Genomic DNA, 70,566 nt, shown 5'->3' on the forward strand with positions numbered 1-70,566 from the left:
TGGATAATTCAGTGAATCCCTTATCACACCCAGTGCAGATGAACGGCTTCTCCCCAGTGTGAACTCTCTGGTGGGTCTGCAGGTGGGATAACTGAGTGAATCCCTTATCACACACAGTGCAGATGAATGGCCTCTCCCCGGTGTGAACCCGTTCGTGTCTCCTCAGGTTCCTAATGACAGTGAATCCCTTTTCACACTGAGAGCAGGTGAAAGGCCTCTCACCAGTGTGAACTCGTTCATGTCTCCGAAGGTTGCCAATGTCAATGAATCCCTTTTCACACTGAGAGCAGATGAACGGTCTCTCTCCAGTGTGAACTCGTTCGTGTTTCCGCAGGCTGCCACTATCAATGAAATCCATTTCACAGTGAGAGCAGGTGAACGGTCTCTCTCCAGTGTGAACTCGTTCGTGTTTCCGCAGGTTGCCAATGTCAGTGAATCCCTTTTCACATTGAGAACAGGTGAAAGGCCTCTCTCCAGTGTGAACTCTCTGGTGGCTCTGCAGTCTGGATAACCGAGTGAATCCCTTCCCACAGTCAGAGCAGGTGAACGGCCTCTCCCCAGTGTGAACTTGTTCGTGTTTCCGCAGGTTGCCAATGTGAGTAAATCTCTTTTCACACTGAGAGCAGGTGAAAGGCTTCTCTCCAGTGTGACTGCGTTGATGCCTTTCAAGCTCGCACGGGCCTTTGAATCCCTTCCCACAATCCTCACATTTCCATGGTTTCTCCATGGTCTGGGTGATCTTGCGTCTCACCACGTTGGACGATCAGTTGAAGCCTCATCCACACACAGAACACCTATACAGTCTCTCCCTGCTGTGAATGGTGTAGTATTTTTTCAGGCTGTGTCACTGGCTAAAGCTCTTTCCACAGTCAGTGCTCTGTAATCGTCTCACACTGGTGTGTGTGTGTCTCAGTGCTTTTCCAGACACACTGATGTTTAAAATATCTTGAAGCAGACAGAATAGACAAACATTTCTCCTTCTAGATTCAAAGGCCGATGATCTTCAGTTCCCAAGAATTGAGTGACTCAGTCAGTTCTTGACATGATATTTAGTTTGAGATATCGGCCTCAAACTCCTCTCGTTCTAACTTCCTGCAAACAGATTTTACAATAGTAATCATTGTCAGTACAGGATAGAAATTCAGAACAGACAATTCTAGTTTATAATCGAACATTCTTTCCTATCTCTTTCCCTGAAATGCTCTAAATCTCAATCCCACACACTCTCCCTCCATTCTCACTCTGCTGTATCTAATATTCACCCTCCCAATTCTCCTGAAGGTGCTGATTCAGGCTGTTTGACAGATCCAAGCTTCCTGTCCTGGACACAGAGACCTGAAAATCTTCACGCAGGCTGCCAGACAGATATATGTCGATATTACTGGATGAAAAATGTATGTAATATACAGACTGTATTCAGTTACTTTCCCTCCCAATTTTCCTGAAGCTGCTGATCAACAAATCTAAACTCACTAAAACCTGTACAAGAGTAGAGAATCTCCATATAAGTACATTTACTGATTAGAGATGGGGAAAGTCTGAGGAAAAATTTTATTTAGTCATGGAGTGGTCATGACAGGGAACTCACTGCCCACAAGGGTTGTGGAAGTTATTGAGATGATCAATAATTTAAAATAAAATAGGATGGTCACTTGAAGAAAATAAACTTTCAGGGGAACAGGGATATCGAGGGGGAATGGGACTGACTGGATCGCTGTACAGAGAGTCAGCATTGACTTGAGTTACCAAATGGATTCTGTCAGTGCTGCAATGACTGTATGACTGGAAATATATAATGTAGGTACAGTACTATTTACAAAACTAGAAATAATAATACATGTATTTTATTACAGAACCATCAATATCTATAATACATACCATATAACAACACTAGACATATCTCTGTCCGATATTAAATTTTTAAAAATTAATTTACAGGATGTGGACAATGCTGGTTAGGCCAGCATTTATTGCCCATCCCCAGTTGCCCTTGCGAAGTAGTGGTGAGCTGCCTTCTTGAACCGCTGCTTTCCTTGAGGTGTAGATACATCCCGTGCTGTTTTTTTTTTTTTTTTAAATTTGTTTTTTATAAATTTAAAGTACCCATTTCATTTTTTTCCAGTTACTGCAGTGTATCTTGTAGATGGTATACACGGCTGCTGCTGTTTGTCGGTGGTGGAAGGTTTGAATGTTTGTGGAAGGGGGTGCAATCAATCAGGCTGCTTTGTCCTGGATAGATTTGAGCTTCTTGCGTGTTGTTGGAGCTGCACTCATCCAGCAAAGTGGAGTGTATTCCATTACACTCCAGACTTGTGCTTGTAGATGTCTGGTGGGCAGGCTTTGGGGCATCAGGAGGCGTGTTACTCGCCATAAGATTCCCAGTCCTTGATCTGCCCTGGTAGCCTCAGTATTAATATGGCTAGTCCAGTTCAGTTTCTGATCAATGGTAACCCCCAGGATGTTGGTTGTGCGGGTTTCAGTGATGCGAATGCCACTGAATGTCAAGGGGTGGTGGTTAGATCCTCTCTTGCCGGAGATGGTCATTGCCTGGCACTTGTGTCGCGCGAATGTAACTTGTCACTTATCAGCCCAAGTCTGGATATTGTCCCAAGTCTTACTGAATTTGGACATGGACTGCTTCATTATCTGAGGAGTTGAGAATGGTGCTGAACATTGTGCAGTCATCCGCAAACATCACCACTTCTCACCTTATGATGGAAGGGAGATGATTGATGAAGCAGCTGAAGATGGTTGGGCCTATGATACTGCCCTGAGGAACTCCTGCAGTGAAGTCCAGGAGCTGAGATGGTTGGCCTCTATTACCACAACCATCTTCCTTTGTGCCAGGTATGACTCCAACCAGTGACGAATAATCCCCTGATTCCCATTGACTCCAGTTTAGCTGGGGCACCTTGATGCCATACTCACGGAGACTCCATCCAACTCTTACCCGTCGCGGCCCACACGCACCTCATTTTGGCATTTTCGTTCAAAAGGTTTTGTTTTGTTTAGGTAACCCTTAGGTTGCCGACCATCTGCTATTTACATCCTGAAACATTTGGATGGTAAATTGCACAGTTTGCGAGACGGCTCGCACTGGTTCATCATTGGGGAGTGTGTCTTCTCCTAAAATTTGTTTTTGAATGAGGGTGTCACACATAGTGACCAATTATAAAGGGAATAATTGGCACCAAAGGACAGACACACTAGCGTACAAGTTATTAAACAAAGATGGTTACAGACACTATGCTTGTTTCCACAGAACTCCAGAAGCTCCAGGACCGGAGAAGACAAAGAAAGAAAAGGAAAAAGAGCCATGAGGACTTCCTTCACGTGGATCATCCTCATGATTTTGACCATTTGGTTGCGCGTGAACGCGAACTCCATGACTTCAAGCCACCCAGCCGTTAATGTTTCACTTTCCCGCAGTACCCAGAGCCCAGTCACCAGCGACACTACAGCATCTTGGTGTGCCAGGTTTATAACCTGGTACTCTCTGTCCTATGTGATAGAAACTTTACTAGCATTAGCGATACTCTGTTGCATAGTGCAGACTACGCGTCTATGGAAATGGAGAAGGAGAGACCACCGCGCTCGAACCTCGGTATATAGGATCAGATCCCCTATATTTGGTTACGACCAGACCCCCGACCCCCGCGATCTATAATAAAGTGCATTCACTTGCGTTTATTGTAAATAAAGAAATGTAAAGAACTTTTCATGAGCAAATTGTATGATCCTGAGCTTGACTGCCAAGCCAGGAAACACTGTGTATGAAATGCTATGATTTTGTTGTATGATTGAGGAAGGTAGGATAATGGAATGTTTAAGTGAGTGTAGTGTATTAAGAATAAGTTAGAGGTTCCCAGTTTATTGTTTTGTAATGCATGTCCCTGTCTGACATAGCGCCCTTAGAATTGTTCGTTAAAAAGGTTTTTGCATAGCTATGGTCAGTGCAGAGGCCATGAATTGGCTAGCTGTAAGAAGACAGAGGGTGGTGGTTAATGTGAAATGTTCAGCCTGGAGTTCAGTTACTAGTGGTGTACTACAAGGATCTGTTTTGGGGCCACTGCTGTTTGTTATTTTTATAAATGACCTGGAGGAGGGCGTAGAAGGATGGGTGAGTAAATTTGCGGATGACACTAAAGTCGGTGGAGTTGTGGACAATGCGGAAGGATGTCGCAGTTTACAGAGGGACATAGATAAGCTGCAGAGCTGGGCAGAGAAGTGGCAAATGAGTTTAATGCAGAAAAGTATGAGGTGATTCATTTTGGAAGGAATAACAGGAATACAGAGTACTGGGCTAATGGTAAGATTCTTGGTGGTGTAGATGAGCAGAGAGATCTCGGTGTCCATGTATATAGATCCCTGAAAGGTGCCACCCAGGTTGATAGGGTTGTTAAGAAGGTGTACGGTGTGATAGCTGTTATTGGTAGAGGGATTGAGTTTCAGAGCCGTGAGGTCATGTTGCAACTGTACAAAACGCTGGTGTGGCCACATTTGGAGTATTGCGTGCAGTTCTGGTCGCCGCATTATAGGAAGGTTGTGGAAGCATTGGAAAGGGTGCAGAGGAGATTTACCAGGGTGTTGCCTGGTATGGAGGGAAGATCTTATGAGGAAAGGCTGAGGGACTTGAGGCTGTTTTCGTTAGAGAGAAGGTTAAGAGGTGACTTAATAGAGGCATACAAGATGATCAGAGGATTAGATGGGGTAGACAGTGAGAGCCTTTTTCCTCAGATGGTGATGGCCTGCATGAGGGGACATAGATTTAAATTGAGGGGAGGTAGATATAGGACAGATGTCATAGGTAGGTTCTTTACTCAGAGAGTAGTAAGGGCGTGGAATGCCCTGCCTGCAACAGTAGTGGACTCGCCAACATTAAAGGCATTTAAATGGTCATTGGATAAACATATGGATGATAATAGAATAACGTAGATGGACTTTAGATTGGTTTCACAGATTGGCGCAACATCGAGGGCCGAAGGGCCTGTACTGCGCTGTAATGTTCTATTCTATTCTATTTTACAGGACATTAGATTGGATGGTGACTCAAGATCTGCCAAAGTCATCGTTGCATCAGGACCTGGATATCATCGTCCTTTGAATCTAGAAAGAGAAATGTTTGTGCATTCTAATCGTTTCAAAATATTTTAAACATCAGTATAACTGGAAAAACACCAAGATGCACACACCCAAAGTGACTGTGTCCCAGTGCACTGTCCGTAGAACGAGATTTTACCAGTTACACCGCCAGAAAAAACAGCATCTCAATCACAGCAGGGAGAGACCGTACACGTGTTCTATGTGTGCATGAGGCTTGGTTGTCCAACCTGGAGAGACACAGTCAGACCCACACCATGGAGAAACCGTGGTGACTGTGGAAAGGGATTCAGATCCCTCTGCTGGAAATTCATCAAAGCATTCACACTGGGGAGAGACAGTTCACCTGCTCCGAGTGCGAGAAGGGTTTCATTAATTCATCCAGCTTCCTGAAGCACTTGCAACTTCACACTAGGAGAAGGCCGTTCACCTGTCCCGAGTATGGGAAGGGATTCAGTCATTCATCCAATTTACTGATACACTGACGGGTTCACACTGGGGAGAGGCCATTCACCTGTCCTGAGTGTGATAAGGGATCCATCAATTCAACCGGCTTGCTGACACACCGAAGAGTTCACACTGGGGAGAGGCTGTTCACCTGTCCTGAGTGTGGGAAGGGATTCAGTCATTCATCCAATTTACTGATACACCGACGGGTTCACACTGGGGAAAGACTGTTCACCTGCACTGAGTGTGGAAAAGCATTCATTAATTCATCTCACCTGCGGAAGCACCAGCGAGTACACACTGCGGAGAGGCCATTCATCTGCTCGGAGTGTGGGAAGGGATTCAGTCAGTTATGCAGCCTGCAGAGACACCAGCGAGTTCACACCGGTGAGAAGCTGTTTATCTGCTCTGAGTGTGGGAAGGGATTCACTCAGTCACCCCATCTGTTGACACACCAGCGAGTTCACAAGTGATTACAGACCAGAGGGAGCTGGAGAACCCAATGGCTGCCTGCTGAATGCTGTTCCATTCACCCCCAACAAGAATACACCTCCACCCAATAATTAAATCACCCATAAATACTTATCGAGTGTAGATATAGACACAGAATGAGACAAAGTACAAGATGGAAGAGAGATGAATGGAAACTGCTTAAGGAAGACAGAAATAATGAAGTAAGAAGCCTCAGCCCCTCTCCACATGGCAGCAACGGGCCCGTCCCAACACCTCATTCAGGTCTGGAGAAGTCTGAGCTGAGACTATCCTGACTGAGCTGAGAAAATTCAGAAAAGACATTAGTGGCGCCCTTGGGACAATGAAAAATTCAATCTCAGAACTGGAACAAGCTGTCAGCGGTTTGGGAAAGAGGGCAGTGCAGCCTGAGAACAGAATTAGTACGGTTAACAATCGTAACATTCACAGATACAGGCTCCTTTCTTATTTACACCAGAGAGACAGACGGTTAGAGGACAGATGTCAGAACCTCGAACATTTCATGAGATGGAACAACCTGTGAATTTATGAGGTGCCAGAAAACTCAGTAGGTGGGACATTATCCGCTGGGGCGAAAGCTTTCTCAAGAACCTGCTTAAACTCCCGATCGATTTCCCACTGCAACTAGAGTGGGCTCACAGATCACTGCAACAAAAGCCGTCAGATGCTAATTCACCCCGAGATCATTTGTGGTGAAATTTCTCAGCTCTAGATGAGAATGTTAAATTAATTACATACTCTAAAAAAAAATTTTAAATGTGAAAGGGTGACATAAACCCATTGAGAGAAAAAAGATGCTCTGCCAGTTGAAACATCGAAGCTGCAAAACTGCATTTTTACAAGAAACACATTTGTCAGACATAGACCACAGTAAGCTGGGCAGATCCTGGGCAAACCAGGTATTCTTTTCCTCTCGTGCATTAGACTAAATTGCCCCTTAATTGGGAAAAAAATAATTATGTCCTCTAAATTTATATTTTAAAAAGCAAGCCCTGGCCTGGATGGCTACATAAACAAATTTTATAAAACGGTTAAAGACATACATCCACCTTTACTTCAGCAGGCCTATCGTCACTCATTAGAAACTGGATCATTGACTCCTTCATGGAGAGATGCAATTATAACGGTCATTCATAAGGAGGGGAGAGACCCAACAGAGTGTGGGTCACATCGCCCCATATCATAACTTAATTGTATCCTGAAGGTTCTAACATCAATACTGGCCCATAGAGTAAACAGGATAATAACTGAGGTGTTAACGCCCAGACCAAACTGGGTGTTACTCTGGAGACAATCTCCACAGGCTCCTTAGCATCATGACTCATGCCCAAGGGAATGGAGTTGAGGCCATGATCTTATCTTTAGACGCTGAAAAGACATTTGATCGAATATCATGGGTGTACCGATTTCAGACTTTACACCAGCCTGGAGTTTGGACTCAACTTTGTGAGATGGGTCCAGATCCTCTATTCAAATCCAGGGGCCTCTGTTCGTGTGAACAGTCATATTACTGAAGTCTTTGGGCTAGAGAGGGGGACAAGACCGGGTTGGTCTCTGTCCCCCTCTTCTGTTCACTTATGTATAGAACCCTGAGCACAAATGGTGAGAGACAAGACGGACATACAGAGGTTCTAGCTGGAGAAGAAAAGCACCAGTTGTCATTCTATGCTGATGACATCCTGCTTTACTTATCAGATCCTGCAACATCCATATTTTCTATGAGAGTATTTAAAAGGTAGGCTGTGACTCAGGTTATAAAGTTAATGTTAAAAAAAATTGAAGCAATGGTGGACAAATCCCAACCATATTGAGACACAAAGTGCCTTTAAATGGCAGTCGGACACTAAATATCTCAGTATTCTTGTCCCACCAACAATCGATAGAATATATGGAGCAAATTACACTTGTATCATTAGCCATATGAAGAGTGGTCTGGATGAGTGGCTGAGCCGACCACTCTCTCTGTTAGGACGAATTGAAGGTATTCGGATGAATGTCCTCCCCGGATTGTTCCAGATGTTACCTGTTCAGATTCCTGAATCTACATTCAATTTGCTACATTGTCCGATCTCCCGTTTTTGGGCAGCTCAACTATAATCTGTGACAGCTTGGTTAACAGACAGCGTAGACACACGGTGGCTGAACCTGGAGAAACCTGTGTCCCAACTTCCATTAACAGCACTGCCATTTCTGGGTAACAGCTTAAGGGATTGCAGGATGAGTGAATGCCAGATTGACTAACAATATTTGAAAAGAAATTCAGAAATCATTCCATTTAACTGGTTCAATTTCGGCTCTGACCACCATTGGGTCTATAAAACATTTAATACTCTCCACGCACGATAAGGACTTTTTAAGAAATGGTCTGAATATTGCCTCACCTTCACCAGATATTTCAGCAGATACTCCAAAATCTTTTGAGCAGATCAGAGGGGAATTTGGCCTTCCAAATATTAACATTTTAGCATACGTACAGATACAACATTTTCTTTGCAAACATGAAGGGGGCAATTTCATGGAAAAGAAACAGAGTCCCATTTTGGGCCTGTTTAACAGGATGGCTTCCAGCGCTTGCAGCGGTTGAACTGCAACAGGAGATAGCAGTGGAAGACTGGGATCAAACTTGTCCTGAGACCAATCTCGTCACCGACCAAATATCCTGAGGGAATATAAATGGAAGCTCATTACGAGCTACTTTAGAATACCACATATTACTGTAAGAATTGGTTCCTCCTCTATAAGTAGTTACTGGAAAGACTGCAGGAAATCATTACTTCCACACATGCTGATCGTGGCCAAATTTGAGAGAGATTGGGATAAGATATTCAAAACATTGGCTGAGGTGTTGCACATGGACATCCCACAGACCCTCCTCCAGCTGCTCTGTGAGGTACAATTCCAGAAGGGATGGAAAGAAGAAAACAACACAATCTTTTACAAGTTTGGCTGTCATGAAGGGTGTTGTCCTCAAATAGCTGAAACCCATTCCCCCAACCTGTGAAACTTGGTGATCTGAAGTCAGAGAGCGATTTGAGATGGACAGAATCCCGCATGCATTCCGCTCCCAGAGCCAAACATTATTTCAAAGGTGATTGCCAGTAACGGGATTATTCATATGAATTAACCCACAGAGAGCACTCCCGCCCCCAACCCAGCCCCACTCATTATATACATTTTATTTGCCTTTTTAAAAAAAAAAAGTGTTTTCCCATCTATTTCCGTGGTCATTTTTCCCTGATGCTCGATGTAAGGAAGAAACTTTTATACGGACCAGTATCATCATCAAACTCTTGTTTATCTGCTGTATCGACACCTGTCTGTGCGTGTAACTTGATTCTCAAAACTAAAAGTGACTTTGTTATATTGTGTCTTTTATATTTCTGTCAACAATGCCAATGATTGATGTGGACAATTCGAACCATTTTAACCTTTTGTTTCTGTGTGCCGTGAAAAAATAAAAATAAAGAGTTTTTCAAAAAGCACTCCATTGGTTGCAAAGCACTTTGGGATGTCCTGTGGTTGTGGAAGGCGCTATAGAAATGAAAATTTTAAAGTTGAAGTCTTCTGTCATCTGATCTTATTTTATGCATCTTAACTAATTTCAGTCACCCCCAACTTACCATTTAATAAATTCACTTTGGGTCAGACAAAACTTTAAACAATTAAGACAAAGGTAGAATTCTCTGGATAGAAAATTTTAAAAGAAGTTTATTAAATGAAAAACGTTTACTGAACAACTTTAAGAAATTGACTATTTACAACTTCATGTGGGAGATCAGTCTTTAGAAGCGTAAGCCTCTCTGGCTCCTTCTTTGACAGTAATTTCCTTGGAACTCGGCCTCGGGAGTCTTCAGTACTTGACCAGCAAGGAAGACCGTCAAAAACTGTACTTTTATCCCCAAAGTGACCATTACCTCACGTCAGAGTTGGGCCTGTTGTAACATGACCATTGTTCAATTTGGTCACTGGATTAATTTAATTGGATCCCCAATTACTAACACCTTCTCTCATTATCTCAGACAGGAATACAATAGAACTGTTTCATACTATCCCTTTATCTGTTTCTATACAATTCCTTATTCATACCGTTTGAAATGTTGAGACTAATCAGAGCTTGAAGGTCTCTCTTGCCAGTACATTTATCTTCATTGAAGATTCTTTTTTTAAATAAATTTTTAGAGTATCCAATTCATTTTTTCCAATGAAGGGACAATTTAGCGTGGCCAATCCACCTACCCTGCACATCTTTTGGGTTGTGGGGGTCAGACCCATGCAAACAGTGACCTGGAGCAGGGATTGAACCCAAGTCCTCGGCACCATGTGACAGTAGTGCTAACCACTGCACCATCATGCCACCCCTTCATTCACGTTCTTTACATACACAGCAATTAAGGTTGTATATGTTTACAGCAAATAAAACTCAGTCTTTTAATAGAATTACGGATTCATTAATTGCAGCTCAATTAAGGCTCAGTACTTTTTCAATCATCTGTGACTGACAGGTAGCTAATTAGTACAGTGATCTTTAATTAATACATTTGGTTACTACAAGATCCACTGATTTAAAAAGACAAGTTTGGAAGATAATAGCTTTCTTTCTTCCTCATCGTGATCAGATTGAAGTATCAGCCTTATACTTGATGCCAGATTGGACAAAACATAATGTTGTGTAGCTGATCAAAATGATAAAAGAAATTCTTAGTTTGAACAATTTCTGTTGCTATGCAGCTTATTCAAGCATTTAGGTTGATACAGTGTTAACTTTTGAACTAAAAGTTCCTGTCATATATTAGAGTTTAAAATGGCTTCCTTGACCTTGTTATGTATAATGTTCAGAGTCAGCATGGGCACAAGGGGTGGATTGGGCTCCTTCTGTGCTTTCTGAGCCGCATTTGCACTGAAAGAAAAGTGGTAAATACCAGTGGAAATACTTCCTACGGGTGGATTAGAAGCAGAGATATTGGAATGTTTCCCAAAGGAAGTTGGGGGGGGGGGGGGCACCTGAGGGATATAAATGAAAAGGGATAGATCTATAGAGAGAAATTTCACCTGCTCCAGTCATTCCAATTAACTGACGCCCCTCATCCCAGGTGCCATTCTCATAAATCTCCTCTGTACCCTCTCCGAGAACTTCACATCTTTCCTAAAGTGTGGGGCCCCAAAATAAGATTCCATTTTCGAGGGATCGAATTGTTCAATACGTTAAACTTGTTTAGAACCAGGGTTAGATTACACAGGCAGTACTGTAAACATTTGTGATCGCCATTTAGGAAAAGGAAATCGAGGCCTTGGAGAAGGTGCAACAAAGATTCACAAAAATACTACGATCAGATGAAATGGGGCAGCAGTAGGCCATTCGAGGGGCCGGGTAAGGATGTCATTCGTACCTTATCACATCCTTTATGATAGATTGTAGCATTATCCCTCCTGCTGATGTCAGGCTAATGGGTCTGTGGTTCCCCGTTTTCTCTCTCTCCTTAAATAGTTACCACCATTTACCACCTTCCAATCTGCAGGAACGATTCCAGAATCTATAGAATTGTGAATGATGATCACCAATGTATCCACTATCTCTACAGCTGCCTCTTTCAACACTCTGGGATGTAGAGTATCAGCTTTTGGGGATTTATTAATTTTCAATCACATTAATTTCTCCAATACTATTTTTTCACTAATACTAATCTCTTTCAGTCCCTCGTGCTCACTGGTCCCTTGGTTCTCTAGTGTTTTTTGGACAATTTTTGTATCTTCGTCCATGAAGACAGACACATTGTTTAGTTTCTCTGCCATTTCCTTATTTCCCATTATAAACACTCCTGGCTCTGCCTGGACTGGACCCACATTGGTCTTTGCTGATCTTTTCCTTTTCACATTCCTATAGGAGCTTTTTCAGGCGTTTTTTATGTTTCTCCCCAGTTTGCTCTCATATTCTATTTTCTCTTTATCAGTTTCTTGATCCTCCTTTGCTGAATTCTAAACAAGTTCCGAAACCTCAGGCTTTTTTTTTTAAAGTTAGAGTACCCAATTCATTTTTCCAATTAAGGGGCAATGTAGCTTGGCCAATCCACCTGCCCTGCACATCTTTGGGTTATGGGGACGAAACCCACGCAAACACGGGGAGAATGTGCAAACTCCACACGGACAGTGACCCAGAGCCAGGATCGAACCTGGGACCTCGGCGCCGTGAGGCAGCAGTGCTAACCACTGCGCCTCCGTGCTGCCACTGAAACGTCAGGCTTACTACTATTTTGTCCACTTTATGGGTCCCTTCCTTTGATCAAATGGAATCTTTAACTTTCTTGTTGCCACGTTTGCATCACTTTTCCTGTTTGATTTTTGTTTCTGAAAGGAATATATTTGATGTAAATATTTGAACTTAAAGTCGCTAAAATTCCCAAAAGATCATCGGCTGCTCTCCCCTTTGAGAGAGAGAGAGCTGACTGGTGGTGACTTAAACTGAGGGTCACCACACCTGAGTTGAGGGGCAATGTTGACAAGGCTGGGCCTTCATAGATAACCAAAGCCGCTCGGGGGATTGAAGCCACGCTGTTGGCATTGTGCCGCATCACGAACCGGCCGTCCAGCTCGCTGTGCTAACTGACCCCTTGGTCAATATGTAATAATTCCTTAAATATTAGCTACTGCCTATCTCTGAATGTACCATTTAATATAGTTTCTCAGGGAGCGCTGACCGAGAAATATGGGTTGCCCCAAGGGAATGCATTCAGGTACATGCAATTGAGGGCTTTTGCGAGGCAACAGGTGAGGGAATTCCCGCAGCTCCCGACACAAGAGGTGCAGGACAGAGTCATCTCAAAGAAATGGGTGGGGGATGGTAAGGTGTCGGATATATATAGGGAAATGAGGGACGAAGGGGAGACTATGGTGGACGTACTAAAAGGGAATTGGGAAGAAGAGCTAGGGGAGGAGATCGAGGAGGGGCTGTGGGCAGATGCCCTAAACAGGGTAAACTCGTCGTCCTCGTGCGCCAGGCTAAGCCTGATTCAGTTTAAGGTATTACACAGGGCACATATGACTGGAACACGGCTCAGTAAAGTTTTTGGGGTGGAGGATAGGTGTGCGAGGTGCTCGAGAAGCCCAGCGAATCATACCCATATGTTTTGGTCATGCCCGGCACTACAGGGGTTTTGGGTGGGGGTGACAAAGGCGCTTTCAAAAGTAGTAGGAGTCCGGGTCGAACCAAGCTGGGGGTTGGCTATATTTGGGGTTGCACAAGAGCCGGGAGTGCAGGAGGCGAGAGAGGCCGATGTTTTGGCCTTTGCGTCCCTAGTAGCCCGGCGCAGGATATTGCTAATGTGGAAAGAAGCCAAGCCCCCGGGGGTGGAGACCTGGATAAATGATATGGCGGGGTTCATAAAGCTAGAGCGGATTAAGTTCGTCCTAAGGGGGTCGGCTCAAGGGTTCACCAGGCGGTGGCAACCGTTCGTCGAATATCTTGCGGAAAGATAGATGGGGGAAAAAAGGCAGCAGCAGCAGCCCAGGACTTGGGGGGGGGGGGGGAGGGATGGGGGTGGGGGGGGGTATAGCCTGTGACAAGGCAGTTGCCAATTAGGGCTAGTTTTCATTTTTGTTATTTAATATTTATTTATTTGTTGTTTTTTGTTTATATAAAAAAGGTCATTATTATCTGTATTGTTATAATGTTGTGTAAAGGATGCACAATGTACTGTGTTGGTTGACCAAAAATTTTCAATAAAATATTTATTTTAAAAAAAAATGTAGTTTCTCAGTGCACCTCAGACAACATGCCTCTCATACCGATAGTTTCCTTCTGTGAGAAACACCCAGATAAATTAGACAAAAGAATCATGTAAACACCATAGCCATCTTCATGGCAACATGGCATGCTTTGGGAGTTTCCAAACAGAAATGAGAAATAATTATCTTCGAACTTCCAGACCCCTTTCAGTCTGTGGTTCATGTGCAATTTGAAGCCAAAATCACAACAAGGCCCAAAAAGCATCAGCCCATTGGAGGCAAATTAGTCAGACCGGTCAGTCCAGATAAAAGCAAAGTTCCGACCAATCCCATTTACCAACTGTCAGATGAACGAAATGCAGTCCTGAATGTAAATGAGAGCAGAAACAAAATCATCAGAATCCAACCCCTGTAATCACTTGTAAAATTGTTGGTGTCTCCGCAGGTGCGATGAATCACGAAATCCCTTCTCACACTGAGAGCAGATGAATGGTCTCTCCCCAGTGTGAATTCGCTGGTGTATCTGCAGGCTAGATAATTGAGTAAATCCCTTCACACACTGAGAGCAGGTGAACGGCTTTTCCCCAGTGTGAACTCGCTGGTGTCTCTGTAGAGTGGTTGAATCACTGAAGCACTTCGCACACTGAGAGCAGGTGAATGGCTTTTCCCCAGTATGAATTCGCTGATGTCTGTGCAGATGGGATTGCAGAATGAATCCCGTCCCACATTGAAAGCAGGTGAAGGGCCTCTCCCCGGTGTGACTGCGTCGATGAGCTTCCAGCTCTGATGGTGCTTTGTATCTCTTCTCACAATCCCTACATTTCCACGGTTTCTCCATGGTGCAGTTGCCCTAGTGTCTCTCCAGGTTGGACAAGCAGTTGAAGCCTTTACCATTCACATGTGGATGATTTCTCCCCGCTGTGAATGGTACGATGACTATTCAGGCTGTGAAACCGGTTAAAACTCTTTCCACAGTCAGTGCACTGGAACACACTCACTCAGGTGCTTGTGGGTCTCAGTGCTTTCCAGTCACACGGATGTTTAAAATATTTTGAAGTAGACAAACAGTTCTCCTTCCAGATTATAAGGCTGTTGATAGTCACAAACCTAATAATTGAGTGACTGTGAGATCTGGACTTTTGGTTTGAGATGTCTGTCTGTAATTCCTCCTTTTCTAATATCCTGTAAGTGGAATTCACAACAGACATCACATTTAGTACAGGGCAGAAATTCAGAACAGACAATTTTAGTTTCTATGAAACATTCTTTCCTCTCTCATTCCCCAAAAGCTGTAAATCTCCATCCCACATACTCTCCCTCCATTCTCATTCTGCTGTATCTAATATTCACACTCCCAATTCTCCTGAAGATGCTGATCCAGGCTGATCAACCCATCCACGCCGACCACGTCATCTCTCGGACTGAGAGGCTCATAAGAAATAGGAGCTGCAATCGGCCATTCATCCCTTTGGACCAGCTCAGCCATTCAATGAGATTGTTGGCCGATGTACATAAACACCATTTTCCCGCACTATGCCCCATATCCCTTGATATCTTTAACATCTAGAAACCTATCAATCTCTATCTTGCAAATCCTTAATGACTGAGGCGCCACACTCTTCTGGGGTAGAGAATTCTTAATTTTCCTGCCTATTCCCCATAACCCTCGACTCACTTGTCAAACGGAAATTGGTAGAACTCAACCTTGAAAATATTCAATTCCACTGATCCCAGTAGAAGAGAAATCCAGAGAGTAACAACCCTCCGAGGAAAGAGATGATTGGAAATATATAATGTAGCGACAGTACAATATATGTATTTTTAAAAAATTAAATTCAGAGTACCCGATTAATTTCTTTTCCAATCAAGGGGCAATTTAACGTGGCCAATTCACCTATCCTGTACATCTTTCTGGGTTTATGGGGGTGAGACCCACGCAGACAAGGGAGAATGTGCAAACTCCACACGGACAGTGACCCAGGGCTGGGACCGAACCCGGGTCGCCAATGTCGTAATGCAGCAGTGCTAACCACTGCACCACCATGCTGCCCTCTACAGTACAATATTACACAACTAGAAATAATATTAAATGCACTTTATTACAGAACCATCAATATATCTAATCTGTATTATATAACACTAGACATATCTTGTCATATTCATTTAATTTCATTTCATATCTCTGTCCGATATTAATTTACTGTCCCTTTAAATGTCTGCCATCTCCTGGAGAAACCAACCCTTTAATTGTGAACATTAGGAAAGAGACCATCCTTTTAGCCAGACAAATAAATGTGTGAAGCTGAGGGAGCAAAGGATGTCAATGTCTTTAAGCCATGATGTGGAGATGCCGGCGTTGGACTGGGGTGAGCACAGTACGAAGTCTTACAACACCAGGTTAAAGTCCAACAGGTTTGTTTCGATGTCACTAGCTTTCGGAGCGCTGCTCCTTCCTCAGGTGAATGAAGAGGTCTGTTCCAGAAACACATATATAGACAAATTCAAAGATGCCAGACAATGCTTGGAATGCGAGCATTAGCAGGTGATTAAATCTTTACAGATCCAGAGATGGGGTAACCCCAGGTTAAAGAGGTGTGAATTGTACCAAGCCAGGACAGTTGGTAGGATTTTGCAGGCCAGATGGTGGGGGATGAATGTAATGCGACATGAATCCCAGGTCCCGGTTGCGGCCGCACTCATGTGTGCGGAACTTGGCTATAAGTTTCTGCTCGGCGATTCTGCGTTGTCGCGGGTCCTGAAGGCCGCCTTGGAGAATGCTTACCCGGAGATCAGAGGCTGAATGCCCTTGACTGCTGAAGTGTTCCCCGACTGGAAGGGAACATTCCTGCCTGGTGATTGTTGCGCGATGTTCGTTCATTCGTTGTCGCAGCGTCTGCATGGTCTCGCCAATGTACCACGCTTCGGGACATCCTTTCCTGCAGCGTATGAGGTAGACAACGTTGGCCGAGTTGCACGAGTATGTACCGCGTACCTGGTGGGTGGTGTTCTCACGTGTAATAGTGGTATTCATGTCGATGATCTGGCACGTCTTGCAGAGATTGCCATGACAGGGTTGTGTGGTGTCGTGGTCACTGTTCTGAAGACTGGGTAGTTTGCTGCAAACAATGGTTCGTTTGAGGTTGCGCGGTTGTTTGAAGGCAAGTAGTGGGGGTGTGGGGATGACCTTGGCAAGATGTTCATCGTCATCAATGACGTGTTGAAGGCTGTGAAGAAGATGACGTAGTTTCTCCGCTCCGGGGAAGTACTGGACGACGAAGGGTATTCTGTCGGTTGTGTCCCATGTTTGTCCGCATTGGAGATCTCTACTGCCTCCCGAAAATACATAAGGCCAACACACCAGGCCACCCTATCGTTTCAGACAATGGGACCCTGTGTGAGAACCTCTCTGGCTACATCGAGGGCATCTTGAAACACATCGTACAAGGTACACCCAGCTTCTGTCGCGACACGACGGACTTCCTACAGAAACTCAGCACCCATGGACCAGTTGAACCAGGAACATTCCTCGTCACAATGGACGTCTCGGCACTCTACACCAGCATCCCCCATGACGACGGCATTGCTGCAACAGCCTCAGTACTGAAGACCGACAACTGCCAATCTCCAGACGCAATTCTGCAACTCATCCGCTTCATTCTGGATCACAACGTCTTCACCTTCGACAACAAGTTCTTCATCCAGACGCACGGAACAGCCATGGGGACCAAATTCGCACCCCAATACGCCAACATCTTCATGCACAAGTTTGAACAGGACCTACTCACCGCACAGGACCTTCAACCGATGTTATACACCAGATACATCGATGACATTTTTTTCCTTTGGACCCACGGCGAAGAATCACTGAAACGACTACACGATGACATTAATAAGTTCCATCCAACCATCAGACTCACCATGGACTACTCTCCAAAATCAGTTGCATTCTTGGACACACTCGTCTCCATCAAGGACGGTCACCTCAGCACTTCGCTTTACCGCAAACCTACGGATAACCTCATGATGCTCCACTTCTCCAGTTTCCATCCTAAACACATTAAAGAAGCCATCCCCTATGGACAAGCGCTCCGTATACACAGGATCTGCTCAGACGAGGAGGAGCGTAACAGACATCTACAGACGTTGAAAGATGCCCTCGTACGAACGGGATATGGCACTCGACTCATCGATCGACAGTTCCAACGCGCCACAGCGAAAAACCGGACCGACCTCCTCAGAAGACAAACATGGGACACAACCGACAGAATACCCTTCGTCGTCCAGTACTTCCCCGGAGCGGAGAAACTACGTCATCTTCTTCACAGCCTTCAACACGTCATTGATGACGATGAACATCTTGCCAAGGTCATCCCCACACCCCCGCTACTTACCTTCAAACAACCGCGCAACCTCAAACGAACCATTGTTTGCAGCAAACTACCCAGTCTTCAGAACAGTGACCACGACACCACACAACCCTGTCATGGCAATCTCTGCAAGACGTGCCAGATCATCGACATGGATACCACTATTACACGTGAGAACACCACCCACCAGGTACGCGGTACATACTCGTGCGACTCGGCCAACGTTGTCTACCTCATACGCTGCAGGAAAGGATGTCCCGAAGCGTAGTACATTGGCGAGACCATGCAGACGCTGCGACAACAAATGAACGGACATCGCGCAACAATCACCAGGCAGGAATGTTCCCTTCCAGTCGGGAAACACTTCAGCAGTCAAGGGCATTCAGCCTCTGATCTCCGGGTAAGCATTCTCCAAGGCGGCCTTCAGGACCCGCGACAACGCAGAATCGCCGAGCAGAAACTTATAGCCAAGTTCCGCACACATGAGTGCGGCCGCAACCGGGACCTGGGATTCATGTCGCATTACATTCATCCCCCACCATCTGGCCTGGGCTTGTGAAATCCTACCAACTGTCCTGGCTTGGTACAATTCACACCTCTTTAACCTGGGGTTACCCCATCTCTGGATCTGCAAAGATTTAATCACCTGCTAATGGTCGCATTCCTAGCATTGTTTGGCATCTTTGAATTTGTCTATATATGTGTTTCTGGAACAGACCTCTTCATTCACCTGAGGAAGGAGCAGCGCTCCGAAAGCTAGTGACATCGAAACAAACCTGTCGGACTTTAACCTGGTGTTGTAAGACTTCGTAATGTCTTTAAGGGAGAGAGACCTGGGCCAAGCTTTGCAGAGTCTGCACCCTCCCTGGATTCACTTCCTTTCCCTTCAGTTGCTGCAAGTCACCAATTGAAGGTGGGAATGAGAAAATAAATGGAACGGGGGAGAAAAGGAAGTGTTTTACTCACAGATGTTTGGAGACAGGAGACAGTTTCCGTCTGTGAAACGCAATTTTCATTCATACAAATCCCGCGCACTGATTGGCTGGAGGACCAGAGTCCTTCCGATCCACCAATTGTTCCCATTGGTCAACACCTCAGCAGGAAGGTCAGGTTGTTGACTCTTCTCCGCACATGCGCAGTCCCGGGCCGCCCGCACGGCGGATAGAACCGTTTCTCGAGTGCGAGGAATTGTGGGAGCCGTGACCGCCATTACTCATCTGGAGCCCAGTCTCCAAACTCCTGGGACTGGGATGAAAAGTGGGGCAGCGGGAGGGAGCAGTGACCCAACCCTGACACAAAATCACTAGATTTGACTGTGACGTCTCCCTTTGCAGAACAGTTTGTTAACTTCAGGGTGTAAAGATTGAGACACCTGGGTGACATATTGGGGAGGGAATAGGTGAATGTGAACTGAACCCGAGAGCCAGCACCTTCAGGGAAGGAGAATTGGGAGAAAAGTAGGAGGAGGATAGTGGGATGAAGTAGTGTTACAACAGGTAGGGAGGAGGTAGAGATTGGGGACACAGATTTATTGTTTGAGACGAAGATTGATTCTGCTGTTGTTGCTGTACCAAACCTTATTGGTGCTGAAGATTGGGGCCTATTTTTGCTGATGTTAGAGACCCCTGGAACTGAGATGGAATTTAAAATTCTGGATTTAGGTCAAATGAACCAAATTTGAATTGCACATCCTGTGTCATGTCCTTCGTGTAGTTCAGTTGGGTCTGCTGCTTGCTGGGTGATCAGTGCCTTTTTAAGAACTGCTGCCTGTGATCTCTCCACATTCATTGAGGGACTCTCAGCTGCAATTATTTTACAATAAAACAGTTCACTTTCAGCATTGCACCCAAACAAATCCATTGGTGTGAAATCAACAATTCCAAGTCTGAAATGTTCCACTGATTGAAATGACATAGAATGGACATCAAATAAACATGCCATAAGGTCCACCTGGTCTGTGATGGTTTTGATGCTCCACATGTTTCCTCCCAGTCTTCTTCACCTTCACTGTCAGTCAGGCTCAGTGGATAACACTCCTGCCTCTGAGTTCCAAAGGTGCTGGGTTAATTTCTCAATCAGGACTGGAGAACAAACTCCACGGCTGCCCTCAAGTGCAGTGCTGAGGGAGTGCTGCTCTTTTGGAGGTGCCATCTTTCAAATAATGTGTGAAACTGTGGTTCCATTTTCATCCTTTGGTGAATATAAAATATCCCACATCATTCTTTTTGAAGAAGAGCAGGGGAATTAATCTCGGTGTCCTGGTCAATATATATCCCTCAATCAACATCACTAAAACAGATCGTTATTATCCTATTGCTGTTTGTGGGATTTTGTTAACTGTGAATAGGTTGTAGGGAGTCTACAAACAGATACAAACAGGTTAAGTGAGTGGGCAACAATTTGCAGGATGGAATATAATGTGGGGAAGCTTGACTGTGTTCACTTTGACAAGAAGAATAGAGAAACACAATTCTATTTAAATGGAGAGCGATTTCAATACTCAGTGTTACAGAGGGATCTGGGTGTCCTGGTACAGGAATCACAAAATGTTAACATGAAGGTACATTAAGTGATTAGGAAAACAACTGGAATATTAGTGTTCCCACAAGGGGAATGAAAGTTACAGCTGTGCAGGTCCTTGGTGAGACCACATCTGGAATATTGTGCACTAGTTCTTCACTTTTTTTGAAACACAAAAATATAATTGTGTTAACAGCAGTTCAGAGAAGGTTCACTCGACTCATTCTCAGGATGAAGGGCTTCTCTTATGCAGAAAGATGGACCATGTTAGGTCCTTAGTCACTGAAGTTCAGAGGAAGGAGTGGTAATATTATAGAAACATTTACAATCCTGACTGAGGTGATTTAATAGGGTGGAAATTAGGCAGATGTTTCCAAATATGAGAGAGACTAGAACCAGGGGACACAGTTTATCAATATGAGGACCACCATTCAGACGGAGATTGAGGAGAATGTTTTTCTCATAGAGGGTGTTTAGTCTGTGGAATTCTCTTCCCCAGAGAACAGTGGGGGCTGGGTCATTGAATATATTCAGGGCAAAGTTGGACAGAGGAGACAAGGGTTATGGGGGTGAGACAGGAAAGTGGAGTTGAGATCACAGCCAGATTAGCAATGATCTTATAGAATTGGGCAGCAGGTTCAAAGAGCTGAAGGGCATACTCCTGTTCCTATGTTCCTATCTTGTTTTGCCTAAATTTGCTGCCACGTTTCCTACACAACAGTGACTTTAATGCACCACGAAATAGAAAGTGCATGTCAGAAAGGCAAGGTCACAGTGATCATGGGGGACTTCAATATGCAGGTGGACTGGGTAAATAATGCTGCCAGTGGACCCAAGGAAAGGGAATTCATTGAATGTTTACAGGAGGGCTTTTTGGAACAGCTTGTGATGGAGCCCACGAGGGAACAGGCCATTCTGGACTTAGTGTTATGTAATGAGCCAGACTTGATTAAAGATCTTAAAGTAAGGGAGCACTTAGGAGGCAGTGATCATAATATGGTCGAATTCAATCTCCAATTTGAAAGAAAGAAGGTAGAATCAGATGTAAAGGTGTTACAGTTAAACTACAGGGGCATGAGGGAGGAACTGACGAAAATCAACTGGGAGCAGAGCCTCGTGGGAAAGACAGTAGAACAGCAATGGCAGGAGTTTCTGGGAGTAATTGAGGACACAGTACAGAGGTTCATCCCAAAGAAAAGAAAGGTTATCAGAGGGGGGATTAGGCAGCCATGGCTGACAAAGGAAGTTAGGGAATGCATCAAAGCAAAAGAGAAAGCCTATGATGTGGCAAAGAGTAGTGGGAAGTCAGAAGATTGGGAAGGCTACAAAAACAATCAGAGGATAACAAAGAGAGAAATAAGGAAAGAGAGGATCAAATATGAAGGTAGGCACGCCAGTAAGATTAGGAATGATAGTAAAAGTTTCTTTAAATACATTAAAAACAAACGGGAGGCAAAAGTTGACATTGGGCCGCTCCAAAATGACGCTGGTAATTTTGTGATGGGAGACAAGGAAATAGCTGAGGAACTGAATAAGTACTTTGCGTCAGTCTTCACAGTAGAAGACATGAGTAATATCCCAACAATTATGGAGAGTCAGGGGGCAGAGTTGAATATGGTAGCCATCACAAAGGAGAAAGTGCTCGAGAAACTAAGAGGTCTAAAAATTGATAAATCCCCGGGCCCAGATGGGCTACATCCTAGAGTTCGAAAGGAGATAGCTGAAGAAATAGTGGAGGCGTTAGTTATGATCTTTCAAAAGTCACTGGAGTCAGGGAAAGTCCCAGAGGATTGGAAAATCGCTGTTGTAACCCCCCTGTTCAAGAAGGGAACAAGGAAAAAGATGGAAAATTATAGGCCAATTAGCCTAACCTCGGTTGTTGGCAAGATTCTAGAATCCATTGTTAAGGATGAGATTTCTAAATTCTTGGAAGTGCAGGGTCGGATTAGGGCAAGTCAGCATGGATTTAGTAAGGGGAGGTCATGCCTGACAAACCTGTTAGAGTTCTTTGAAGAGATAACAAATAGGTTAGACCAAGGAGAGCCAATGGATGTTATCTATCTTGACTTCCAAAAGGCCTTTGATAAGGTGCCTCACGGGAGACTGCTGAGTAAAATAAGGGCCCATGGTATTCGAGGCAAGGTACTAACATGGATTGACGATTGTCTGTCAGGCAGAAGGCAAAGAGTTGGGATAAAAGGTTCTTTTTCGGAATGGCAACCGGTGACGAGTGGTGTCCCGCAGGGTTCAGTGTTGGGGCCACAGCTGTTCTCTTTATATATTAACGATCTAGATGACGGGACTGGGGGCATTCTGGCTAAGTTTGCCGATGACACAAAGATAGGTGGAGGGGCAGGTAGTATGGAGGAGGTGGGGAGGCTGCGGAAAGATTTAGACAGTTTAGGAGAGTGGTCCAAGAAATGGCTGATGAAATTCAACGTGGGCAAGTGCGAGGTCTTGCACTTTGGAAAAAAGAATAGAGGCATGGACTATTTTCTAAACGGTGACAAAATTCATAATGCTGAAGTGCAAAGGGACTTGGGAGACCTAGTCCAGGATTCTCTAAAAGTAAACTTGCAGGTTGAGTCCGTAATTAAGAAAGCAAATGCAATGTTGTCATTCATCTCAAGAGGCTTGGAATATAAAAGCAGGGATGTACTTCTGAAGCTTTATAAAGCATTAGTTAGGCCCCATTTAGAATACGGTGAGCAATTTTGGGCCCCACACCTCAGGAAGGACATACTGGCACTGGAGCGGGTCCAGCGGAGATTCACACAGATGATCCCAGGAATGGTAGGCCTAACATACGATGAACGTCTGAGGATACTGGGATTATATTCTTGGAGTTTAGGAGGTTGAGGGGAGATCTAATAGAAACTTACAAGATAATGAATGGCTTAGATAGGGTGGACGTCGGGAAGTTGTTTCCATTAGCAGGGGAGACGAGGACCCGGGGACACAGCCTTAGAATAAAAGGGAGTCACTTTAGAACAGAGATGAGGAGACATTTCTTCAGCCAGAGAGTGGTGGGTCTGTGGAATTCATTGCCACAGAGGGCGGTGGAGGCCGGGACGTTGAGTGTCTTTAAGACAGAAGTTGATAAATTCTTGATTTCTCGAGGAATTAAGGGCTATGGAGAGAGAGCGGGTAAATGGAGTTGAAATCAGCCATGATTGAATGGTGGAGTGGACTCGATGGGCCGAATAGCCTTACTTCCACTCCTATGTCTTATGGTCTTATGGTCTTTATTTCAGAAAGTACATCATTGGCTGGAAAGTGCATCGAGAAATCCAGTGGCCCTGAAAGCTGTTATACAAGTCTAAAGCTACGTTAGAGTATCTGACACTTAAAGGTAGATGCTATTGAAGATATTTCATCACCGAGCTTATGTACAGTACAGATTATTAATTACACAAATGTGTTAATGAGGTGAAGTCTAACAGCCAATTATGATAAAGTGGCTGACTCCAACTATTCTCCATGGAATCACCACTCTTTTTAGTGACTACAATGTACTGACATCACCAAACCTAAACACGTAGAGCTTCCATGCTCATCGATCCCCAAACAGGCTGAATGTGCCCTACACCCAAAGTGGGGAGTCACAGGAACAGCTAACAGAGGAGCCAAAGAGAAACCATTTGGATCCAGAACATTGTAAATATCCTTTTACTCTGGCTGTCTTTGAGCCTCAACTCATTTTCTGCCTTTTATAACCATGTTCAGTTTCATTAATAAACTTTTATCAGGAAAAATATTTGATTGTTGTTGTCTTTTCTTGATTAGACTGATGCACATTAAGGATAGCGGCTAAGAGGGGTTGACAGACTCTTTAACAGAAAGTGAGCCACTCTAAGGCAGTGTTTTTCAAACATTTTTACCTAGTACCCATTTTTACCAACCGGTCGACCTTCACGACCCACAACGGCCGAACTTTGCGACCCACATCGGCCAATCTTTGCGAGCCATGTCGGCTGACCTATGTGACCCTGGGAGTTTTAAAGGATAACTTTCCCTTTCTAACTTTGCATTGTCTATAGTGTCAGCCGTGGCTCAGTGGGCAGCTCTCTCACCTCGAGTCAGAAGGTTGTGGGATCAAATCCCAGTCCAGGGACCCGAGGACAAAAATCACATCCAACATTCCTTGTTCCAGCACTGAGGGAGTACTGCACTGTCAGAACAGCCTTCTTTCAAATAAGATGTCAAACTGAGGCCCTGTCTACCCCTCTCAGATGGATGTAAAAATATCCACAGCCACTATTTTGAAGAAGAGCAGGGGAGTTATCCCCGGTGTCCTGGTCAATATTTATCCCTCAATAAACATCACTAAAAACAGATCATCTGCTCATTATCACATTGCTGTGTGTGGGATCTTGCTGTGTGCAAATTGGCTGCCGAGTTTCTGACATTAAAACAGTGGTTACACTTCAAAATTACTTAATTGGCTGTAAAGCACTTTGGGACGTCCTGTGGTTATGAAAGACGCCGTAGAAATGCAAGTTTTTAAATTGAAGATTTATGTTATCTGATCTTGTTATCTGGAACTTAATTGATTTCAGTCATCTCCAACATACCATTTAATAAATTCACTTTGGTTCAGACAAGACTTTAATTAATTAAGGCAAAGGCAGAATTCTCTGGATAGAACATTTAAAATAAGTTTATTAAATGAAAAAGGTTTACTGAACAACTTTAAGACATTGACTTTTACAACTTCATGTGGGTGATCAGTCTGTAGAAGCGTAACCCTCTCTGGCTCCTTCTTTGACAGGAATTCTTGTGGAATTCAGCCTCGGGAGTCTGGCTCCTTCTTTGACAGTAATTTCCTTGGAACTCGGCCTCAGGAATCTTCAGTACTTGGCCAGCAAGGAAGACCTTCAGAATCCCCAAAGTGACCATTACCTCACGTCAGAGTTGGGCCTGTTGTAACATGACCATTGGTCAATTTGATCACTGGATCAATTTATTTGGATCCCCAATTACTGACACCACCTTCTCTCATTATCTCAGACAGGAATACAATAGAACTGTTTCATACTATCCCTTTATCTGATTCTACACAATCCCATTAATCATACAGTTTCAAATGTTGAGGCGAATCAGAGTTTGAAGGTCTATCTTGCCAGAACATTTATCCTCATTACACAGCAATTTAGCTTTTACATTTTTACAACTAATAAAAGTCAATTTTTTACTATAATTACTGATTCATGATTGATTCATTAGTTGTAATTCGACTGAGGACATACAACATTTCTCGTCCCAGCACTGAGTGAATGCTAAACTGTCAGAACAACCTTCTGTCAAACAAACTACTTATTACTGTACTGACTGGTGCCTAATTAATACAGTAATCTAATTTTTTTTTCTTTTAAAATAAATTTAGAATACCCAACTATTTTTTTCTAATTAAGGGGCTATTTAGCGTGGCCAATCCACCTAACCTATACATCTTTGGGTTGTAGGGGTGAAACCCACGAAGACACGGGGAGAATGTGCAAACTCCATACAGTCAGTGACCTGGGGCCGGGATCGAACCCGGGTCCTCGGGCCATCCGGCAGAAGTGCTAACCACTGTGCCACCATGCCACCCCCAGAAATGCAAACTAAATATCTTCTCACTTCCAAACACCCTATCCCTGCCCCGGGTCACTGTCTGTGGGTACTCTAAACGTATGTTAAAAAAAACTTCCAAACACCCTTTCACCCTGTGATCCTTGTGACATTTTAAACCAGGTATTTGCATCAAGGCTCAAAGAGTATCAGCCAACTGGAGGTAAAGTCGTGACACCAGACAGTCGAGCAAAATGAAACACTCTAAATCCCCATTGACCAAATGTCAGAAAGAACAAAATGCAGCCCTGGATGTAATTGTTTTTAATTTAAAGTAACCAATTCTTTTTTTTTCAAAATTGAGGGGCAATTTAGCATAGCCAATTCACCTACACTGCACATCTTTGGTTTGTGGAGGTGAGAGCCACGCAGACATGGGGAAAATGAGCAAACTCCACACAGACAGTGACCAGGGGCCGGGATCGAACCACTGTGCCACCAGCCCTTGATGTAATTGAGAACAGGAACAATAACAGCAGAATCAAACCCCTTTAATCACTTGTGAACTTGTTGGTGTCTCCGCAGGGCGGATGGATCACCGAATGCCTTCGCACAGTGAGAGCAGGTGAATGGTCTGTCCCCAGTGTGAACTCTCTGGTGTATCCGCAGGTTGGATGATTTACTGAATGCCTTCCCACACAAAGAGCAGGTAAATGGCTTCTCTCCTGTGTGGACACGTTGGTGTACCCTCAGGGTGGATGATTCACTGAATTCCTTCCCACACTGAGAGCAGGTGAATGGCCTCTCCCCAGTGTGAACTCGCCAGTGTATCTGCAAGTGGGATAAATTACTGAATCCATTCCCACACTGAGAGCAGGTAAATGGCTTCTCCCCAGTGTGAACTCGCTGGTGTGTCTGCAGGTTGGATAACTGAGTGAATCCCTTCTCACACCGAGAGCAGGTAAATGGCTTCTCCCCAGTATGAACTCGCTGGTGTTTCCGTAGGTTGGATAACTCAGTGAATCCCTTCCCGCATTGAGAGCAGGTGAACGGCCTCTCCCCAGTGTGACTGCGTCGATGAATCTCCAGCTCTGATGGGTATCTGAATCCTTTCCCACAGTCCTCACATTTCCAGTTTCTCCATGTTTTGGGTCTCCTATGTCTCTCCAGGTTGGATAATCAATTGAAGCCTCGCCCACACACAGAACACGTGTACGGTCTGTCCCTGATGTGAATGGTGTGATGGTATTTATTCAGGCTGTGTAACTGGCTAAAGCTCTTTTCACAGTCAGTGCTCTGGAACACTCTCACTCGGGTGTGTGTGTCTCGGTGCTTTTCCAGTCACACTGATGTTTAAAACCTCTGAAGCAGACAGACCAGAGAAACATTTCTCCTCCAAGTATCAAAGGCTGGTAATATTCCAGACCCGTGGAATTGAGTGACGATCAGATTTTGATGTAAAGTTTGGTTTGAGATTTCTGTCTCTAATTCCTCCTCTTCTAATATCCTGTAAAAGGAATTTACAAATGTCATCACTGTCAGTACAGAATAGAAACTCAGAACAGACAATTCTAGTTTCTCTGGAACATTCTTTCCTCTCATTCCCCAAAAGCTGTAAATCGCCATCCCACAGACTCTCCCTCCATTCTCACTCTGCTGTATCTAATATTCACCCTCCCAATTCTCCTGAAGGTGCTGATTCAGGCTGCTTGACAGATCCATGCTCACTGCTTCCTGTGCAGGACACAATAGATTCTGCAGTCGGCCATTCGGCCCATTGAGCCTGCTCATCCATTAGAGATAATTGGCCGATCTACCTCAGCACCATTTTCCCACACTATCCCCCATATTCCTCGATATCTTCATTATCTAGAAACCCATTGACCTGAAAATATTTGATGACTCCACAATCCTCTGAGGGAGAGAATTCCCCATATTCTTGAGTGATGAAATCCCTCCTCACCTCAGCTTTCTCTCCATTTTCCTGCCGGTTCCCCATAACCCTCGACTCCCTGGTCAATCAGAAATCTGTCCAACTCAGCGGTGAATATATTCAGTGACCCCCAAACTCCACTGGTCCCTGTGGAAAAGAAATCCAGAGACTAACAACCCTCTGAGTGAAGAGATGACAGGAAATATATAACGTAGCTACAGCACAATATTTATTACACAACTGTAAGTAATAATAAATGTATTTTATCTGGATTGTTAATTGCAGGCAATAAACATTGCAAATCAGTGAGAGATTTGGTTTGCTGTCAAGGCTCAAGGGTCTAAAATCCAATCACCTCTCTCAGATGCAGGGATGAGCATGGGGTGAGAAGTCAGTGATTATTGTAAATTATCTGTGTGGGCAGCAGAGAAGGGAGCAGCTGTTTTTAGTTGCCTGCCCCAACTGCAGCTGGGTTAAGGCCCAACAGTGTAGATCACTGCTTGTCTCTCACAATGCGCTATCTTTATAGGTTTATAGCCCTACTGTAAACAGAAGTAATTGCCCCACCCGTCTATCCACCTTTAGCTGCTCATTAACTATTGAGAACTTGTTCCTCCTCAGCCATTTGTTGAATGCAGTGACCTGAGCCAGGTCTCTTATTGCTCAGTATGAACCTCCTCAGGATCCGGCCCTCTGGATTTTATCACAAGTGAGGTTTCATTTCCTCAATGTGATGGCAGAACATGATGCAAAATATAGAAAAGGAATGAGGAACTTCTGTTTCGTGGACAAACGCAAGAAGGTTGGTTTATTCTTCTTGGAGCAGGAATGATTGGGGGCGGGGGGGGGGGAGTTAATCGAAGTGTTCAATGGGCTGGATGCTCCGGTGCCCCAGTCACGTGTTTCTCAGCAGTGCGCCATTCAAGGGCGGCAGGATTCTTTCTTCCCGCTGTTTGTCGATGGGATTTCCCATTGAAGCCATCCCGGAGAATTCCGGCCATCTGAGGGAGTGAATTCTCCACCTCCCCCGTAGCGTGTTTCTTGACAGTAGGGCTCTCCATTCCCGGTGCTGGTCAATGGGATTTCCCATTATATCCATCCCATGCTGCCGGGAATACTGCAGGCGGGGATGTGCTGCCGACACAATAGAAAATCCCACCGGTGGAGAATTCACCTTAAGGTGTTTTGATGGAGTAAATAAACAGATACTGGGCTGCATTCTCCATTCGGGAGACTAAGTGCTGCCGCCGGTGTAGAATCGGGGTGCAGTGAAGAGGAGATGAAGATTTTACAGACAGATGTAGATAGACTCAGAGATTAGGCCAAACATTGGCGATGGAGTTTAATGTGGATAAGTGTGAGGTTATCCATTTTGGCCCCAGTCGCGTGTTTCAATTGTACAGGGTGTTTGTGGGACCACATCTGGAGTATTGTGTCCTGTATTTGTTTCCTTTTTGAGGAAGGATGTGGTGGCATTGGAGGCAATTCAGAGGAGGTTCACATGATTGATTTCGGGGATGAAAGGGTTGACGTACGAGGAGAGAATAAACATTTTGGGCTTATACTCATTAGAGTTTAGAAGGATGAGAGGGGATCTGATCGAGGTATATAAAATACTAAAAGGGATTGATAAAGTAAACATAGACCAAATGTTCCCCCTTGTGGGGAAATCTAGAATGAGAGGTCACAGGTGTAGTTTGAGAGGCGGTAGATTTAGAACTGAGGTGCAATCTTAGTAATTTTTGTATCCTCACTACCTACAGGTGAGGTCCCAGAGGGGTGGAGAATAGCTAATGTTGTTCCTTTGTTTAAGAAGGGGAGCAAGATTTATCCAGGAAATAACGCCAGTGGTAGGGAAATTATTGGAGAGGATTTTTCATACAGAATTTACTCTCATTTGGAAGTAAGTGGAGGTATTAGCAAATGGCAGCATGGTTTTGTGAATGGCAGGTCGTGTCTCACTAACTTGATTGAGTTTTTCGAGGAAGTGACAAAGATTATTGCTGAAGGTAGGGCAGTGGATGTTTTCCACATGGACTTCAGTAAGACCTTTGAAAAGATCCCTCATGTCAGAGTGGTACAGAAGGTGAAGTCTCCTCAGAGATAAGCTGGCAAGATGCGTACAGAAATGGCTCGGTCATAGAAGGGTAGTAGTGGAAGGGTGCTTTTCTGAATGGAGGGCTGTGACTAGTGGTGTTCTGCAGAGCCTTTGATGTTTGTAAATTTTGAGAAAAATGTAAATTTTGGAGATTTGGAGAACAATGTAACTGGTCTGATTAGTAAGTTTGCAGAAGACACAAAGTTTGGTGGAATTGCAGATAGTGATGAGGACTGTCAGAGATTACAGCAGGATATAGATCGGTTGGAGACTTGGTTGGAGAGATGGCAGATTGAGTTTAATCCAGACAAATGTCAGGTAATGCATTTTGGAAGGTCTAATACAGGTGGGAAATGTACAGTAAATGGGAGAACCCTTAAAGAGTATTGACAGGCAGCAGGATTTGGGTGTACAGGTCCACAGATCACTGAAAGTGGCAACGCAGGTGGATAAGGTAGTCATCGGCCGGGGCATGGAGTATAAAAATTGACAAGTCATGTTGCAGCTTTCTGAACCTTAGTTGCTGCACCTGGAATATAGTGTTCAATTCTGTTGCCACATGACTAGAGGATGTGGAGGCTTTGGAGAGGGTACAAAAGAGGTTTACCAGGATGTAACCTGGTATGGAGGGCATTAGCTATGAGGAGAGGTTGGATAAATGCGGTTTGTTCTCACTGGAATGATGAAGGTTGAGGGGCAACCTAATAGAAGTCTACAAACCTATGAGGGGCATGGACAGAAGCTTTTTCCCTTGGTGAAAGAGTCAATTACTTGGGGACTTAGGTTGAAGGCACGAGGGGCAAAGTTTCCAGGAGATGTGCGAGGGAAGCTTTTTTTTTTTTTACATAGAGGGTAGTGGGTGCCTGGAACTCTCTGCCAGAGGAGGTGCTGGTGGAAGCAGGTATGATAGTAACGTTTAAGGGGCATCTTCACAAATACGTGAATAGGATAGGAATAGAGGGATACGGAAGTGTAAAAGGTTTTAGGTTAGACGGGCAGCATGGTCAGTGCAGGCTTGGCTTGGAGGGCCGAATGGCCTGTTCCTGTCCTGTACTTTTCTTTCTTCTTTGTGACCTGAGGGTGGTGAATTTGTTGAACTCGCTGCTGCATAGTGAGGTTGAGTTTGAGTCATTAAATGGTTTAAAGGAGATAGACATATTTCTGATTTTAAAAACAGGTTTAAGGGATATGGGAACAGGTAGGGAGGTGGATTTGCGAGCAGGAAGAAATCAGCCATGGTCTGGTTGAATGGCGGAGCAGGCTTGAGGGGCCGAATTGCCTACTTCTGCTCTGAATTCCTATGTTCCTATATTACAGAACCATAAATAATATATCCAATCTGTACCATATAAGAACAGTAGACATATTTCTGTCCTATATTAATTTACCATCTCCTTAAATGTCAGCCATCTCCTGGGGAAACCTGCCCTTTAATTGTGAACATTAGGAAAGAGACCATCCTTTAGCCAGACAAATAAATGTGTCAAGCTGAGGGAGGAAAGGATGTCAATGTCTTTAAGCGAGAGAGAGACCTGGGCCAACCTTTGCAGAATCTGAACCTTCCCTGGATTCATTTCCTTTCCCTTCAGTTGCTGCAAGTCACCAATTGAAGGTCAGAATGAGAAAAGAAATGGAAAGGGGGAGAAAAGAAAGTGTTTTACTCACAGATGTTGGAGACAGGAGGCCGTTTCAGCCTGTGTGAAGCTCAATCTTCATTAACACAAAGCTCGTGCTTCGATTGGCTGGAGCACCAAAGTCCTTCCGGTTGTTAGCATATTCCCATTGGTCAACATCTCAGCAGGAAGTTCAAGGGACGGGTTTTCCACTGCCCATGCGCAACTTCCCCTCTCTCTCTCTCTCTCTCTCTCTCTCCCTCTCCCTCCCCCCCCCCCCCCCCGGATATGCGCAGTCCCGGGGGGGTGAGAGATCTCACTGTGGCCGAAGTATCAGCCGATTGCCTCGAAACCTTGTCTCGAGAATGTGCAGGAAGAGGGGACACAATCGGTGGGGGCGGGGTTCCCGTGTCCGCGCGCCCGGCCTGGAACCCGGAGACATCAGGGCGCAGCAGACTAATTGTTATTGGATGATTCAGGCACGGCGTCATTGTGACGTCACAAAGACTGCCCAGCACATGGTCGCCCATTGGGAACAATATCACTGATCCCGGTTGCACGGAGCTTGTCCACTGTCTGCCCAGCAAAGCTGCTGCTCCTCTGTCGCTGAGTGAAGATTGAGCTGCGCCCCGACTGAAACGTCCTCCTGTTTCCATCATCTATGAGTAAAACACTTTCTTTTCTCCCGCATTTCTATTTCTTTTCTCATTCTGACCTTCAATTGTTTAAATCCCCAGGCCCAGAGGAGATGTATCCCAGGCTGCTGTGGGAGGCAAGAGAGGAGATTGCAGAGGCTCTGACAATTTTCAAATCTTCTCTGGTCACAGGAGCGGCGTCAGAGGACTGGAGGACAGATAATGTGGCTCCATTGTTCAGGAAGTAAAGTAAGGAAAAAAATGAAATTACAGGCCAGTGAGCCTAACCTCACTGGTAGGGAAACTTTTGGAAAAATTCTGAAGACCAGAATTGATCTCCACTTGGGGAGGAAAGGATTAATGAAGGATAGTCAGTATGGTTTTGTCAGGGGAGATCATGTCTCACAAATTTGACTTGACTTTTTTCAGGAGCTGTAGTACAATGCGGTAGTACAGATCATGTAGACTACAGGGACTTCAGTGAAGCATTTGACAAGGTCTCACATGGGAGACTGGTCAAGAAGGTAAGAGCCCATGGGATCCAGAGCAATTGGCAAATTGGATCCAGAATTGACTTAGTGGCAGGAAGCAGAGGGCGATGGTTGAAGATTGTTTTTGTGACAGGAAGCCCGTGTCCAGTGGTCTTCAATATGGATCAGTGCTGGGGCCTTTGCTGTTGTAGTGTACATTAATGATCTGGATGTGGGGGGAAGTTAGGGCCTCGACGTGGACCCCATTACGGGGGAACCACCGGTTCGCCCCAGGAAGAACAGGTGGAGGGTTTTCGGGGTGGCACAGGGCAGGCATACGTAAGTTAGGGGACCTGTTTGTGGACGGGAAGTTCTTGAGCTTGGGTGAGCTGGAGGAGAAGTACGGGCTCCCCCCCGGGGAACACCTTCAGGTACTTACAGGTAAGGGCGTTTGCCAGACGGCAGGTGGTGGAATTCCCACGGCTACTGCCACACACAGTACAGGACAGGGTGCTCTCGGGGGTGGGGGGGGGGGGGTGGCTGGGATTGGGGAAGATCTTGGAAACTTACCAGGTGATGCAGGAGGAGGAGGAGGCCTCGGTGGTGGAGTTGAAAGGTAAGTGGGAGGAGGAGTTGGGAGAGGAGATCAAAGAGGGGACATGGGCAGATGCCCTAGGGAGGGTGAACTCTTCCTCTTCATGCGCGAGGCTCAGCCTCATACAGTTTAAGGTGCTGCACAGGGCACACATGACCGGGACTAGGATGAGCAGGTTCTTTGGGGGTGAGGACAGGTGTGTTAGGTGCTCAGAGCCCAGCAAATCACACCCATATGTTCTGGGCACGCCCAGCACTGGAGGAATTTTGGAAGGGCGTAGCGAGGACGGTGTCGAGGGTGGTAGGATCCAGGGTCAAACCGGGCTGGGGCTCGCAATATTTGGGGTGGCAGAGGAGCCGGGAGTGCAGGAGGCGAAAGAGGCTGGAATTCTGGCCTTTGCGTCCCTGGTAGCCCGGCGGAGGATTCTCCTTCAGTGGAAAGATACGAGGCCCCCAAGTGTGGAATCCTGGATCAGCGATATGGCAGGGTTCATTAAATTGGAGAGGGTGAAATTCGCCTTGAGAGGGTCGGTACAAGGGTTCTTTAGGCGGTGGCAACCGTTCTTAGACTTTCTGGCAGAACGCTAGACATTGGTCAATGGCAGCAGCAGCTCGGGGGGGGGAGGGGGTATACTTTATTTTTGTTTATGTTATTTACAGTGGAAGGGTCTGAGGGGGTGTATACACCTGTTGTCTTAAGTCGGGGTGTTAATGTTAATTTATTATTTAGGTACAGGGGGAGGGGTTTGGGGGGTTGCTTTTTTAGATTGTGTTTTGTACTTACCCCTGTTGGGTTCTTTTTTCTTTCTCATTTTGTTATTGATATTTTATGAAAACCTTTAATAAAAATTATTTTTTAAAAAAATGATCTGGATGTGAATGGAGGAGGTATGATCAAGTAAGTTTGCAGATGATACAAAAATTGGTTGTATGATAAGTAGTGAGGAGGAAAGATTAAAGGGTGATATAGTCGGGCTGGTTAAATAGACAGAACAGTGGCAAATGGAATTTAACCCTGAAAAGTGTGAGGCAGTGCATTTTGGGAGGATGAAAAGGCAAGGGAATATACAATGAATGGTAGGACCCTAGGAAGTACAGAGGGTCAGAGCGACCTTGATGTGCCTGACATAGATCCCTGAAGTCAGAAGGGAAGGTAGATAAGGTGGTGAAGACGGGATATGAGATACTTCTATTAGCTGAAGTATAAAATTTAAGAGTACGGAGGTTACGATGGAGCTGTATAAAACACTCGTTAAGCCATACCTGGAGTACTGAGTGCAGTTCTGGTTACCACACTAGAGGAAGGACATGATTGCATTGGAGAGGATGCAGAGGAGATTCATAAGCATGTTGCCGGGGCTTTTCAGCGATGAAGGGACCCTGGTTAGGAGTTTTCTATGAGCAGTGGAGGCTGAGGGGATATGTGGTTTGGGCAGCATGGTAGCACCGACCTATGAAGGACATAGCTAGAGTAGATAGGAAGAAAGCTTTCCCCTTAGTTGACAGGTCAGTAAACAGTGGGCAGAAGTGTAAGGTAAGGGGCAGGGGATTTAAAGATGTTTTGAGGAAAAGCATTTTACCAGAGGGTGGTGGGAATCTGGAACTCGCTGCCTGAAAGTGTGGCAGAGGCAGGAAACCTCACAACATTGAAGAAGCATTGAGATGAGCACTAGATAGGCCATAGCACACAAGGTTATGGTCCAAGTGATTGGAATTCATACGTGCTTGATGGCTGGTGCAGAAATGATGGGCCAAAGGGATTCTTGCTCTGCTGTAAAACTCTCTGTTTTCATCGAATCCCTACAGTGCAGAAAGAGGCAATTGGGCCCATCGAGTCTGCACCAACCCTCCAAAAGAGCACCTCACCGAGGCTCAAGCCCTCACCCTATCCCCATAACCCCAGCTAATGTTTTTGGACACTAAGGGGCAATTTAGCATGGCTAATCCACCTAATCTGCACATCTTTGGAATGTGGGAGGAAACACGAGCTCCTGGAGGAAACCCATGCAGACACGGGGATAAAGTGCAAACTCCACACAGACAATCACCCAAGGCTGGAATTGAACCTGGCTCCCTCATGCTGTGAGGCAGTAGTGCAAACCACTGTGTCTCACCGTGTGTTATATGCTACAGATTAGATATATTACTGATGGTTCTGAAATAAAATACATTAATTATTCTTGTCTAGTACTGTAGCTAGATTATATATTTCCAGTCAGATTTATAAAAGAAGAGGGCAGCACAGTGGCCCAGTGGTTAGCACTGCTGCCTCACGGCGCTGAGGTCCAGGTTCGATCCTGGCTCTGGGTCACTGTCCCTGTGTAGTTTGCACACTCTCCCCGTGTTTGCGTGGGTTTCACCCCCACAACCCAAAGATGTGCAAGGTAGGTGGATTGAACACGCTAAATTACCCCTTAATTGGAAAGAATGGATTGGGTAGTCTAAATTTTAAAAAAGAAAAAAAAAAGATTTATAAGAGAAGAGAAGGAGTCCATTGGACATTTTGCGTCGAGGCCAACTCCTTGAGCAATTCTGTCAGTGTCGAGTGGATCCCATTCTGTAACCCTGCAGCACCCATCCAATTTCATTTAGAAATTACTAATCATCTCTGCTTGACTCCCCTCAGAGGCAGCAAGTTCAAGAACATGATCAGTCACAACCCCCTGTATCTTAACCAACTGGAACAATCCTAAACATCAAAACATTTTTAGTCCAGTAATATTGACGTATATCTGCCTGTCAGCCTGCATGAAGATTTTCAGGTCTTCATGTCCAGGACAGGAAGCAGTGAGCAGGGATCTGTCAATCAGCCTGAATCAGCACCTTCAGGAGAATTGGGAGGGTGAATATTAGATACAGCAGAGTGAGAATGGAGGGTGAGTGTGTGGGATGGCGATTTACAGATTTGGGAAATGAGAGAGGAAAGAATGTTCCATAGAGACTAGAATTGTCTGTTCTTAATTTCTATCCTGTACTGACAGTGATGATTTTTGTAAACTCCTTTTACAGGATATTAGAAGTGTTCCAGAGCACTGACTGTGGAAAGAGCTTTAACCAGTTACACAGCCTGAAAGAACATCGCACCATTCACAGCGGGGAGAGAAAGTACCCGTATCCTGTGTGAGACTTTAACTGATTGTCCGACCTGGAGAGTCACAAGGACACCAGCAACATGGAGAAACGGTGGAAATGTAGGGACTGTGGGAAGGGATTTAGGTTCCCATCTGTGCTTGAAACCCATCAACACAGTCACACTGGGGAGAGGCCGTTCACCTGCTCCGTGTGTGGGAAGGGTTTCACTCAGTTGTTTCACCTGCAGCGACACAATTTCACTCACACCAATGAGAGACCCTTTAAATGCTCCGACTGTGGGACTGGCTTCAAAAGCTCTCAAGAACTGATGTCCCACCAACGAATTCACACTGGGGAGAGACCGTTCAGCTGCTCTCAGTGTGGAAAGGGATTCGCTCACTTATCTAACCTGCGGAGACACAGTGTCACTCACACCAATGAGAGACCCTTTAAATGCTCTGACTGTGGGGGTGGCTTCAAAAGCTCTCGAGAACTGATGTCTCACCAGCGAGTTCACACTGGGGAGAGGCCGTTCACCTGCTCTCAATGTGGGAACGGATTCTCTCAGTTATCCACCCTGCAGAGACACCAGCAAGTTCACACTGGGGAGAGGCCGTTCACCTGCTCTGACTGTGGGAAGGGATTCTCTCGGCTATCCATCCTGCAGACACACCAGCGAGTTCACAGTGGGGAGAGGCCATTCACATGCTCTGATTGTGGGAAGGGATACACTCAGTTATCTGGCCTGCTGGCGCACCAGCGTTTTCACACTGTGGAGAGGCCACTCACTTGCCCAGACTGTGGGAAAGGATTTACTCTGTTATCCACCCTGCAGAAACACCAACGAGTTCATACTGGGGAGAAGCCATTCACCTGCTCTCAGTGTGGAAAGGGATTCAGTCATCCAGCCCACCTACGGAGTCACCAACGAGTTCACACTGGGGAGAGGCCTTTCATCTGCTCTCAATGTGGGAAAGGATTTTGTGTTTCATCGCACCTGCTGAGACATCAACAAATTCACAAGTGAACAAGGCTTGGATTTTGCTGTTAATATTTCTGCTCTTAATTACAGGCAGGACTGCATTGTGTTCATTCTGTCAGTTGGTCAATGGGGAGGGTCGGAGGGTTTTGTTCTGCTGGACTGGCCGGTCTCACAACTTTGCCTCCAGTGGGCTGATGTCCTTTGAGCTTTGTTGTGAATACCTGGTTCCAAGTTTCACGAGGACCAGAGTGATAGGGTATTTGGACGTTGGAAGATATTTTGTTCCCATTTCTGTTTGGAACACCCAAAGCATGCCATATTGCCATGAAGATGGGCTATGGTGGTTAATTAGTTATTTTGTTTAATTTTTCGGGTGTTTCTCACAGAAGGAAACTGTCAAGGGCAAATTGTCTGTGGCACATTGTGAACTTACAATAAAAAGTGTGACAATAGATAGACAATTGCTAGCATTTAAAATATTATTACATATTTACATCAAATATAAATTCCTTTAAGAAACAAAAATCCAACAGGAAACGTGAAGGAACCGTAGCAAGCAAAGTTTAAGATTCCCATTAGTTCAAAGGAAGAGGTTCATAAAGTGGGTACGAGCATAGTAAGCCTGAGGATTGGGAACTTGTTTAGAATTCAAAAAAGGAGGTCCAAGAAACTGATGACGAGAAATTAAAATATGAGAGCAAACTCCGAATAGTCAACATGGAGTTAGGAATAGGAAGTCATGTTTGAGCAACCTTTTGTAGTTTTTGAGGATGTTACTAACAGAATTGATGAAGGGGAGTCTGTGGACGAAGTACACTTGGATTTTCAGAAGGTTTTGATAAACACCCCACAGGAGGTTAGTTAGCAAAAGGAAAGCAAATGGGATAGGAGGTAATATACTGGTGGTGCAGTGGTTAGCCCTGCTACCACCTTCCAATCAGCAGGAGCCATTCCAGAATCTATAGAATTGTGGAAGATGATCACCAACGTATCCGCTATCTCTATAGCAACCTCTTTCAACACTCTGGGATGTAGAATATCAGGTCCTGGGGCTTGTCGACTTTCAGCCCCATTAATTTCTCCAATACAGCCTTCTTACTAATACTCATTCCCTTCAATTTATCATTCTCCCATGTCCTTTGGATCGCTAACTCTGGGAGATTTCTTGTATCATCCTCAGTGAAGACGGACACAGAGTAATCATTTAGATTCTCTGCCATTTCTCTATTCCCACTACTATAAATTCTCCTGTCTCTCCCTTAATGGACCCCCATTTGTCTCAGCCAAATATTTCCTTTTTATGTACCTATAGAAGCTTTTACAGTCCACACAAAACCACTACTTTTTGGTGGTCTATAAACAACTCTTACCAATGTTTGCTGCCCCATGCTGTTTCTTAGCTCCACCTAAACAGTTTCCACATATTGTATTCCTGATCTGAGATCCTCCTTTACTAATGTACTGACGCCACCCCTTGTTTTCGGCGCAGCATCACCTCTTTTTCCTTTTTGCTGCAGTATTAGCAAACGTAACGATCAGGCCTTCAGTCCCTTCATCAAAATCATTTATATAAATTTTTAAAAGTTGAGGTCCCCGCACTGATCCCTGTGACACACCACTCGTTACATTTTGCCAACCAGAAAATGACCTATTTATGCCTACTCTCGGTTTTCTGGTAGCTCGCCAATCATTCGCTGTGAAAGACAGTTCTGGGGTTAAAGCCTGCAGATTGGGAAAAGAAAAGAACGGAAATCTCGGAATGAATAATCACTTTGGACTGGTTCTGAGACAATTAAGTTTCGACTTCCGGGGTAGAGTCGAGAATAATTGTGGAGTAGAATTTTAGATTGTGTAAAAGGGAAAAGTTATATTTTATACTTTAATGTGTAGGTTTCCTTCAAAAATAGTGTTTAGTTAATGTTGCTTCTATTTTGTTTGTTGCAGCAAAATCATCAAGAAGTCTTGTCATGTGATCCTTTAAATTGTTGACTGGGAATTAGATTTTTTAATATTAGTTACTAATCTTTACTGAGATCCTAATCCACAAGTTTTGACATCCCATTTGAGCCTCGGGCACTTTTCTGTCTCTCTATTGCTCACATCAGTGACAGTCAGGCAATGGAGCTGAGGACTGAATTTAGCTGGGACCTGCATCCCAGTTGGGAAATTGTCACGGGTGTGACACTAATAAAGAGACAGGAAGGTGCTGGAGGACTGACTGGAGAATGGACCCTCCAACCAATCCGGGTTCGGTGCTGGGGTAACTGGAGCTGATGGGGATGTGACTCCCCAGGTGCAGTGCCCCTGTGTCCAATGTGAGGAGTCACGGGAACAGAGTACAGGGGAGTTGAAGAGAAACATTTGGGTCTAGAACATTGTGAACATGTTTTTATTCTGTTTATTCTTTTACTCTGGTTGTCTTGGATCCTCAAGTCATTTTCTGATTTTTTTTAAACGCATATTCTGTTTCATTAATAAAACTTGTTTCATTAAAAATAAATGTTTTTTTGGTCTTTTTCTGATTAAATTCATTCACTTTGGGGAAAGTGTGTGAGAGGGGTTTGCAGGCTCTTTAACAGAGAGTGAGCCCCTCTAAGGTAATTAGCAAAGGAGCCAGAGGGGCGGAGGAGACCTTTTCTTTTGACACACAATGTTTAAAAATGAGATTCGGGGATGAACTAATTTATCCAGGCTCTTTGAGGAGGGAACAAGGAATGTTAATAAAGGGAAACCTTGAGATGTGGTTTATCTAGATTTCTAGAAGGTATTTTCCAAGGGGCCGCATCAAAGGTTATTACACATAATACAAGCTCATGGTGTAGGGGGGTAACATATCAGCATGGATAGAGGATTGGTTAGCTCACAGGAAGCAGAGAGTAGGTATAAATGGGTCATTTCTGGGTTGGTAAGATGTGATAAGTGGAGTGTCAGAAGGATCAGTGCTGGGCCCTCAACTATTTACAATCTATATTAATGAGGTGGGTGATGGGATTGAATGCATGGCGGCTAAATTTTCTGATGACGCAAAGATAGTTCAGAAAGTAATTTGTGAAGTGGACATAACAAGTCTGCAAAGGACGTTGAGTGAATGGACAAAACTCGACAGATGGAGAATAACGTGAGAAAATGTGAATTGTCCACTTTGGCAGGAAGGATTAAATAAAACAATCTTATTTAAATGGTGAGACATTGCAGAACGATGAGGTACAGAGGGATCTGGGTGTCCGTGTACAGGTGTCACAATAAGTTAGTTTGCAGGTACAGCAAGTGGCTCGATCGAGTGCTTGAACAGTTTCATCAGGCTTTATCGAGTGAGTTGGAAGCAGTTCAGAGGAGGTTGGCCCCCGGATTCCTGGAATGAGGGGGTTATCCTCTGAGGAAAGGTTTGACAGGTTGGGACTGTATCCATTGCAGTTTAGAAGAATGAGAGGATTTCATGTGTTTCAATAAGATCATGAGTGGAATTGACAGAGAGATTGCTGAGAGAATGTTTCCCCCTTGTGGCAGAGACTAGAATTAGGGGATACTGCTTAAAAATTAGGGGTCTTCCATTTAAGATGTGGATGAGAATGTTGTTTTTCTCGGGAGGACTGTGGGTCTGTGAATCTCTCTTTTCCCAGAGGGTGCTGGAGGCAAGGTCAGTGAATATGTTTTCGGATTGAACTTAAAAGATTCTTTTTTTAAAAATTCTTTTTATTCAAGTTTTTCTTAAACAAAATGTTACATAACCAATAACAAAAAGGAGAAAATTTAACAAACAAGGTGGTTATAGTCCATTTACAAAAGAAGAATATGCATTCCATACACAGTCCTCCACCCCTCCCCCGCCCCCCAGATTGCTGCTGCTGCTGACCTTTCAACGTTCTGCCAGAAAGTCAAGGAACGGCTGCCACCGCCTGGAGAACCCCAGCAAGGACCCTCTTAAGGCAGACTTTCTCCTCTCAAGACTGAGAAACCCAGCCATGTCACTAACCCAGGTCTCCAGACTCGGTGGCCTCGTGTCCCTCCACATTAACAAGATCTGTCTCCGGGCTACCAGTGAGGCAAAGGCCAGGACGTCAGCCTCCTTTGCTTCCTGCACTCCCGGATCTTCTGACACCCCAAATATCGCAAACTCCGGACTTGGCTTTACCCGAGTGTCCAAGAGGGGCTGTTTCGGGGCTGTTTAGCACAGGGCTAAATCGCTGGCTTTGAAAGCAGACTAAGGCAGACCAGCAGCACGGTTCAGTTCCCGTGCCAGCCTCCCCGAACAGGCGTCGGAATGTGGCGACTAGGGGCTTTTCACAGTAACTTCATTGAAGCCTACTTGTGACAATAAGCGATTTTCATTTTCAAGACCTTGGACATAGCCTTTGCAAAGCCCTGCCAGAATTCTTTAAGCGCCGGGCACGCCCAGAACATATGGACATGCTTTGCTGGGCTCCCTGATCATCTCGCACACCTGTCCTCCACTCCAAAGAACTTGCTCATCTCGCTGTCGTCATGTGTGCCCGTTGGACGACGTTAAACTGAATTAAGCTGAGCCTGGCACATGATAAGGAGGAATTAACCCTGCCTAGGGCATCAGCCCACAGGCCCTCATCCAGCTCCTCTCCCAGCTCCTTCTCCCACTTGCCCTTCAGCTCCTCCGCCGAGACTTCCTCTGCCTCCTGCAGTTCTTGGTATATGTCCAAAACCTTCCCCTCTCCTACCCAGATGCCAGAGACCACCCTGTCCTGTATCCTGTGGTGGAGTAGTAGAGGGAATGCCACCACCTGTTTCTTCAGAAAAGCGCAGGCTTGGAGGTATTTAAAGGCATTCACGTGGGTAGACTAAATTTCTCCTCTAGCGCCTTCAGGCTAGGAAAAGTCCCATCTATAAACAGGTTCCCCATCGTTTTGATACCCATCCTATGCCAACTTTGCTCAGAACAAATCTATGATTATGCCGTATCGGGGTCCAGACTGAGGCCCCTTCCTCCTTCCTGTGCCTTCTCCACTGACTCCAGATCCTCAGTACCGCCATCACCACCGGGCTTGTGGTGTACCGTGCCGGCAAGAACGGCAGCGGTGCCGTTATCAGTGCCCCTAAGCTGGCGTCCTCGCATGACGCCGCTTCTAGCCGCTTCCATGCCGCCCCCTCCCCCATTACCCATTTCCTAATCACCACTATATTAGCCGCCCAATAATAACTGCAGAAGCTCGGCAGCGCCTGCCCCCGCCCCCCCCCCCTCCCCCGCCCGCCCCCCCCCCGCCCCCGGCTGCGCTCAAAGAACAGTCTTTTAACTCGCGGGGTCTTGTTTGCCCACACAAATCCCGTGATAATCTCGTTCACCCGCTTGAAGAAAGATTTGGGTATGAAGATGGGAAGGCACTGGAAGACAAACAGAAACCTGGGAAGGGCCGTCATTTTCACGGACTGCACCCTACCCACCAGGGAAAGTGGGAGCATGTCCCACCTTTTGAAGTCTCCCTCCATCTGCTCTACCAGCTGAGATAGATTGAGCTTGTGTAAGGCATCCCAATTCCTAGCCACCTGTAAACCCAGGTACTGAAAGCTCCTCTGCACCCTCTTGAGTGGGAGCTCCCCCAGTCTCTCCTCCTGGCCCCTCACATGGATCACAAATAGCTCACTTTTCTCCTGAGGATCTGCATGACCTCCCCCATCCTCTCTAGCGGGTCCAAAATATACAGGAACAGGTTGGCTTGCTCCCCCAGCCCCCCCCCTCCCCCGAACCAGCCCCCTCCAGTTTCTTGAAGTCCTCAATGCCATGGCCAATGGCTCAATTGCCAGGACAAATAGTAGCAGGGACAGGGGGCACCCCTGCCTCGTCCATCGGTGCAGCTGAAAAATACTCTGACCTCAGTCGGTTCGTGGACACACTTGCTACGGGGGCCTGATACAGTAGTTTGACCCACCCTATGTATTCCTCACCAAATCCAAATCTACTTAACGCTTCCCACAGGTACTCCCACTCCACCCGATCAAAGGCTTTCTCTGCATCCATTGCAGCCACTACTTCTGCGTCTCCTCCTTCTGAGGGCATCATAATAATGTTTAGGAGCCTCCGCACGTTCATGTTCAATTGCCTGCCCTTGACGAACCCTGTCTGATCCTTGTCAATCACCCCCAGGACACAGACCTCTGTTCTGGTGGCTAAGATCTTAGCCAGCATTTTGGCATCTACATCTAGGAGCGATATCGGCCTGTAGGACCCACACTGCAACGGATCCTTGTCCCGCTTAAGGATGAGCGAGATCAAACCCCTGACATCGACGGGGGGAGGGTTCCCCTCTCCTTGGCCTCGTTAAAGGTTCTTAGCAGGAGTGTGCTCAGCAGCTCCGAGAATTTCTTGTAGAATTCTACAGGGTAACTGTCCGGTCCCGGGGCCTTGCCCGACTGCATATTCTCCAAGCTCTTAACTATCTCCTCCAACTCAATCGGGGCCCCCAATTCCTCCACCAGCTCCTTGTCCACCCTTGGGAACCTCAATCGGTCCATAAATTGCTTCCTCCCTTCCCTCCCTTCCAGGGGCTCTGACTCATACAGCTTGCTGTCGAACTCCTTGAAGACTTCATTGATCTCTTCCGGGCTCAGGACTATGTTACCCCCCTTATCCCTAACTCCCCCAATTTCCCTGGCCGCCTCCCTCCTTCGAAGTTGGTGTGCCAGCAGCCTACTCGCTTTCTCCCCATACTCATATACTGCCCCTTTCACCTTCCTCAGCTGTGCCTCTGCTTTCCCTGTGGTCAGCAGGTCAAACTCCGCCTGCAAACTCCGGCGCTCCTTTAGCAGCCCTTCCTCGGGGGTCTCCGCATACCTCCTGTCTACCCTGAGTATCTCTCCCACTAACCTCTCCCTCTCCGCCCTATCCTTCTTCTCTCTGTGGGACCTGATAGAGATTAACTCCCCTCTGATAACTGCCTTCAAGGCCTCCCAGACTGTAGTCACTGTTACCTCTCCCGTATCGTTTGCTGTCACATAGTTTTGGATGCTCCTCCTAATCTGACCACAGACCTCCTCATCCGCCAACAGTCCCACGTCCAATCTCCAGAGAGGGCGCTGCCCTCTCTCCACCCCCAGTCTCAAGTCCGCCCAGTGTGGAGCATGGTCTGAGACCGCAATGGCCGAGTACTCTACCCCCTCCACCCCTGGGATTAGCGCCCTGCTCAACACGAAAAAATCAATCCGAGAGTACACTTTATGCACGTGGGAGAAGAAAGAGAACTCCTTCGCCCTTGGCCGAGCCAATCTCCACGGGTCCACTCCCCCATCTGGTCCATGAAACCCCTCAGGGCCTTGGCCGCTGCTGGCCTCCTCCCCGACCTGGACTTGGACCTGTCCAGTGCCGGGTCCAGGACTGTGTTGAAGTCACCCCCAATTATCAAATTGTTTGACTCTAAGTCCGGTATTTTACTCAGCTTGCGCTTCATGAATTCCGCGTCATCCCAATTTAGGGCATAAACGTTCACTAGCACCACTCGGGCCCCCTGTAGCTTACCACTCACCATAATGTACCTGCCCCTATTGTCCGCCACAATACTTCCCGCCTCAAATGCCACCCGTTTGCTTAACAGGATTGCGACCCCCCTGGTCTTCGCATCCAGCCCTGAGTGGAACACCTGGCCCACCCATCCCGTCCTCAGTCTAGTTTGGTCAGCGAGTTTTAAATGCGTCTCCTGTAGCATGGCTACGTCTGCCTTTAATCCCTTTAAGTGTGAAAACTGGCCCGTTACATCCCCGTTTAGGCCCCCCCCTCCCCGCCGACTAGCCATCTCCTTTTTCGCCCAGCCACGTGCCCGCACCTCGCGCTCACTCAAGCCCTCCCACCGGAGGCTCTCCGTCCCGACTCTCCGTCTGTTCCCGAAAGTTGGCTCCCCTTCAGCCAGCAAAGCAGCATCCCGCCACGCCCCCCCCTCCCCCACCCCCCAATCTCAATCCCCCATGTCAAGCCCCCGCTTAACACTAACTCTCTCCCCATTGCGCTTCCGTAAGTCAGCTGACTTATGCTGACCCGGCCGCTCCCGTCTCTCCCTCCAATCCTCCTGTTGTCTCCTTCTTCGGGCCCCCAACCTCCCCTCCCCACAGGGTAAGAGAGAGAGAGCCACCCCATTCTTCCCGTGCAACAAGAAAAAACAACGAACAAACTCCGGGCTTTACCCCGAACAACGAACGACCCCCCCCCCCCCCCCCCCCCACCTGGTGAGCTGCCCTAACTGACGGGCCCATCTCCCCCTCCTGCGGCATGGCTCCGCGAAAGCAGAGGACTGGCAAAGGACCCCGAGGGCAAAAACAAAGAGAGAACGGGGCAAACCAACATAACATAGCTCCTCCAGCCGCCTCCCCAGCCCCCATGCAACTTACACTCTGCTTCCAATCTTACATTAGGGCAGCACCCGGTTACACCTCTTCACCCGGGCGTTCCAACAATGTGCAGCTGCCCATTAGTTCAAGTCCAACTTCTCATTCTTAATGAATGTCCATGCCTCGTCTGGCATATCGAAGTAGTGGTGCCGGCCTTGGTACGTGACCCACAGCCTCGCCGGATGTAGCAGCCCGAACTTCACCCCTTTGTTGTGGAGGGCTGTCTTGGCCCGGTTGAATACCGCACGCCACTTAACCAGATATGCTCCCCTGTCCTGGTAAATTTGAATCTCATAGTTCTCCCATTTATTGCTTCGCTCCTTCTTTGCCCACCGCAGGACGCGTTCCTTGTCTGTGAAGCGGTGGAATCTTATCACCATAGCCCTCGGCGGTTCGTTCGCCCTAGGACTCTGCGCACCCCATCCAGTTCCAGGGGCTGCGGGAAGGCCCCCACGCCCTTCAGCGACCCCAGCATCGTGGTTCCAAATGCGCTCGCATCCGATCCCTCCGCACCTTCGGGGAGGCCCAGGATTCGCAGGTTCTGCCTCCTCTACCTATTTTCAAGGTCTTCCAGTTTCTCCTGCCATCATTTGTGCAGGGCCTCATGCGCTTCCACCCTGACCGCCAGGCCCAAGATCTCATCCTCATTTTCAGAGATCTTTTTTTCCACCTCTTTGATCGCCTTCTCTTGCATCTTTTGAGTCTCCACCATCCTTTCCATGGAAGCCTTCATAAGGGCCAGCATCTCCGTCTTGAGCTCTGTGAAGCAGCTTCTCAGGAATTCCTGCTGCTTCCGCGACCACTGGGCCCCACGCCTCCTGGTCCGCGCCGGCCGCCATTTTGTCGTTTCGCACCCGTGCCCCTCGTTTCACCGATCCAGCCTTCTTTACTGCCCCACTACTGGTCCACTCCATACAGCGCTGGGGGGAACCTCACCAGCGTTTACTGTCCCACCGGGGATCGCCACCCAAGTGCCGCCAAATGTCCGATCTCGGCGGGAGCTGCCGAATGTGCGACCACGACCGGAAGTCCACCAATTCCCTTTTCACTTGGCGCAGTCTTATCAACTGGTTGAACTGTTGATTACCAGAGGCAGCAGCAACACATCCAGCTCTACCTGGCCCTGCTCGCCTCTGCCTAAACTGGTCACTATTTCTGGATTGTTCCTGGAAGCAAGGACAACCCAGATTCTGTTCTTCATGATCATCTTCTTAAATCTCTCCCCTGACTTCAAACAAGTGCAAGGAGCTCATTGATTTCTTTGTCACTGACACTGAGATCATCCATTCAGCTGAATCTACTTCCAAAAGTTATTTGTGAACTCGCCTGTGTCTCATTAGGTTTTGTGACTGTGTGAATCTCTTCCCACACATGGAGCAGTTGAAAGGCCTCTACCCAGTGTGAACTCGCTGGTGTGTTAGAAGGTCAGGCGAATTAGTAAAACTCTTCCCACATTTGACGCAGATGAACGGACTTTCCCCAGTGTGACCACGTTTGTGATGAACTGCTGAATCCCTTCATACACACAGAGCAGATGAATGGCCGCTCTCCAGTGTGAATTCGCTGGTGCGTGCGAAGGTTGAACAATCGATTAAATTGTTTCCCACACATGGAGCAGGTGAAAGGTCTCTCCCCTGAGTGACTACGCAGATGAGTTTCCAGTTGGGATGGAGATATGAATGCCTTCCCACAGGCCCCACATTTCCATGGTTTGTCTATGGTGTGGATGTCCTTGTGTCTCTCCAGGTTCGACAATTTCACACCTGTCGATTTCAAATTTCCCATAAAAAGAGTTTATAAACATCATCATTGTCAATACCGAATAAAAATGAAGGACAGACAATTCTCATTTGTATGGAACAGGTTTTCTGCACTTGTTTCTGCGAAACAGTAAATCCTCATCACATCCATTCTCCCTCCTTCCTATGCTGGAATCCAAACCCCAGGGTGACAAACCAGCCCACATTTTATGGGCCATATTTGAATCCACTGAGATTTGCTGCTTGGGTGTCTGACTCGTCAACTGGACCTATGTAGAACTCTGTTCCAACCGTTCTGGCAGCCAACCACCCCCTCCCTGGCCTCACATTTCTGTCAGCAGCCCACCCAACACCGCCCACCTCTTCACACAGACCCATGCAGGCTTACCTTTAATTTTCACCATGAGAGTTTGTCAGTCTGCCAAACCTTTCAAACCACCTTCAAAATTCCATTCCTTACAGTTTACCCGCTCCCTCCACTCTGGCTGGGTTCAGTTCTCAAGTCCCTCTGTGTAGAGTGAGAATAAATCGGTAATTTTCTCTCCTGGTCACTGGAATCCTGATGCCCCGCCCACTCTGTTGTTTCACCAAGGCGGCCGCAGCTGAAGCAAACAAGCCCCGGGAGCTGCAAAATCAGGATCTGTGGATTCTTCTTGGCGGGTTGGGGCCTCCAGCGGGTGTTTGCGAATCCTCCCTGCCCACCTCCCAGGGTTTCCTTCCTTTCCAGAGATCAGAGTCCTCATTGATTTGAGTGCAAAGTGTGAGCTCTTATTTATTGTCCCCCCTCCCCCATCTTGTGATGTGAACCATCCTCCAGTCGCTGAAGCAGGATGGTGACCGTTAACCTGGGCCTGTTCCTAGGAGGGAGAAGCCCCGCAGCTGCAAACCAGGGAGCTGACAATGATTGTGTAGGGTTTGCGGATCCTCCCTCCCACCGCCTGATGCTAACTTTGCTTCCGCGGGACAAAGGACTCTCCTCCAGACGAACAATAGCATTGCACCTGCGCGCTAGTGTCTCGCCTCATCAACCGCACTGCGCATGCTCCAGATCACAATGCCCAGGGGAATGATTGACGGTGGCTCAGGACCACTAATAATAGGGGGCAGGACTGGAGAACTGAATGGGAGCGGCTGGTCCTCCAACCAATCTGAGCGAATGAGGGGCAGTGAATGAAGCATGCGCAATGCTGGAAATGGCGAGGGGTGGATGATTTATTGCTCGGATCCGTAATTTGTAAGCGGAAAATCACAGATCGGAGCGTATGATGGAACCGGCGTGTGGACGGGAAGATTTCTATACAGATTGTGTGATCTACAAACTCCCTCAAAAACTCATCAATCGCATTTGTACTGAGCGGGGCCAAAGATCCCTTAAATCGTCCCAGTTAATGATCACCATCTTTATTGGGGGCAATGTGCAGCACTGAGCATGTGCGGCCGCCATCACGTTGGGGGCATTATTTTCATAGCTGGGTGGAGCTTGTCCCCCATTGTTTCGAATTGAGACAACCTGTCCATCAAACTGGGTCACCCTTTGAGTCTCAGTGTCTTAATGATGAGGCAGGGTGGAAGCAGGGAAGGAAAGAAAAGGATGTAAATCCTGCTCTCTGGATCCTACTACCTCAAGGGACGTCCTGCCTTATGTGCCCAAAAATCTGTGGCGAAAGTACCCTAAAACATATGGAATTATGTTCACTACTCCCAAAATGTTCCCCTACTGGAACCTCAACCACCTGTCCAGGCTCATTCCCCAATACCAGATCCAGTACTGCCCCTTCCCTCGTTGGACTATCTACATATTGCACCAAGAATGAACTGCTGACAATGACAAGGGGTAAAGGTAAGTTCAGTAGGGCACACGAGTGGTCATCCTAAGTTAGAATTATATTCACAACCAAAGATGTGCTGGTTGGGTGGATTGGCCACGCTAAATTGCCCCTTAATTGGAAAAGAATCCCTGTTTCTGGGAGGGCAGTTTACGAGCTTTGAGGGGCTGATTGAGATGTTTGGGTTGGCGTGGGGAGAATGTTTTAGGTATATGCGGGTGCTGGACTTTGCAAGGAAGGTTTTCCCGACCTTCCCAATAGTGCCTGTCTCCTCGCTGTTGGCGGCGGTGCTGTCAGCGGACCAGAGGGTGGGGGTGGGGGGTGGGGGTGGGGGGGGGGGGGGGGTGAGGGGGGGGGGGGGACTGGACAGGGGTACGTCTCGGTGATTTACAGGAGCGATTTAGGTGTAAATCGAAGTGGGAGGAAAAGATGGGTGTGGCGCTGGAGGAGAGGGTGTGCTGCGGAGGCTGAATGCCTCAACTCTGTGTGCGAGGCTGGGGCAGATACCACTGAAGGTGGTGTACAAGGTGCACCTTACAAAGTCTTGTGGTCTTGGCACCTTCAGGTGATGCCACCTAAGACAGAGTAAATAAAATCAGGAATACTCAGGAAGTATCAATTCGAGGAGCATAGATCTCTCAGAGGTAACAAAGGAATAGATCAGAGTTTTAGCAACAGATGCTCTGAGCCTTGGCTGGAGTCAGGCAATGTTACTGAGGTGGAATCCAGTCTTCAAGATGATGTAAATATGTGGTTGGGAGCAAGCCACAGGGTCAAATATCACACCAACCATTTGGACAATCTCAATCTCAATCTCAAAACAATGACCAGGGTGAGGGATGGAGTCAGTGGCTAATAAATGGAGTTTGTTACAGGGGCTGAACGCAATGTCTTCCCAATACTGAAGTGGAGAAAGTTTCTGCTCACCCATTACTTACTGTCAGAACTGTGTGCCTTGGAGGGGAACCTGGATGTGATGGTGTTCACAGACCCGATATCCTGGTCCTTCAAGGAGGTGGAGGTTGAGGGTTTGGGAGATTCTGACAATGTTCTGGTTAGATTTTGGAAATATAAATTCTCTCTCCTTCTCCTCTGCTCTCAATCTTTTCTCACTCTCCTCCCCCCACAGAGGCCTGAAACTTTTCTGGCCCAGACCTGTGGAAGATTCCCTTACCTGAACGACATCAGTGAATCAGTTGTTCTTTTGTTAAAATCTGGCAGTTTTCAAGGTCACCTTTTCCTAGTGCCAGCCTCACAAATGACCAGATTTCAGCTCAATTTCACAATCCACCTTTGTGTTCTTCTGGATTTTCTCTCACTCCTTTTTTTCTGTCTAAACTGATTTCACAGGATATTGGAAGGGGAAGCTTTGCATTTGGGAAACATCACATCAGGATCTGACAGAGTCGCTTAAGTTATCGTTACTGAATATCAGCAGGTTTTGAACATAATATAAGAATATAAGAACTGGAAGCAGGAGTAGGCCATCTGGACCTTTGAGCCTGCTCAGCCATTCAATGAGATCATGGCTGATGTATTGTCGACTCAGCTCCACTTTCCCGCCAGAACACCATAACCCTTTATTCCTTTATTCTTCAAAAAACTATCTATCTTTATCTTGAAAACATTGAATGAAGGAGCCTCAACTGCTTCACTGGGCAGGGAATTCCATCGATTCACATGGAAGGAAAAAACACCGTTCACAGTGGAGAGAAACCATACATGTGTTGTGTGTGTGGACGAGGTTTGAGCCAATCTTCTGGCCTGTCAAGACACAAGCGCATTCACACTGGCTCGAAACCGTGGACATGTGGGGATTGTGAGGCGGCATTTGGTTTCCCGTCTGAGCAAGAAACTCATCGACACACTCACACTGGGGAGAGACCATTCATCTGCTCCGTGTGTGGGAAGGGATCTACTTGGTCATCAAACTTGCTGACACAACAGCGGGTTCACACTGGAGAGAAGTTGTTCACCTGCTGTGTGTGTGGAAAAGGATTGACTGATTCATCCAAGCGACTGAAACAGTAGTGAGTTCACACCGGGGAGAGACCATTTGCCTGCACTGAGTGTGGGAAGGGATTCACTCATTTATCCACCCTGCCGAGACACCAGCGAGTTCACACTGACAAAATGCCTTTTAAATGTCTGCACTGTGGGAAGTTCTTTAAAAGCTCTGGAAAACAGATGTACCATCAACATGTTCACACTGATGAGAGACCTTTTAAATGCCCAGCCTATGCGAAATGTTATGAAGGCTCCTGGGAGCTGATGTCCCACCAATATATTCACACTGATGAGAGACCGTTCAGGTGCTCTCACTGCGGGGCTGGGTTCAGGCGATCATCTAAACTCACTGTCCACCAGCGAATTCACACTGGGGAGAGGCCATTCATCTGATTGTGGGAAGGGATTCATCCACCTTGCTGAAATACTGGTGGGATCATATTGGGGTGATACAGTAGCACAGTGGTTAGCACTGTTGCTTCATAGCGCCAGGGTCCCAGGTTCGATTCGCGGCTTGGGTTGCTGTCTGTGCGGAGTCTGCACGTTCTCCCCGTGTCTGCGTGGGTTTCCTCCGGGTGCTCCAGTTTCCTCCCACGAGTCCCAAAAGAGGTGAACATCGAACAATATGCAAGAGCAGCATGGTGCACAGTGGTAGCACTGCAGTCTCACGGCACCGAGGTCCCAGGTTCAATCCCAGCTCTGGGTCCCTGTCCGTGTGGAGTTTGCACATTCTCCCCGTGTTTGCGTGGGTGTCACCCCCACAATCTAAAAAAATGTGCAGGGTAGGTGGATTGAACGTGCTAAATTGCCCCTTAATTGGAAAAGGTGAATTGGGAACTCTAAATTTAAAAAAAAAAACAGAACAATACAGCACAGAAACAGGCCCTTCGGCCCTCCAAGCATGCGTCGATAATGGTACCTGCCTAAACTAAAACCGTCTGCACTTATGGAGTCCATATCCTTCCATTCCCACCCGATTCATATATTTATCTAGTTGACCCTTAAATGCCGCTACCGTACCTGCTCCCACCACCTCCCCAGCCAGCACGTTCCATATATTTCCCACCCTGTATAAAAAACCTACTTCGCACATCTGTTCTGAATTTTTCCCCACGCACTTTAAACCTATGTCCCCCTCGTACTTGACTCTCCTACCCTAGGAAAGAGCATCTGACTATCCACACCACTCATAATCTTGTAAACCTCTATCAGCTCGCCTCTAAACCTCTGTTGTTCCAGTGAGAACTGACCGAGTTTATCTAACGTGCTGTTGGGTAATTTGGACATTCTGAATTCTCCCTCCGTGTACCCGAACAGATGGCAGAATGTGGCGACTCGGGGCTTTTCACTTCATTGCAATGTTAATGTGAGCTTACTTGTGACAATAGAGATGATTATTATTAAAGACAGACCTTTCAAATGTTTAAACTGTGGGAAATTCTATAAAACGTCCAGGGAACTGATGCCCCATCAGCTTGTTCACACTGATGAGACTGTTCAGGTACTCTCACTGTGGGACTAGATTCAGCAACTCACTGTATACCGGCGAATTCACACTGGGGAGATCTAAACTTTCCTTACAGTTAAAATTCTCCATCCCTGGTAACATCATCATAAATCTTCTCTGCAACGGGCAGCATGAGGTCCCAGGTTCGATCCCGACTCGGGGAGATTGCACATTCTCCCCGTGTTTGCGTGGGTTTCGCCCCCACAACACAAAGTTGTGCAGGGTAGGTCGATTGGCCACAATAAATTGCCCCTTAATTGGAAAAAATTAATTGGGCACACTAAATTTAAATAAATAAATCTCCTCTGCAGTCTCTCTCGGATGATCACATCCTTCCTGTAATATGGCTGTGGTCTAACTGGTGTTTGATGCAGTTCCAGCACAATCTCCCTGTTCTCATAATCTCAGCCCTCGGCTACCAAAGGAAACTATCCCACCTGCCTTCCTAAGCACTGAAGAGAGAGAGTGAGAGGCAGCTGAGAGAGACAGAGGGAGAGAGAGGAAGCAGAGGGAGTGAGAGGCACCAGAGAGAGAGAGGAACACCAGAGACTGAGAGAGGCAGGAGAGAGGGAGGAGAGAAGAGAGAGACAGTCTAGTCAGTAACAAAAATAAGTAATGGAATTGAGTTCAGATACGGATCTGCATGAACTGACACCACTTTATTGACAGATTGACAAGGTAGTCACTGTACTTGAATCAATGTTATTCACTTTTGAAATTGAATGAACAAAGGGTCAGATTAACTATATCACAATCACCCAGATTAAAATAGGTCTGTTTAATACAGAACAGGATTAAACCCAGTGTCCAATATTACAGGTGTCTGTGGCTGTTTGATGCCCTGTTTCATTGTACAGCTGACAAGCCCACAGCTTCAGTGAACTCGTCTATCCAGGGTCTCTTTCTAAACCCTCATCACAACATAATACCTGGTTAGCTATTTATAAATGGTCAGCCTGGTTGGACAGCTAACACAAAGCTCAACCAGAAACTATGGTTCTTCTTTCAACTGATTCCAGCTCCGACAAGGGGTCACAGCATCTCCAGCCTTCAGCTCTGTTACTGGGCTGTCATTGACATGAGCAAGAGAGAGACAGCAAGTTGCCTGAGGCTTAAATGGGAAGTTGAAACTTGTGACTCAAAATCAACTGTGTAAGATCTCTGAAAAGATCAGGAATTTTAAAAGATAAATTCTAAACCCAGTGAACAAATTAATGAGTCATAAGACAAAAACTTCAGGTTTTATGACTTTACTGGAACAAACTAGAAGCAAAAATGCCTAAACACTATTTTTATAGGGAACGTATCCCTTAAACTACAAATAGAATGTAGCCCTTTTACTTTACAGACAATCAAAAATCACACTCCATGGTTACGTCGCTGAAGTTGTAACTCAATTCTCCTGGACCCAGCCCAATGTGATTCTTCGTTCCTGTGTTTACTTCCATTGTGTTCCTTTGCCTGACTGGCAATCCTTAACCCCAGAAGTATCTTTTGCAGTGATGGTTCTCCTGATGATATTCAGGTCCCGATAAACCAAGTGACTCTTCCAAATCCTGAAGTGGCGTTAGGTTTTTTTCTGCAAATCTTCATCTAATATCCTGTAAAAGGAATTTACAAATGGAAATTGAGAACAGGCAATTCTAGTTTCCATCCAACACTCTCCCTCCATTCTCACTCTGCTGTAATATTCATCCTCCTAATTCTCTAAAGGTGCTGATTCAGGCTGACTGACAGATCCCTGCTCCCCGTCTTGGAGAGGCCTGAAAATCTCCATGCAGACTGCCAGACAGAATTATGTCTATGTTACTGAACTCAAAATGTGTGGAAAATAGACTGGATTCACTTCCTTTCTCTTCAGCTGCTGCAAGTCACCAATGTCCCCTCAGAATGAGAAAAGAAATGGAAAGATAAAGTAGACTTGGAGCGGCTGCTGCCTCTTGTGGGGCATTCCAGAACGATAAGCGGTAGCAAATTCAAAAGTTTTAATTGAACTTTTTTTTTTAAGAGTACCCAATTATTTTTTTTTCCAATTAAGGATGGAAACTAGAATTGCCTGTTCTCAATTTAGTGTGACCAATCCACCTACTCTGCACATCTTTGGGTTGTGGGGATGAAACCTACTCAGTCACGGGGAGAAAGTGCAAATTCCACACAGACAGTGACCCGGGGCCGGGATCGAACCCAGATCCTCAGCGCCGTAGGCAGCAGTGCTAACCATTGGGCCACAGTGCTGCCCTATTCAAAACAGAGTTGAAGAGAAGCTGCTTCTCCCGAGGGCTGTGAATCTGTGGAATTCACTACCCCAGAGTGTGGAGGAGCTGGGACAATGAGTAAATTTAGGGAGAAGTTAGACAGATTTTTAATTGGGTTGAAGGGTTCCGAAGAACTCTCAGGACGGTGGAGATAAGGCCAGGATGAGATCAGCGATGATCGAATGGCGGAGCAGACTCGATAGGCCAAATGGCCTAACTGTTCTTATATCGTATGAACTTCTGAAAGGGGCAGACATTGATTTGCTCCCAGATGTTGCCCAGAGGAGGACGTTTTAGTCTGAAACCCATTGTTCAACCCCCACATTGTGACATCACAAAGGTGCTCATCCTCTAAATCAGCCAATAGGAATCCATTCGCTCCGTGCTGACGTCACTGCATTAGTGCGCACACGCCGGCGTGGGACACGCGAGCGACTCCCCCAACACATCCTCGAGACGGTTTCCAGCAACCGGCTGACAGTTCCGGCCTTCGGTGATCGCCCCTTCCCTGATCCGGGACTGCGCATGTCTCAGGGAGAGGGACTGCTGCGCATGCGTAGGGGAGCTCACTTCCGCTGACCTTACCTCTCAGGTGTTGACCAATGGGAAGAGTTGGAGGACCGGAAAGACTCTGCCCCTCCGCCAATCAAAGCTCCCCCATTGTCTCGATGCGAAAGCTGCACATGGCGGTTTCTGCCGAGGAAAGCTGTTGTTCCTCCAACCCTGAATAAGTTTGAGCTGCAGACAGACTCCTGTCTCCAACATCTGTGAGTAAAACACTTTCTTTTCTCCTCCTTTCCATTTCTTTTCTCATTCTTTTTTAAAAAAAATATATTTTATTCAAATTTTTTGGCCAAACATAACAATACAAAGTTTTTTCCTTTTTAACAACAATAAAGCAATATAAATAACAGTGGCCAGTTTTTAACAAATAAATAAATAATATATAAACAAACAACTAAATGGCAACTGCCTTATCAAAAATAATTATTCTCCAAAAATACAATCCAACAGTCCAATATACATTATCATAGAATTTACAGTGCAGAAGGAGGCCATTCGGCACATCGAGTCTGCACCGGCTCTTGGAAAGAGCACCCTACCCAAGGTCAACACTGGCACCCTATCCCCATAACCCAGTAACCCCACCCAACACTAAGGACAATTTTGGACACTAAGGGCAATTTATCATGGCCAATCCACCTAACCTGCACATCTTTGGACTGTGGGAGGAAACCGGTGCACCCGGAGGAAATCCACGCACACACGGGGAGGATGTGCAGACTCCGCACAGACAGTGACCAAGCTGGAATCGAACCTGGGACCCTGGAGCTGTGAAGCAATTGTGCTATCCACAAGGCTACCGTGCTGCCCCTTGTATTATCTAATACAAATATCTATACATATACAGAGACATCCCTGAGAACCCGCCCGGGTCCTTCCCCCCCCCCTTCTCCCCCCCCACCCCTTCTCCCCCCCACCCCTTCTCCCCCCCTTCTCCCCCCCCCACCCCTTCTCCCCCCCACCCCTTCTCCCCCCCTTCTCCCCCCCCCCTTCTCCCTCCCCCCCTTCTCCCTCCCCCCCCCACCTCCCCCTGCTGCCCCCTGGGTAGCTGCTGTTGCCTTCCCATTCCCTCTGTCGTTCTGTGAGGTAGTCTATAAACGGTTGCCACCGCCTGGTGAACCCTTGAGCTGAACCCCTTAATGCGAACTTTATCCGCTCTAGTTTTATAAACCCTACCATGTCATTTATCCAGGTCTCCACGCCCGGGGGTTTGGCTTCCTTCCACATAAGCAATATCCTTCGCCGAGCTACTAGGGACGCAAAGGCCAAAACATCAGCCTCTTTCGCCTCCTGCACTCCCGGCTCTTCTGCAACCCCGAATATAGCCAACCCCCAGCCTGGCTCGACCCGGACCCCCACCACCTTCGAAAGCACCTTCGCCACCCCCACCCAGAACCCCTGTAGTGCCGGACATGACCAGAACATGTGGGTGTGGTTCGCTGGGCTTCTCGAGCATCTCCCACACCTATCCTCTACCCCGAAAAATTTACTGAGCCGTGCTCCAGTCATATGCGCCCTGTGTAGCACCTTAAATTGTATCAGGCTTAGCCTGGCACACGAGGACGATGAGTTTACCCTACATCGGGCATCAGCCCACAGCCCCTCCTCAATCTCTTCCCCCAGCTCTTCCCATTTCCCTTTCAGCTCATCTACCATGATCTCCCCCTCGTCCCTCATTTCCCTGTATGTTTCCGACACCCTACCATCCCCCACCCATGTCCCTGAGATCACTCTATCCTGCACCTCCTGCGTCGGGAGCTGCGGGAATTCCCTCACCTGTTGCCTCGCAAAAGCCCTCAGTTGCATGTACCGAAATACATTCCCTTGGGGCAACCCATATTTTTCCGTCAGCGCTCCCAGACTCGCAAACGTCCCATCTACGAACAGATCTCAGTTGCACTACCCCAGCTCTTTGCCATGCTCCAAATCCCCCATCCATTCTCCCCGGGACAAACCTATGGTTATTTCTTATCGGGGACCGCACCGAGGCTCCCGTCCTTCCCCTATGCCGTCTCCACTGCCCCCAAATTTTTAATGTTGCCACCACCACTGGGCTTGTGGTGTATTTCTTCGGGGAGAACCGCAACGGTCACCATTGCTTGTAGGCTGGTCCCCTTGCAGGACGCCATCTCCAATCTCTTCCACGCCGCTCCCTCCCCTTCTCCCATCCACTTACACACCATTGAAATATTGGCGGCCCAGTAATAATCACTTAGGCTCGGTAGTGCCAGCCCCCCCCCTATCCCTGCTACGCTGCAAGAACCCCCTCCTCGCTCTCGGGGTCTGCCCGGCCCACACAAAACTCATAACACCTTTCTCAATTCTCTTGAAAAAAGCCTTCGTGACCATCACCGGGAGGCACTGAAACACAAAGAGGAATCTCGGGAGGACGACCATTTTAACCGCCTGCACCCTACCTGCCAGTGAAAGGGACACCATGTCCCATCTCTTGAAATCCTCCTCCATCTGTTCCACCAATCATGTTAAATTAAGCCGGTGTAAGGTTCCCCAATTCCTGGCTATCTGAATCCCTAAGTACCGTAAATCTCTTGTGACCTTCCTCAGCGGTAAATCATCTATTCCCCTGCTCTGCTCCCCCGGATGCACCACAAACAACTCACTTTTCCCCATGTTCAATTTGTACCCCGAAAAATCCCCAAACTCCCCAAGTATCTGAGTGCTGAATTTGGTGCATTTGAGTGCGATAGTGAGAGTTTGGTGACCGAGGGAGTGCTGAATTTGGTGCATTTGAGTGCGATAGTGAGAGTTTGGTGACCGAGGGAGTGCTGAATTTGGTGCATTTGAGTGCGATAGTGAGAGTTTGGTGACCGAGGGAGTGCTGAATTTGGTGCATTTGAGTGCGATAGTGAGAGTTTGGTGACCGAGGGAGTTAGGTGAGGAGGGAGTAAGGCGCTCCTTTCATTTTGTTTCCGACATTTCCGCAAAGAGTGCGAAGAGAGCCAGGAGTTTACAGAAAGTGTAGCTGACTGGGAGCAGGGTCGGAGGGCGGAGACCTAGTTAGTCCACAGGGCAGCTATATTCTGTCAGGTAAGAGGGGATGGAGGCTAGGCCAGTTACATGCTCCTCCTGTAGGATGTGGGTGGTGAGGGATACCACCGGTGTCCCCACTGACTATACCTGCGGGAAGTGCACCCAACTTCAGCTCCTCAAAGACCGTGTTAGGGAACTGGAGCTGAAGCTGGATGAACTTCGGATCATCCGGGAGGCAGAGGGGGTGATTGAGAAGAGTTACAAGGAGGTAACCACACCCAAGGTACAGGACAAGAATAGCTGGGTTACAGTCAGGGGGAAAATAACAAACAGGCAGAAAGTGCAGGGATCCCTCGTGGCCGTTCCCCTTCAAAACAAGTATACCGTTTTGGATGCTGTTGGGGAATATGACCTACCGGGGGAAGGCCCTAGCGGCCAGGGCTCTGGCACTGAGTCTGGCTCTGGGGCTCAGAAGGGAAGGGGGGAGAATAGAAAAGCAATAGTTGTAGGAGATTCAATGGTTAGGGGAATAGATAGGAGATTCTGTGGTCGCGAGCGAGACTCCCGGAAGGTATGTTGCCTCCCGGGTGCCAGGGCCAGGGATGTCTCGGATCGTGTCTTCAGGATCCTTAAGGGGGAGGGGGAGCAGCCAGAAGTCGTGGTGCACATTGGTACCAACGACATAGGTAGGAAAAGGGGTGTGGAGGTAATAAACAAGTTCAGGGAGTTATGCTGGAAGTTAAAAGCCAGGACAGACAGAGTTGTCATCTCTGGTTTGTTGCCGGTGCCACGTGATAGCGAGGCTAGGAATAGGGAGAGAGTGCAGTTGAACACGTGGCTGCAGGAATGGTGTAGGAGGGAGGGCTTCAGGTATTTGGATAATTGGAGTGCATTCTGGGGAAGGTGGGACCTGTACAAGCAGGACGGGTTGCATCTGAACCAGAGGGGCACCAATATCCTGGGAGGGAGGTTTTCTAGTACTCTTCGGGAGGGTTTAAACTAATTTGGCAGGGGAATGGGAACCGGATTTGTAGTCCAGCAACTTAAGGTAGCCGATATTCAGGACGCCAAAGCGTGTAATGAGGCAGTGGGGAAGGGAACACTGACAAAGGAGAGTACTTGCAGGCACGGAGAGGGGTTGAAGTGTGTATACTTCAACGCAAGAAGCATCAGGAATAAGGTGGGTGAACTTAAGGCATGGATCGGTACTTGGGACTACGATGTGGTGGCCATCACGGAAACTTGGATAGAAGAGGGGCAGAAATGGTTGTTGGAGGTCCCTGGTTATAGATGTTTCAATAAGATTAGGGAGGGTGGTAAAAGGGGTGGGGGGGGTGGCATTATTAATTAGAGATAGTATAACAGCTGCAGAAAGGCAGTTCGAGGAGTATCAGCCTACTGAGGTAGTATGGGTTGAAGTCAGAAATAGGAAAGGAGCAGTCACCTTGTTAGGAGTTTTCTATAGGCCCCCCAATAGTAGCAGAGATGTGGAGGAACAGATTGGGAAACAGATTTTGGAAAGGTGCAGAAGTCATAGGGTAGTAGTCATGGGCAACTTTAACTTCCCAAATATTGAGTGGAAACACTTTAGATCAAATAGTTTGGATGGGGTGGTGTTTGTGCAGTGTGTCCAGGAAGCTTTTCTAACGCAGTATGTAGATTGTCCGACCAGAGGAGGGGCAATATTGGATTTAGTACTGGGTAATGAACCAGGGCAAATGATAGATTTGTTAGTGGGGGAGCGTTTTGGAGATAGTGACCACAATTCTGTGACTTTCACTTTAGTAATGGAGAGGGATAGGTACGTGCAACAGGGCAAGGTTTACAATTGGGGGAAGGGTAAATACGATGTTGTCAGACAAGAATTGAAGTGCATAAGTTGGGAACATAGGCTGGCAGGGAAGGACACAAGTGAAATGTGGAACTTGTTCAAGGAACAGGTGCTACGTGTCCTTGATATGTATGTCCCTGTCAGGCAGGGAAGAGATGGTCGAGTGAGGGAACCATGGTTGACAAGAGAGGTTGAATGTCTTGTTAAGAGGAAAAAGGTGACTTATGTAAGGCTGAGGAAACAAGGTTCAGACAGGGCATTGGAGGGATACAAGATAGCCAGGAGGGAACTGAAGAAAGGGATTAGGAGAGCTAAGAGAGGGCATGAACAATCTTTGGCGGGTAGGATCAAGGAAAACCCCAAGGCCTTTTACACATATGTGAGAAATATGAGAATGACTAGAGCGAGGGTAGGTCCGATCAAGGACAGTAGCGGGAGATTGTGTATTGTGTCTGAAGAGATAGGAGAGGTCTTGAACGAGTACTTTTCTTCTGTATTTACAAATGAGAGGGGCGATATTGTTGGAGAGGACAGTGTGAAACAGATTGGTAAGCTCGAGGAAATACTTGTTAGGAAGGAAGATGTGTTGGGCATTTTGAAAAACTTGAGGATAGACAAGTCCCCCGGGCCTGACGGGATATATCCAAGGATTCTATGGGAAGCAAGAGATGAAATTGCAGAGCCGTTGGCAATGATCTTTCCGTCCTCACTGTCAACAGGGGTGGTACCAGGGGATTGGAGAGTGGTGAATGTCGTGCCCCTGTTCAAAAAAGGAACTAGGGATAACCCTGGGAATTACAGACCAGTTAGTCTTACTTCGGTGGTAGGCAAAGTAATGGAAAGGGTACTGAAGGATAGGATTTCTGAGCATCTGGAAAGACACTGCTTGATTAGGGATAGTCAGCACGGATTTGTGAGGGGTAGGTCTTGCCTTACAAATCTTATTGAATTCTTTGAGGAGGTGACCAAGCATGTGGATGAAGGTAAAGCAGTGGATGTAGTGTACATGGATTTTAGTAAGGCATTTGATAAAGTTCCCCATGGTAGGCTTATGCAGAAAGTAAGGAGGCATGGGATAGTGGGAAATTTGGCCAGTTGGATAACGAATCGGCTAACCGATAGAAGTCAGAGAGTGGTGGTGGATGGCAAATATTCAGCCTGGATCCCAGTTACCAGTGGCGTACCGTAGGGATCAGTTCTGGGTCCTCTGCTGTTTGTGATTTTCATTAATGACTTGGATGAGGGAGTTGAAGGGTGGGTCAGTAAATTTGCAGACGATACGAAGATTGGTGGAGTTGTGGATACTAAGGAGGGCTGTTGTCGGCTGCAAAGAGACATAGATAGGATGCAGAGCTGGGCTGAGAAGTGGCAGATGGAGTTTAACCCTGAAAAGTGTGAGGTTGTCCATTTTGGAAGGACAAATATGAATGCGGAATACAGGGTTAACGGTAGAGTTCTTGGCAATGTGGAGGAGCAGAGAGATCTTGGGGTCTATGTTCATACATCTTTGAAAGTTGCCACTCAAGTGGATAGAGCTGTGAAGAAGGCCTATGGTGTGCTCGCGTTCATTAACAGAGGGATTGAATTTAAGAGCCGTGAGGTGATGATGCAGCTGTACAAAACTTTGGTAAGGCCACATTTGGAGTACTGTGTACAGTTCTGGTCGCCTCATTTTAGGAAGGATGTGGAAGCTTTGGAAAAGGTGCAAAGGAGATTTACCAGGATGTTGCCTGGAATGGAGAGTAGGTCTTACGAGGAAAGGTTGAGGGTGCTAGGCCTTTTCTCATTAGAACGGAGAAGGATGAGCGGCGACTTGATAGAGGTTTATAAGATGATCAGGGGAATAGATAGAGTAGACAGTCAGAGACTTTTTCCCCGGGTGGAACAAACCATTACAAGGGGACATAAATTTAAGGTGAAAGGTGGAAGATATAGGAGGGATATCAGAGGTAGGTTCTTTACCCAGAGAGTAGTGGGGGCATGGAATGCACTGCCTGTGGAAGTAGTTGAGCCGGAAACATTAGGGACCTTCAAGCAGCTATTGGATAGGTACATGGATTACGGTAAAATGATATAGTGTCGATTTATTTGTTCTCAAGGGCAGCACGGTAGCATTGTGGATAGCACAATTGCTTCACAGCTCCAGGGTCCCAGGTTCGATTCCGGCTTGTGTCACTGACTGTGCGGAGTCTGCACGTCCTCCCCGTGTCTGCGTGGGTTTCCTCCGGGTGCTCCGGTTTCCTCCCACAATCCAAAGATGTGCGGGTTAGGTGAATTGGCCAATGATAAATTGCCCTTAATGTCCAAATTGCCCTTGGTGTTGGGTGAAGGTGTTGAGTTTGGGTAGGATGCTCTTTCCAAGAGCCGGTGCAGACTCAAAGGGCCGAATGGCCTCCTTCTGCACTGTAAATTCAATGATAATCTATGATTAATCTAGGACAAAGGTTCGGCACAACTTCGTGGGCCGAAGGGCCTGTTCTGTGCTGTATTTTCTATGTTCTATGTTCTATCTGCATTATCTCTGGCATCCCCTCCACTGGGTCCGCAACATACAGCAATAAATCATCTGCATACAAAGATACCCGGTGTTCTTCTCCTCCCCTAAGCACTCCCCTCCACTTCCTGGAGCCCCTCAGTGCTATGGCCAGGGGCTCAATCGCCAATGCAAACAGTAACGGAGACATGGGACACCCCTGCCTCGTCCCTCTATGAAGACGGAAGTAATCAGACCTCTGTCTATTCGTGACCACACTCGCCACCGGGGCCCTATACAGCAGCTGTACCCATCCGATATACCCTTCTCCAAAACCAAATCTCCTCAGCACCTCCCACAGATAATCCCACTCCACTCTGTCGAATGCTTTCTCGGCATCCATCGCCACCACTATCTCCGCCTCCCCCTCTGGCGGGGGCATCATCATTACCCCTAGCAACCTCCGTATGTTCGTGTTCAGCTGTCTCCCCTTCACGAACCCGGTTTGGTCCTCATGGACCACCCCCGGGACACAGTCCTCTATCCTCGTCGCCATCACCTTGGCCAGAACCTTAGCATCTACATTTAAAAGGGAAATGGGCCTGTAAGACCTGCATTGCAGCGGGTCTTTTTCCTTCTTTAAAAGGAGCGATATCGTTGCCTCCGACATAGTCGGGGGCAGCTGCCCCCTTTCCCCAGCCTCATTAAAGATTCTCGTCAAAAGCTGGGCCAGCAAGTCCATATACTTCCTATAAAATTCCACCGGGAATCCGTCTGGTCCCGGGGCCTTCCCCGCCTGCATGCTCCCAATCCCTTTCACTACCTCCTCCATCTCAATCTGTGCTCCCAGTCCAGCCCTCTCCTGCTCCTCCACCTTAGGGAATTCCAGCTGATCCAAGAAACACATCATTCTCTCCTTCCCTTCCGGGGGCTGACCCTTATATAACCTTTCATAGAATGCCTTGAACACCCCGTTCACTCTCTCCGCTCCCCATTCCGTCTCTCCCTCCTCATCTCTCACCCCCCCTATCTCCCTCGCTGCTCCCCTCTTCCTCAGTTGGTGGGCCAGTAACCGACTCGCCTTCTCTCCATATTTATACTGTACACTCTGTGCCCTCCTCCATTGTGCCTCTGCATTGCCCGTGGTCAACAGGTCAAATTCTACGTGTAGCCTTTGTCTTTCCCTGTATAGTCCTTCCTCCGGTGCCTCCGCATATTGCCTGTCCACCCTCAAAAGTTCTTTCAGCAACCGCTCCCTTTCCTTACCCTCCTGCTTTCCTTTATGTGCCCTGATGGATATCAGTTCCCCTCTAACCACTGCCTTCAATGCTTCCCAGACCACTCCCACCTGAACCTCCCCATTGTCATTAAGCTCCAAGTACCTTTCAATACACCCCCTCACCCTTAAACATACCCCCTCATCCGCCAATAATCCCATATCCATTCTCCAGAGTGGGTGCTGTTCTTTTTCCTCTCCTACCTCCAGGTCCACCCAATGTGGAGCGTGGTCCGAAATAGCTATGGCCGTATATTCCGTCCCTGTCACCTTCGGAATCAGTGCCCTTCCCAAAACAAAAAAGTCTATCCGTGAGTATACTTTGTGGACATAGGAGAAAAACGAGAACTCCTTACTCCTAGGCCTACTAAATCTCCAGGGGTCTACTCCTCCCATCTGCTCCATAAAGTCCTTAAGCACCCTAGCTGCAGCCGGCCTCCTTCCGGTCCTGGACTTCGATCTGTCCAGCCCTGGGTCCAGCACCGTATTAAAATCTCCACCCATTACCAACTTCCCCACCTCTAGGTCTGGGATACGTCCTAACATACGCCTCATAAAGTTGGCATCATCCCAGTTCGGGGCATATACGTTCACTAAGACCACCGCCTCCCCTTGCAATTTGCCACTCACCATCATGTATCTGCCCCCACTATCCGCCACTATGGTCTTTGCCTCAAACAGTACCCGTTTCCCCACTAAAATAGCCACCCCCGTGTTCTTCGCATCTAAACCCGAATGGAACACCTGCCCCACCCATCCTTTACGTAGTCTGACCTGGTCTGTCAGTTTCAGATGCGTCTCCTGCAACATAACCACATCTGCCTTTAATTTCTTTAGGTGTGCGAGTACCCGTGCCCTTTTAATCGGCCCATTCAGCCCTCTCACGTTCCTTGTCGACTAGCCATCCCCTTTTTTAACCCAGCTCCTCACCCGGTTCCCAGGTACCCGTATATCCCCCCGACGGCGCCCTCCCGCCTCGCCCACCCCACCCCATACCAGCTCCCCCTTCTCCTCAGCAGCAGCAACCCAGTTAAACCCCCCCCCCCTCCGCTAGATCCCTTTCTAGCGTAGTTGCACCCCTCATGTTGCTCCCAGAAGTCAGTGAACTCTGGCTGACCTCGGCTTCCCCCCTTATCCTCGGCCCCCACTGTGCGAGGCCCCCTCCTTCCTGCTTCCCTGTTTGTGCCATAATTACCATAGCGCGGGAACAAAGCCCGCGTTTCCCACTTGGCCCCGTCCCTAATGGCGCCCACAGTTCCTCATCCCCCCCCCCCCCCCCACAACGTGGGGAAGAGAGAAAAGTTACAGGGTCGCAAGATTAACAACTTGAAAAATCATCCCCTCCCCCTTTTTCCCCCCCTCACCCCACATAATCACCGCACCACTTTGTCCCAAACGTTCTTTTTCTCGCCCGCCTATTCCAGCTTCTCGTCCACAATAAATGTCCACGCCTCTTCTGCCGCCTCAAAGTAGTGGTGCTTCCCTTGGTGTGTGACCCACAGTCTTGCTGGCTGCAACATTCCGAATTTGACCTTTTTGTGAAGCACCGCCTTAGCCCGATTAAAACTTGCCCCCCCTCCTCGCCACCTCCGCACTCCAATCCTGGTATACGCGGATCACCGCGTTCTCCCACCTACAGCTCCGAGTTTTCTTCGCCCATCTGAGGACCATCTCTCTGTCATTATAGCGGAGAAACCTCACCACTATAGCTCACGGTATTTCTCCAGCCCTCGGTCTTCGCGCCATAACTCGATAAGCTCCCTCCACCTCCAAAGAGCCCGTCGGGGCCTCCGATCCCATTAGCGAGTGAAGCATCGTGCTCACATATGCCCCGACGTCCGCCCCTTCTGCACCTTCGGGAAGACCCAGAACCCTTAAGTTCTTCCTCCTCGAATTATTCTCCAGCACCTCCAGCCTTTCCACACACCTTTTGTGCTGTGCCTCGTGCGTCTCTGTCTTCACCACCAGGCCCTGTATTTCGTCTTCATTTTCAGCAGCCTTTGCCTTCACGACCCGAAGCTCCTGCTCCTGGGTCTTTTGCTCCTCCTTCAGCCCTTCAATCGCCTGTAATATCGGGGCCAACAGCTCCTTCTTCATCTCCTTTTTCAGTTCTTCCACACAGCGCCGCAGGAACTCTTGTTGGTCTGGGCCCCATACCAAACGGCCACCTTCCGACGCCATCTTGCTTTGAGCTTGCCGCTGCTCTAGAGGATCCTCCGCAATCCGGCCGCTTTCCTCTCCCTTTTCCATACGTGTCCGGGGGGATTCCCTCCTGGATTATCGCACCGTGTTTTTGGCCGTTTAAATTGCCTTTGGGGCTCCTATTAAGAGCCCAAAAGTCCGTTCCACCGGGAGCTGCCGAAACGTGCGACCTAGCTAGTCATCGCCGCACCCGGAAGTCCCTTCTTTTCTCATTCTGACCTTCAATTGGTGACTTGCAGCAACTGAAGGGAAAGGAAGTGAATCCAGGGAGGGTGCAGACTCTGCAAAGCTTGGCCCAGGTCTCTCTCTCTCAAAGACATTGACATCCTTTGCCCCCTCAGCTTGACACATTTATTTGTCTGGCTAAAAGGATGGTCTCTTTCCCAATGTTCACAATTAAAGGGCTGGTTTCCCCAGGAAATGGCTGACATTTAAGGGGTCAGTAAACAGGCTAAATCCAACTCAGCCAATTACTTCCCTGTCGGAATACTCTCCATCATCAGCAAAGTGATGGAAGGAGTCATCAAAGGTCCTATTAAGTGGCACTTATTCTGCGATAACCTGCTCCTGGACGCTCAGTTTGGGTTCCGCCAGGGTCACTCAGCTCCTGACCTCATTACAGCCTTGGTTCAAACTTGGACGAAAGAGCTGAATGCCAGAAATGAGGTGAGAGTGACTCCCCTTGACATCAAGGCAGCATTTGACTGAGTATGGCATCAAGGAGCCCCAGCTAAACTGGAGTCAATGGGAATCGGGGGATAACCCTCCACTGGTTGGAGTCATACCTGGCACAAAGGAAGATGGTTGTGGTGATTGGAGGTCAATCATCTCAGCTCCAGGACATCACTGCAGGAGTTCCTCAGGGCAGTATCAGAGGCCCAACCATCTTCAGCTGCTTCATCAATGATCTCCCTTCCATCATAAGGTGAGAAATGGTGATGTTTGCGGATCCGCAGACATGTTCAGCACCATTCTCAACTCCTCAGATAATTAAGCAGTCCATGTCCAAATTCAGTAAGACCTGGACAATATCCAGACTCGGGCTGATAAATGGCAAGTTACATTCGCGCTACACATGTGCCAGGCAATGATCATCTCTGACGAGAGGATCTAACCACCACCCCTTGACATTCAGTGGCATTCCCATTGGTGAATCCCCCACAACCAACATCCTGGGGGTTACCATTGATCAGAAACTGAACTGGACTAGCCATATTAATACTGTAGCTACCAGGGCAGATCAAGGGCTGGGAATCCTATGACGAGTAACACGCTTCCTGATGCCCCAAAGCCTGTCCACCAGACATCTACAAGCACAAGTCAGGAGTGTAATGGAAAACACTCCACTTTGCTGGATGAGTGCAGCTCCAACAACACACAAGACGCTCGCCTCTATCCAGACAAAGCAGCCTGATTGATTGCATCGCCTTCCACAAACATTCAAACCTTCCACCACCGACAAACAGTAGCAGCCGTGTATACCATTTACAAGATACACTGCAGTAACTCCGAAAGGTTCCTCAGACAGCACCTTCCAAACCCACAACCACTGCCATCTAGAAGGACAAGAGCAGCAGAAACCTGGGAAGCCCACCACCTGGAGGTTCTCCTCCAAGTTACTCACCACCTTGACTTGGAAATATATTGCCATTCCTTCACTGTCCCTGGGGCAACATCCTGGAATTCCCTCCCTAACAGCACAGGGGATGTAGGGCAGCATGGTGGAGCAGTGGTTAGCGCTGCTGCCTCACGGCTCCGAGGCTCCATCCCGGCTCTGGGTCACTGTCCGTGTGGAGTTTGCACATTCTCCCCGTGTTTGCTTGCGTTCGTTCCCACAACCCAAAGATGTGCAGGGTAGCTGGATTGGTGACGCTAAATTGCCCCATAATTGTAAAAAATGAATTAGGAACTCTAAATTTATAAAAAACAAATGAAAAAAAAACAGCACAGGGGATGTACCAACACCTCAAGGACTGCAGCAGTTCAAGAAGGCAACTCACCACTACTTCGGAAGGCTAACTGGGGATGGGCAATAAATGCTGGCCTGACCAGCATTGTCCATATCCCCTAAATTAATTTTTAAAAATTTAATATCGGACAGAAATATGTCTAGTGTTATATGGTACGTATTATATATATTATTGATGGTTCTGTGATAACATCCATGTATTATTATTTCTAGTTTTGTAAATAGTACTGTACCTACATTATATATTTCCAGTCATACAGTCATTGCAGCACTGACAGAATCCATTTGGGAACTCAAGTCAATGCTGACTCTCTGTCCAGCAATCCAGTCAGTCCCATTCCCCCTCGATATCCCTGTTCCTCTGCAAGTTTATTTTCTTCAAGTAACCATCCTATTTTATTTTAAATGATTGATCATCTCGACTTCCACAACCCTTGTGGGCAGTGAGTTCCCTGTCATGACCACTCCATGACTAAATAAAATTCTTCCTCAGAATTTCCCTATCTCTAATCAGTAAATGTACTTATATGGAGATTCTCTACTCTTGTGCAGGTTTTAGTGAGTTTAGATTTGTTGATCAGCACCTTCAGGAAAATTGGGAGGGAAAGTAAGTGAATACAGTCTGTTTATTACACACATTTTTCATCCAGTAATATAGATATATATCTGTCTGGCAGCCTGCATGAAGATTTTCAGGTCTCTGTGCCCAGGACAGGAAACAGTGAGCTTGGAGCTGTCAATCAGCCTGAATCAGCACCTTCAGGAGAATTGGGAGGGTGAATATTAGATACAGCAGAGTGAGAATGGAGGGAGAGTGTGTGGGATTGAGATTTAAAGCATTCCAGGGAAAGAGAGAGGAAAGAATGTTCGATAGAAACTAGACTTGTCAGTTCTGAATTTCTATCCTGTACTGACAATGATTACTATTGTAAAATCTGTTTGCAGGAAGTTCGAACGAGAGGAGTTTGAGGCCGATATCTCATACTAAATATCAGGTCAAGAACTGACTGAGTCACTCAATTTTTGGGATCATCGGCCTTAGAAACTAGAAGGAGAAATGTTTGTCTATTCTGTCTGCTTCAAGAGATTTTAAACAACAGTGTGTCTGGAAAAGCACTGAGACACACACACACACCCGTGTGAGACTGTTACAGAGCACTGACTGTGGAAAGTGCTTCAACCAGTGACACAGCCTGAAAACATACTACACCATTCACAGCAGGGAGAGACTGTGCAGGTGCTCTGTGTGGACAAGGTTTCAACTGATCGTCAAGCGTGGTGAGACGTAAGATCACCCGGATCATGGAGAAACCATGGAAATGTGAGGATTGTGGGAAGGGATTTAGAGCCCCACACGAGCTGGCAACGCATCAACGCAGTCACACTGGCAAGAGGCCTTTCACCTGCTTTCAGTGTGAAAAGGGATTCGCTCGCATTGGCAACCTGCAGAGACACAAACTAATTCACACTGCGGAGAGACCGTTCACCTGCTCTGACTGTGGGAAGGGATTCCCTCGGTTATCCCAGCTGCAGACACACCAGCGAGTTCACACTGGAAAGAGTCCTTTCACCTGCTTTCAGTGTGAAAAGGGATTCGCTCAGATTGGCAAGCTGCAGAGACACGAACGAGTTCACACTGGAGAGAGGCCTTTCACCTGCTCTCAGTGTGAAAAGGGATTCACTCAAATTGGCAACCTGCAGAGACACGAACGAGTTCACACTGGAGAGAGACCTTTCACCTGCTCTCAGTGTTTAAAGGGATTCACTGACATTGGCAGCCTGCAGAAACACGAACGAGTTCACACTGGAGAGAGGCCTTTCACCTGCTCTCAGTGTGAACAGGGATTCACTGACATTGGCAGCCTGCAGAAACACGAACGAGTTCACACTGGGGAGAGGCCATTCACCTGCACTGTGTGTGATAAGGGATTCACTCAGTCACACCACCTGCAGAACCACCAGCGAGT

General features: G+C 47.0%; 1 protein-coding gene and 1 long non-coding RNA gene across 4 annotated transcripts; one reads left to right on the top strand and one right to left on the bottom strand.

Moving 5' to 3' along the window:
• Positions 1–25,278: 25,278 nt before the first annotated feature.
• On the bottom strand, positions 25,279–32,108 carry LOC140420577 (uncharacterized). Its single transcript, XR_011946454.1, has 3 exons — positions 31,895–32,108; positions 28,162–28,278; positions 25,279–27,705 (listed from the first exon to the last, which is right to left on the bottom strand). It is a non-coding gene; the product is annotated as an uncharacterized lncRNA (long non-coding RNA).
• Positions 32,109–32,120: 12 nt separating this feature from the next.
• LOC140420576 (uncharacterized) lies at positions 32,121–40,087 on the top strand. 3 transcript variants are annotated; one of them, XM_072504573.1, is made up of 2 exons: positions 32,121–32,507; positions 36,551–40,087. In XM_072504573.1, the coding sequence occupies exon 2, from the start codon at positions 36,714–36,716 to the stop codon at positions 37,638–37,640; it is 927 nt and encodes a 308-aa protein (XP_072360674.1). In that variant the 5' UTR covers positions 32,121–32,507; positions 36,551–36,713; the 3' UTR covers positions 37,641–40,087. The 3 variants fall into 3 exon arrangements, with proteins under 3 accessions (XP_072360674.1, XP_072360673.1, XP_072360675.1); XM_072504572.1 differs by lacking the exon at positions 32,121–32,507 and adding an exon at positions 32,514–32,726; XM_072504574.1 differs by lacking the exon at positions 32,121–32,507 and adding an exon at positions 32,924–33,001.
• Positions 40,088–70,566: the final 30,479 nt, after the last annotated feature.

This window comes from Scyliorhinus torazame, chromosome 5 (genome assembly GCF_047496885.1).
Source record: "Scyliorhinus torazame isolate Kashiwa2021f chromosome 5, sScyTor2.1, whole genome shotgun sequence".
Lineage (NCBI taxonomy): Eukaryota > Metazoa > Chordata > Chondrichthyes > Carcharhiniformes > Scyliorhinidae > Scyliorhinus > Scyliorhinus torazame.

Bases quoted from the DNA above. Each gene is read 5' to 3' on its own strand.
- LOC140420576 (XM_072504573.1), top strand. From the start codon at position 36,714: ATGGAGAAACGGTGGAAATGTAGGGACTGTGGGAAGGGATTTAGGTTC.